We start from the raw sequence: 71,881 nt of genomic DNA, 5'->3' as shown, positions 1-71,881 counted from the left end.
ACGCCGCTCGCAGTCCCGGCACCGTTCTCCATTTCGGTACCGGTCGTACTCGCGGCACCGATCAGCGTCCCGTTCACCAACCCAGAACACTCAGCGCCGATCCAGCTCCCGGCACCACTCCAGGTACTGAACTCCCGTAGCCACTCCCGATGTTGAGCCTCGAGATCTCGGTCGACCTCTTGGCACCGCTCTGGTCACAGGTCCCATTCTCGCTCCTGGTACCGGTATGCCTCCCGGTACCGATCCCCGGTGCTGCGTCGAGCGACGTCAGCTGGAGAGGGAGACTCTGCCCAGGGCTTTTTAGCTCCTCCATGGCCATCCATTCGGATGTGCACACCAGAGTCTTCCAGGTGCCCCAGGCCCAGGACCCTGACCCCCATCAGTGGTCACCCTGTACATCTTGGGCGTGCCATCAGGCCAAAGGCCTACCTGTGATCCCATCTCGCTCTGTTCTGTCAGAGCAATAGGTGGTAGAGGCGACAGTTAGCGCCCCCCCCCCCGACTGGTACGGAGGAAGCCCCAGTTCAGTCACCGGATTCCGACATCCCACCGGATCAGGAGGTCATCCAGGAGCGCGAGCCTACACAGGACCCACTTGTCCCCGGCCTTTCTTCTCCCTCCTCCCCAGATGAGGCGGTGGCAGGAGCGTACTCCTCGGGCCCTATCGACTTGGGGGCCCATCAGGACCTCCTGAGACGGGTGGCACTCAATATGAATCTCCAAATGGAGGAAGTCTCGGAGATACAGGATCCGGTCGTAGACATTCTGTCGGCTGACGCCCCCACTAGAGTGGCCCTACCGTTCATTCCGACTATCAAGGTCTATGCGGATACCATCTGGCAGTCTCAAGCCACTATCCCGCCCGCGGGCACGGGAGTCGAACGCATGTACATAGTATCCTCCAGGGGCTACGGGCACCTATATGTACATCTTCCCCCCTGCTCCCTTGTCGTCCAGTCCGTCAATATGACGGAACGCCATGGCCAGCAGGCACCAGCCCCTAAATCCAAGGAGGCTAGGCAAATGGACTTACTGGGCCGTAAGATGTACTCGGCAGGGGCCCTGCAACTTCGCGTAGCAAACCAGCAAGCCCTGCTTAGCTGATACTATGGGCGGCGGTGGGCAAATTTACGGAGTCAGTTTCTCAGAACTCCCGTCAAGAGTTTGATGCCCTCCTGGAAAAAGGGATGAAGGCGGTGAGAGCTTCCCTCCAGGCCTCGTTGGATGTAGCTGACTCCGCAGCCATGACTCTGGCCACGGGTGTTGCCACGAGGCACATTTCATGGCTCCAGTTATCGAGCCTTCCCTCGCAGCTGCTGCACACTATACAGGACTTGCCCTTCAATGGCAAAGGCCTGTTCTCTGAAAAAAACTGACCCTAGGCTGCAAAGCCTAAAGGACAGCAAGGTCACTATGCGCTCCCTCTCGGCATGCACACGCCGGTGACTCAGCGCCGACCTTTCCGCCCCAGCCTCACCGCCCTTACCCTGCACCTAGACAAAGACAGGACTTTGCCAGCAGGCGTCGCTGAGGCAGTCGTAGGCGTCAGTCAGGACCCCAAAGGGGCCAAAATCAGGGTCCTCCTAACCACCAATGGGGCAAAAGCCTACCCATCCTCGTCCCTCTTAGGGACCCCTCTCACAAGCAATTCCTCTTGCAAGAGGTGCAGACGCTCCTCACCATCCGAGCTATAGAGGAGGTTCCAAAGGACGAAAGGGGTAAAAAGGTTCTACTCCCACTAATTCTTAATCCCCAAGGCGAAGGGAGGTCTCAGACCTATCCTAGACCTGCGGGAGCTCAACAAGTTCATGATACACCTGAAGTTCCGCATGGTATCCATGGGGACCGTCATCCAATCCTTGGATCCCGGAGACTGGTATGCCACCCTCGATATGTAGGGCGCGTATTTTCATGTCGCCATTTATCCTCCACATAGAAGGTATTTCTGGTTTGTGGCCAACCGTCATCATTTCCAGTTTACGGTCCTCCCGGTTGGCCTCTATACAGCCTCAAGTGTATTCAAAGCATCTGGCTGTAGTCGCGACCTCTCTCCGCCACCGTCGGATACACATTCTCAGTATCTAGATGATTGGCTCATTCGAGGGACCACTGGGGCCCAAGTTACCAGTCATGTGGGCGTCGACAAGGACCTATTCCTGCGTTTAGGCCTGATGATCCATATAGAGGAATCCACCCTGATTCCAACACAGGGAATAGACTTCATTGGGGCCATCCTGGACTCCAGTCTCGCCACAGCCTGCTTACCTCAGCCTTGGTTTCACGTGATGGTAACCATTGTACAAGGTCTACGGACCTTCCTGACAACTTTGGCTCACACTTGCCTAGGTTTCCTGGGTCACATGGCTGCCTGCACATTCGTAACCAAACATGCCAGGATTCGCCTCCATACACTTCAATCGTGGCTCACCTCGGTGTACCACATGGGCAGAGACAGAATGGTCATGGTCGCCTCGATCCCCCCGAGCATCCTAGGCTCCCTCAACTGGGGGTCGACGGCCTCCCTGGTATGTGCAGGGATGCTGTTTCATCCACCTCACCCCTTGGTGTCCCTCATGACGGACGCCCCATCTCTCGGCTGGGGTGCTCACCTGGGTCAGTTTCGTACTCAAGGCCTTTGGTCGGCTCAAGAGCTGGCCTTGCACATCAATGTCCGGGAGCTGAGAGCAGTCTGCCTTGTGTGCCAGACGTTTCAGCAGCACCTGCAAGGCCGTTGTGTCGCGGTGTTCACAGACAACACAACGGTCATGTGTTACATAAACAAGCACAAAGGAGCACGGTCCTCCCCTCCTTGCAGGGAGCTATCCAGCTCCGGGACTTCTGCACAGCCCAATCAATAGACCTGGTAGCGTCCTTTCTCCCAGGGGTCCGGAACACTCTGGCGGATCGCCTCAGCAGATCCTTCCTGTCTCCAAGTGGTCGATTCCTTCGGATGTTATCCATTCCGTTTTCCAGAAGTGGGGCTTTCCCCGCATAGTCCTCTTCGCTCTCGCGAGAACAGAACAAGAGAGAAGTTCTGCTCGTTCCAAGGCCTCTCCCCGGGCTCGGTCTTGGATGCTTTTCTGATGCCGTGGACGAGCCGTCTGCTGTACGCTTTTCCGCCATTCCCGCTGGTTCACAGGGCCCTGCTAAAACTCCGCAGGGACAGAGCGCACCTGATCATGATCGCTTCAGCGTGACCCAGGCAGCACTGGTACACCATGTTGCTAGACCTGTTGGTAGCCAACCCGATTCCCCTGCCTCTTTGCCCAGACCTCATAACGCAGGATCACGGCAAACTTCACCACCCAGACCTGCAATCCCTGCACCTCACAGCATGCCTGCTGCGGGACTGAACCGATCCGAGTTACGTTGTTCTGCCTCGGTTCTACAGGATTCTCCTGGGTGGTAGGAAACCTTCCACTCGGTTAACGTATCTGGCCAAGTGGAAGCGTTTCTCCTGCTGCTACGTAACACACAATGTTTCTCCCACCGAGGTTCTGATCCATTCCATCTTGGACTACCTCTGGTCTTTCAAACAGCAGCGCCTGGCGCGGTCATCATTAAGGGTACACTTGGCAGCCATCTCTACCTTCCACCCAGGGGAGAGTGGCTGCTCCGTATTCTCACACCCGATGATTTCTAGGTTCCTCAAGGGCTTGGAGCGTTTATACCCCCAGGTTCGCTGCCCCGCCAAAACCTGGGTCTTCAACCTGGTTATAACCAGCCTTATGCCTGCCCCATTCGAGCCACTGACAACATTCTCGCTGATATACCTGTCCTGAAAGACAGTTTTTTCCTTGTAGCCTTTGCATCGGCCAGACGAGTCTCCGAGCTTCAGGCTCTCACGGTGGACCCACGGTGCACTATGTTTCTCAAGGACAAGGTGCAGTTGTGACCACGTCCGGCCTTCCTCCCTAAGGTGCTGGTGACCTTTCATATCAACCAGGATATCTTCCTTCCGGTCTTCTTTCCGCAGCCACACTCATCGTGAAGGGAGCACATTTGCCCTCCCTAGACGTCCGTAGGGCGCTCGCTCTTTATATCGAGCGGACAAAGCCCTTTCGTATGCCCCAACTCTTCGTCGTACTGGCAGACCCGACGAAGGGCCTACCTGTCTCCTCCCAGAGGTTTTCATCTTGGGTGACGTCGTGCATTCGCACCTCCTGTGACTTGGCCCATGTTCCATTGAGCCACCTTACTGCACGTTTCACCAGGGCTCAGGCTTCTTCTGCTGCCTTCCTGGCTCACATACCCTTCCAGGGGATATGTTGTGCAACTACCTGGTCCTCGGTCCACACCTTTGCCTCATTGGTCCAACAGTCCATAGATGATGCAGCCTTTGGCTCAGCAGTTTGCATTCTGCAACATCTCACTCCGACCCCACCACCTACGTAAGGCTTGGGAATCACCTTACTGGAATGCATATGAGCAATCACTCGAAGAAGAAAAGACGGTTGCTCACCGTTGTAACTGTTGTTCTTCGAGATGTGTTGCTCATATCCATTCCACACCCACCCTCCTTCCCCACTGTCGGAGTAGCCAGCAAGAAGGAACTGAGGGGCGGGTGGGTCGGCAGGGGTATATATCTGGCGCTATAGCGGCGCCACTCCAGGGGTCGCCCAGCCGACCCACCGAGTGTTGCTAGGGTAAAAAATCTTCCGACGAACGTGCACGCGGCGCGCGCACACCTTACTGGAATGGATATGAGCAACACATCTCGAAGAACAACAGTTACAACGGTGAGTAACCGTCTTTTACTTATTTCTTTATCTCATTGGTCTAAAAATTAAAGAGAAATAAAGATATATTTTTGTTAGGGGTTTCCATTTTCTTACATTTTATTTCTATTTTTCACGCATATGACAGCGAAGGCTGAGAGAAATCAGCCTCCTCTTCAGGATGTCGGAGAAGAGGAGCCAGGGGTCCTTTCTGGTCTTTAAGTCTGTAATTCTATTGCTTATCGGCTTTTCAAATTAAATTTTGGTGTGAAATCTATCCAATTTAGTGTTTCCCCACATTTTATGAAATTACACTAACCCCCCAATCAAAAAACAATAATAACAAAAAGCAAGTACAGAAACAAACAAAAACAGGTTAAATATTGCACCAGAATTGTAAAAGTTAAATTTAAAAGCAAACAACTCCACAACAATTAAACAAACTCCCACATCAGGATCCAATTTGATACAAAAAAGAAATTTTGTCTGAGGAAGGACAATGACACTTACCAATTTTTGAATTTTGTTTGCCTAAAAATCAAACAGAAATACACATATTGTTTGTTGTTTCCCTTTTCTTATGTTTTATTTCTCATTATCATCAATACGACAAGGTTTAGAAACTATTTCTATTCAGTTTCTTCTTAAGGAGATGATCTGGTCATCCCTTCTGGTTGTAAACTCTGTGATTCTATTTGAATCATTGAATCATAGGAGAGAAAGTCTAATCCCCTGCACTTGTGGCAGGACTAAGTATTATCTATACCACCCCTAACCTGGTTTGTCTAACCTGCTCTGTAAAATCTCCAATGATGTAGATTCTATATCCTCCCTGGGCAATTTATTCCATTGCTCCACTACCCCACCTGTTAGGAAGTTTTTCCTAATGGCCAACCTAAACCTCCCTTGTTGCAATTTAAGCCCATTGCTTCTTGTCCTACCCTCAGAGGTTAATGAGAACAATTTCTCTCTCTCCTCCTTGTAACAACCTTTCATATACTTGAAAACTGTTATCATGTCAGTCTTCTCTTCTCTAGACTAAACAATTACTGTATTTCTTACCAATTAATCAAATTAGCTTTTTGTGTGAAATTTATCCAGGTTAGTTTTTCCTCACATTTTATAGAAGCAGCAAAGAATCCTGTGGCACCTTATAGACTAACAGACGTTTTGCAGCATGAGCTTTCGTGGGTGAATACCCACTTCTTCAGATGCATCTGAAGAATGCATTCTTCTTTGCATCTGAAGAAGTGGGTATTCACCCACGAAAGCTCATGCTGCAAAACGTCTGTTAGTCTATAAGGTGCCACAGGATTCTTTGCTGCTTCTACAGAACCAGACTAACACGGCTACCCCTCTGATACTTCACATTTTATAAAGTTATATCCCCCCCAATGAGAATAATCATTAAAAAGAAAGTATGCAAACAAACAAAAACATGTTTAATAAATAAATAAAAAGAGTACATTTATCAGGAAACAACTCCACAACAATTAAACAAGCTGCCTGTGATGGAATACCCTTTGGACTTCATGGGGACACGGCCACTCTTCAGTGGCTGATGGATAGAGTGCTATGGTCACATGGGTCCTACACGGCCACCTACATTGATAATATCATCATCTACAGTGAGATCTTGGCTGAATATATGAAGCACGTTACTGTGGTATTTTGGGCTCCCAAAGAGGCAGATTTGAGGGCCAACCCAACCAAGAAGTCACTTATCTAGGGTATACTGTGGTGGGGGGAATGGTGGGAGGGAGCGCTATGATCATTGGTGGGAAAGTCCAAGCCCTAGTGGCCTGCGGGATACAACTGACAGTTCATCCCAAACTCCATTACCATGGCTGCCCCTTTGACAGACCTGGTTAAGGGCACTGCACCCAAAAGGATCCACTTAACCAAAAGCTGTGACAAGGCATTTAGGGCACTACAAGACCTGTTGATCCAGGAGCCAGTAATATTGCACTCAGCCTTCTCAAAGCCCTTTATTCTCCGAACAGATGTGCCTGATGTCAGACTTGGAGCAGTGCTATCTGAGGAATTCAGAGAAGAGCACCCTGTTCTCTATCTCAGCAGAAAGCTATTCCCACAGGAGGTAGCCTAATAAGTCATTGAAAGGAGGCCCTGGAGGTGAAACAAGACATTGATGCCCTGTGCTATTACTTGTGGGGGCAGCCCTCCTGCCAAGTGACTGACCATGCACCACTCCACTGGCTGAAGTCAATGACAGGCCATAACCCAGGCGTTATGCAGTGGTATCTCTCAGTGCAGCCATAGAGCTTTCAACTGGTACATCGTTCAGGCATGGAAACTATATATGTGGACTTATCACAGGATGGTGGGGACACAAACCAGCCCCAGGACACCACAGCCCACGATCTGAGGGGGAGGGTGTGTGAGAGGTTCACAAACACCACACTGGGTGTGACAGTGTGAAAGAACAGTACTGGGTCCAGGTAACCCCACCCCTCCAGCCCTGCAGACCATACTCCAACTGGAGAAAGGGCTGAAAAGGAAGCAACCCAGCTGAGAAGGGAGACAGACCTACCCTGAAGATTACTGTCAAGGGCACCAGAGCAGCCTCCCTGAGGGACTCACTGCTCACTTGTCTACACTACAGGCCTTGTCTACACTACAGGACTATTTCGAATCTACTTAATTCGAATTTGTGGATTCGACCTTATGAAGTCGAATTTGTGTATCCATACTAAATACACTAATTCGAACTTCTGAGTCCACATTCACGGGGCCGGCGTCGACTTTCGAAGCGGTGCACTGTGGGAAGCTATCCCACAGTTCCCGCAGTCCCCGCTGCCCATTTGAATTCTGGGATTTCCCCCCAATGCATGCTGGGGGAAAAAATGTGTCGAGGGTGGTTTTGGGTAACTGTCGTCATTGAACCGTCAATCACGCCCTCCCTCCCTCCCTCCCTGAAAGCGCCTGCAGGCAATCTGTTCGTGCACTTTTCTGGTCAGTGACAGCGTGGACGCCACAGCACTGCAAGCATGGAGCCCGCTGCGATCCTCGCTGTTTTCTCCTCCTCGCACTTTATCGTCCACCTCTTCCACATTCAGCTGCTGAGAAATTGGGCTACTTTTCAATGGTTCTGCAAGCACTGGGGGACCATAGGGGCCTTTTTACCAACATGAACGTCATATGGCCGGGCAAGGTTCCTGATGCGTGTGTTCTCAGGAACTGTGGGCTGCTCAGACGCCTGCTGGAAGGTAGTTTCTTCCCGTACCACGAAATAACTGTTGTGGATGTGCATTTGCCTATAGTGATCCTCGGTGACCCAGCCTGCCCGCTAATGCACTTGCTCATGAAGCCCTATACAGGTGCCTGGGACAGCGACAAGGAACTCTTTAAATACCAGCGAGCAGCGAGCAGCGTGACCTGTGACTGTTCAGTTTCTTTACAGAGAAGCTGAACCTGCCCCTGTTTCTTTACCCAGTTACTGTTGACTCTCCTCTTCGGTTAAATACCCCGTTCTCCCCGTTTCCTCCACTTCCAAGACACGTGTAAAAATAAAATACATGTCACACTGTTACTGAGGAGAGGTTTCTTTATTCATGACTTTTCGTTAAAGGGTCGAAACTGGAACGCAGACTGCGGTGGGTAGGGTGTGCGCTGATGTAAAGACCGCCTCTAAACTCAAGGAATGACAGGCTCCTGCTCCTACAGCGGTCCGCATTGCCGGACTGCTTGTTTCAACGGAGCCTGCCATCCCTCCTTTTTGGGATTCTGTGTGCAGGGGGCTATGTGGCCTTGTGGCGGAGGAGGACGGATACAGATTCCTCTGCTGCGTGACTCAGCGGTCCACAACAAGGACCGCTGTATAAGATCTGTACCCGCCCTCCCCCGCTAAAAAGTCACATCCCCACCGCCCACACAGAACCTGGAAACCACCTCCCATACCGACCACGGTGCCTGCTGACTGCACTGTGTGTGTTACCCGCTGCTGATCCGGCCCCCGTGTCTGTACCCTGCGAAAGGTGCCTGTCCTATGCAATTAGCAACGCACTTCCCCACGCACCCCATTCAAACACAGTCTTCAGTGAGGAAACATGACGGAAACAGTACTTAACAGCAAAGTATTTTTATTACTTAAGTACACAGTTATGGGATGGGACTGGGATTGGGACTTGTTTGAGTCCGGAAGGGAAGGACTTATGCAAACGTACGGTATGAGAGCTTTTGGTTACTTGAGCACTCTGCTGGGGTGCAGTGACAGTATTCACGGCCCAGGGCGGGCATCCTCCTGGTTATTTAGGGTGAGGGGGGTATGTGACTTTGTGGCGGGGGAGGGCGGTTGCAGAGATACTGCCGGGGGCTCTGTCCTGCAGCAGTCCTGCAGAACATACACAAGTCGCCGGAGCGTGTCCGTTTGCTCCCTCAGTAGTACAAGCATTGCTTGACTCGCCTGCTTGTGTTCCTCACGCCACCTCTCCTCCCATTCGCTGTGTGAGCGCTGGTACAGAGAGACTTTCTCCCTCCACTGCCTCTGCTGGTCCGCCTCGGCTAGGTAGCAGCCCACACATTCATCGAAAATTGTGCCCCTTGTCTTTTTCTTTCGCCGCCTAATCTTCGCCAGCCTCTGCGAGGGGGATGCTGTGGAAGGTCTGGAGACAGTGGAAGCTGTGAGATGGGAAACAGTTAGTTAATTCCTTGCAATGATACTTTTTTGCGAACAATTAACTGAGTCTAGACTGTCTCTGTGAATTTTTTGTTGAGACCCCTGTGCCTGCTGTTGCACAAATCATTTGCGCGGTGGATTCTGGGTAAATGTCGCCAGTCATTCCTTCCTCCGGGAAAGCAAGGGCAGACAATCATTTCGATCACGTTTTCCATGAAATGCCCTGGCACACGCCATAGCGTGGCAACAATGGACCCTATTTTGCCTTTTGTGTATGTCACCATATGTGTACTGTATGCCGCTGACAGAGGCGGACCAGCAGCGCTACACAGCAGCATGCTTATGCTTTTGCATGACAGCAGCGATGGTTACCAGGCATACTGCACCGTCTACCATACCATGAATTGGTAAGAAGACGGTAATAAGATGGTCATGGTTACCTGTCCTTTTGCACTGCGCCATTTGGTGCTGTCATAAGTGCCCCTGGTCGATCAGCCAGGGGCGCAAAAGCAAAATTTGGGAATGACTCCCTGAGTCAATCCCTCCTTTTTGGGTATCTAAAAATAGAATCAGTCCTGCCTAGATTATGTGCAAGTGTACTAGAGAACCACTGTATCATACAACCAGAGACCACAGCTGCTCTCTGTCCAATCCTGCATAAATTTTGAGCAGAACGCTATTCACAGGGTGTGCTCCTGAAACAACCCCAGCTGTTCATTCCATTCTTCCCCCAGCCTTCCTGGGTTCCAATACCATTGTCCCCCCACTTGTGTGATGAAGTAATATAGAATGCATGAATAAGACACAGGTAGTCGTTTGTGAGAAATGAGTGGAAGGAAGCCTCCAGCTGCAATGATAGTCCAGAGATGACATTAAGGGGTGTGGAGGAGGGAGCCACTCATCCCTCTGCTAGTCCAGGGGCAATTGAATCTTTTCTTTACAATGAAGGGTGGGGGCTGATGGATCTCAGCCCCCTGTTGCAATGATGAGGACGGTTACCAGCCATACTGCACCATCTACCATGAAAAATTAGCAACAGGCGGCCTTGACCGACCGGTCCCAAGCAAGTTGGTATGGTCGTTATGGTTACCAGTCCTTTTGCACTGCCCCATGTGCCAATAGGCTGATGATGAGGATGGATTTCCATCGTTTTGTACCATCAGCCATCCATAGCGTGGGGGGAGCAAGGATGTTGGTGTTGAGTGCTGCACCATCGCGTCTATCTGCAGCATTCAGTACAGATACGGTGACATGTAAAAGAGTCAACAGAGGATTGTTTTCCCTTTAACTTCTGGGGGTCGGGGGGGTGCGTAAATTGCCGAGCTATGCCCCGACCCACCGCGGACACTGTGTTTGACCCTAGAAGCATTTGGAGATCAGCCAAGAATGCAAATGCTTTTCGGAGACAGCAGGAACTGTGGGATACCTTGCGTCCTCGTTCCCCCCTCCCTCCATGAGCGTCCATTTGATTCTTTGGCTTTCCGTTACGCTCGTCACGCAGCTGCGTGCTGAGTCTGTGCTATGCCGTCTGTCCGTTTATTTATTAAAAATACTTTTGACCAGGCGCACCATAACAGTAATTCCACTACTTAGATGCATGAGTCTCCTAGCGAGATCACCGTGAGGACGGGCACTGAAGGAGATAGAGAGCGCATGCTGCGTGAAATCTATCACGAACCACGGACCTATGCAGCCGTGCTCGGGGAGGCAATGCTCCCTGAATACCGCATGAAAGCCTCGCGCGGAAAAGGGTGCTATCACGGAGCACCCAATAAGGCAGCTCTCCCCAGGAACCTCCTGCTGATGCTTATCGATTAACGGCAGGAGAGCTTCGTGGCGTTCTCCCAGGAGGATTTCTGTTCTATCACCATATATACAGAGACCTCCTTTTCACACACTTCAGATTCCTGTTATATTAAGAATAAAAGTTAACATGGTTAAAGCACTTACCGACTGCTCCTACCCCTGATTCAGGATCCGGGTTCCTGGCCGGGGAGGGTTGTTGGGGGATCTCCGTGACGGTGATGAAGAGATCCTGGCTGTCGGGGAAACCAGCGTTGTAAGCGCTATAGCCTGCCTCGTCCTCCACAAACCCTTCCTCATCTTCCCCGTCCGTGAACATCGTCGAGGAACTGTCCGTCGACACTGTCCCATCATCAGAGTCCATGGTCACTGGTGGGGCAGTGGTGGCAGGCTCCGTAGCGTCCGTTGGCCGCTTTGATTTTTTGGTAGCCTTGTCTGGGGTCCTTGATTTTCACGCGGCGCTGTGTTGCATGACGGCTATATCCTCTGTCTGTATCATGGCTTTGGAGACCTTCTCGTAGGTCTTTGCATTCCGTTCGTTGGAGCACAGCTCCGAAAGCACAGACTCCTCGCCCCACACACCGATCAGATCCAAGAGTTCCCGGTCAGTCTATGCCGGGTCCCTCTTTCTATTCAGAGATTACATGAACTCCTCTGCTGGAGAGCTCTGCATTGCTGCCGGTGCTGCGGAGCTCGCCCCGATGTGCAACCAGAACGTCAGATTCAAACCGCCCAGACAGGAAAATGAATTCAAATTTTCGCGGGTCATTTCCTGTGTGGCTGGGCAGAAAATCCAAGCTCGGGCTGCTGTCCAGAGCGTCAACAGAGTGGTGCAGTGTGGGATAGCTCCCGGAGCTACTAAGTTCGATTTCCATCCACACCTAGCCTAATTCGAACTAGCCATGTCGAATTTAGCGTTACTCCACCTGCCGGGGTGGAGTACCAAATTCGAACTAAAGAGCCCTCTAGTTCGAATTAAATGGCTTCCTGGTGTGGACGGTTGAGCGGTTAGTTCGAATTAACGCTGCTAAATTCGAATTAAAGTCCTAGTGTAGACCAGGCCTTAGACCTGGTTGGGGTTGATGGTTTGGTGCCTTTTCTTTTTCTTTTCAACTTATCTTGAACTTGAAGCTGGGGAAGCCCAGCAGCCAGTAGGAAGTGACCTAAGGAGGGTTATTTGGACAATATCTTTGGGGGCCAGACACTGTTGACCTTCCTAGGGTGCTGGATCAGAGACCGGTGTAGTGGGTGGACCCGGGTTCCCCTATTTCACTGCACCAGCTGTTTGGGGATGGGCCCCGGGGCTGGCTCAGCACCCTGAGACTGTGGCACCACCTGTACTTCACCCCTTCCTTCCCCCCTTCGCCTCTTCCCCTGAAGCCCCCACCACTCGCTCCTCTCTGCCCCCTAGAGCAAGTGGCAGGTGAGAGGCGCTTGGGGGAGAGGGTGGAGAGGAGTGAGCAGTGGGTGGGGGCCCTCAGAGGAGTGGGCTGAGAGGAGTGGATGGGAGGCGCTCGGGGGGGGGGAACTTTGGGGGAGGGGGCGGAGTGGGGGCAGGGCCTCGGGGATGAGGGCAGAGTGGGGATGGAGCACCCCCCACAAAAAGAAAAGTCAGAGCCTGTGACCAATGACTCATTACATTCCCACATGAAGATCCAATTTTGTATAAAATCTTTCTTCTCAGAGGAAGGAAAATGACACTTACCAATTTCTAGATTTTGTTTGCCTAAAAAATACACAGAAATACACATACATGTTTTTATGAACTTTCCTTCCCTAATGTGTTGTTTCTCTTTTTCATGAAAGTTAAAGCCGGGTAATTATTTCTATTCAATTTCCCTTTTACTATTGCTTTCCCACCACTCCAAATAACATTTTGGTGTGAAGTTTATCTAATGTAGACTTACCCCAAATGCTATGAAACTAGATTATCAAACCCTGTCCTGGGACACATCCCCATCCCAGTCAGGAAAAGGCAAAAACTCCTCTGGGCTCAACTGGCATTAAACAGGCATCCTGCAGGGCCTACTCCTCTTGGAGGAAATGATCTTGAAAGGGAGAGTTTGTCACAGGAAGGGGGAGGCTGCTGGAACTCAGAGGTAGCTGATTCTTGCAACAGAGTTGCTGGAACACAACTTGTGAACCTCTGCCACTGACAAGGGTCCTTCAGATGAGGTACAAGCTGACTGCAGCAGGGAGTGGTTGAAGATAAACCTTGTTCTGGGATCTAGCTGTACTGAAACATCTGTCATGAACTCACTTGATTCGTGCTACACCCCCAGCTTTGCAACAGTTTCTAGACTCTTCAGTCTTCCAGACTCTCTCTTCCTCTTGGATAAGCCACACAGCTTCACTACTTCCTTAGATTGGACCTATCAGCCTTCAGCACTCCTGCTTTGCACTCTGAGCTCTGTTCGGTGAGTCCAACTGAGATACTCCTGATAGAGACTTGCACACTCTTCAGGGATAAATGCACCTCACCAAGCGTTTGCAGTGGCACTCAAAGAGCATTGTCAAAACAGTCGGCAGTATTAGTCAACTGGACTCAGCATAGGTTGTCATAGAGAACTGAAGGTTAAAACATACACCATTCTGGTCAGCCCAGAGCCCAGATTCTGTAGTGAACCCCAGTGTTAAAGCTCTGTTTGTTTCTCCATCCGACCTCCTTATTCAGAGTCCAGATTAGAGCCCTGACTCCTTCCAGCAGCCAGCTCTTATCCCCAACCTCACACCTCTCCAGTCCTTTGTTCTTGAGCTGGGGAATGCTGCTCAGCTTCCCTGCTTAGATGTGGGGGAATCCATCTCCCTCTGGGTTGTTGGTTGCTAGGGGTCAATACCCAGTGACTGGATTTGCCACTGTTTTCTCAGATGTTCCATTGATATGGGGACTAAGGCCCATAACATCAATACTGATGTCTCTTAACCAGAGAGCAAAACAGTCCTTTTCTATCCACTGGGTAACAATGTCACATATAGAGGAAATTGAGGCATACATAGAATTCATAAAAACATTGAAGAAAATTCCCACTTCATCACACCTTCATTGACAAGACAGACATCTATAGATTCTTCTGAAAAACTCTGAGACTGAGGGCTGGTCTGCACTGACAACTTACACCCTTCAGACATGTAGCTAGGCCGACCTCACCTCCTGATTGGAAGGACTTTTAAAGGGGGAGGGTTCTCTGGAAACATCCAATTGATGATATCATCTACAGTGAGAACTGGGCCAAACATATGAAGCAGGTTGCTACGGTATTTCAGGCTCTCAAGGAGGCAAGTTGGACGGGCAACCCAACCAAGTGTAAGCTGGCCACCCAAGAAGTCACTTACCTAGGGTATGTTGTGGCAGGGGGTGGGGGAGAGGGGGAAGATATGACCTTTGGTGGAAAAGTCCAAGCCCTAGTGGCCTGCGGGATACGATTAACAGTTCATCACTACAGGGATCACATCAACCCTCCCCTGCCCAACAAACACAGAGAAATAAAAATAAATCAAAGAAACCAACAAGTCTATATACAATTGTGTGACTGTGGTCAAAATTTGTATTTTTTTGTAATTTGTAGAAAAGGGGAAATTGAAACTTACCAACTTCTTCAGTAAGTTTCCCTTAAAAATACAGAAATAAATATAAATTATTTTCCTCTCCCTGCTTCAAGAAACAGTGTTAAAAGACAACATCCTATAAGTACAAAATTCATTAGGAGCATGGAGGGACAAGTCCAATTTATTTGGAAATTGGGCAGATATTCTTTATGGGCGAAGTGAACCCAGAGCCCCAGAGCATGGACAGCTGTGTCTGAGTTATGTGACAGTTGATATGATTTTTTTTCCTAACTGAAGAAGAAATGTGTTTATTTACTGATTTACCACAGGGGCATTTCTACTGGGCCTATCACTGTAATATCGAGATGCATGACACTTTGTTACCAAAAAAGATCTTTGAAGTACAAATATGACAGACTAGACTTTGCAGAACCTTGTCTCAAATGGGACAGAGACAGACAGTGATAACCCCTGAGAACTAGGAAAAGGGGGAGATGGAGGACTGAGCAGAACACAGATGTATCTGCTATGATCTGATTCTTTGGTTCAGTTCTATAGCCTAAGACTCTCTTCCCTCCTATTTTCCCACCCACAACTATCCCATCACGCTCTATCAATACCCACACCTCCCGCAACACACACACACACCTCTGCCCCCACCCTCTATTAATAAATTCACATGAATTCTTCTTTTTTATTTAGGACAAGATCAACAGGTCACATGTTCTTATAATATAAAATTCTGAAATTCCTCTTATTTATTTATTAAAATAAAACCTTTATATACAGTATATTTCTCCCTCTGATATTTACCTTTAATTTTAAAGAGATAAACAGTGAGGCCAATGAAACCAAACAAAACCACCAGGATCACACTGAGAGCCACCATCCAGGAATTCACCCTTGGGAAAAATGGATCTGAAAAAAAACACACCAAGAAATTGCCTTTGTTTGGAAGCAGGGATGAAAATCAGAAGTTTTTATTCTATATAAATACATAAATAGTACCCAGCAGGATTTCTGTGAGATAAGAGTGAACGAATGGCCATGTCTGCACTACACAAAATGCCAGAAAATGATTTTTACAATGGCTCCATTCAAAACAGATTTAACACTGATTTATCTTGGAAAAAATAGACCTGATTTGATCCATTGCTATTCAGAGAGATGTAGAATTCAGGGGCAAATTCTTTGCTCATAAAAAAACACTGACTTCAATAGAATTACACCAGCAAAGAATTTAATCCTTAGTGCTTAGCAACATTCAGAAATTGTCAGATTAATTAGAATATTTTTGAAAAATCCACTATTACCCCCCAATATTTGAAGGAATCATAATCACAATTTCTCCAAACAATTATGTATCAAATGTATTAATCTTCATTTACTGTTCTTGTGCTCACAGTGATTCAGACATCCACCCAGGATGGAATTTTGGAAATGTACCTAAAGCTTTCTCTGCCCAGGGTTTGTGCTCTGATACAGTGAAACTGGGGCAACCCTCTTATGTGGCCATCCTTAAATTGGTTGAAGAATTGACAACATATGAAGGTTGCAGCAATTTGAATAAATTAATGCACAAAATCTTAAATCATAAATTGTCTTAATAGTGCCCTACCTCCATTTACCTGAAGTTGGTAAGGAATTGACTGGAACTAAATCTATATAGGGCACTCTGAAACATATATGAGTGTTCAACCAAGCAAGTATAATCAATTAATAAAATAGTTAATCAGTGCAACTTTTGTTTGTAGACAAGGGTAAAATGAGTCCCTTTGTGGATCTAGACCAAAGTGACTTAAGGAGCACAAGTCCCATTGAATGTCAGTAGAAACAACATCACATGACTGCGGTGACATTTCACACAAGTAATGAACAATGATTTGGGGGAGTAAGAAGATCACAAAGAAGGCACATCACAAAATGTACCACATTAAAAAAAATCATTAAGATGAAGTTAAGGTCGCAGGAACATATTGCATCAGTGGATTGAGTGAAAATTTCTTTTCAAAAGGTTGGAAGTTTGTGTCTGTATGTACATTCTAGAATATGAGAAAAGTCAAACTTAACATTAAATGTACATGAAACCCAAAACTTTGTTAGACTGAATACTCACAATGAAGGGAACCAAATTGCCTAAGCTGTGACCCAGTAAAGATACCAGCCTCCCACCTTCTGTGTTTGTATGTGGATTATGAAATATTCACCACAGACGTTTCAGTTCTTGTTTTCCTATGTTTTGTTTTGTTTCTGGTGGTGGTGAGTTCAGTGTGGGATTTGGATGGTAACTGACCTGCTATATAAACTGCTGATTCCTTTTCTTGATTGAGAATGGTGTTCCTGATGCAACAGGACAAGTTTTGGTTTGAATGTTTTTTCACAATGAGTGCAGTTTCTATTCCAAACAGGTTGTTATCACCTCGGGATGTTGTTTCAGAGAGTGATGGTAAATCTCGCCCACTGAGATCTTTCCACAGCACCTCAGGTTCTGGGTACCAACCAGATGATCGACAAACCACCCGGATCCCTCCATCCTTGTGATCCTCAACAGAGATGAGAGGAGCAGAGCCCAGACCTAAGGGGAAAATACATGAAAATTCCATGAATTAATTTATAAAGCAGAAGGGATGAGGAACAGTTTATGGGTCCCTTACTCACACTAGAAATCACTAATTCATGGGGGTTGTCAGTAGAACAGATAAATGAATACTGGAATGGCTGAAATCCCAATATTTATGGACACAAAAAACATAAACAAATATTTAAAATAAGTTCACTGAGTCAGTGGGAGATATTGTTGTCTCAACACAGGAGCAACTGAGTGCTGAGCACCTTTGGAGATATGACAATGTAGATACCTGAATAGGATCTGAAATTTTGAAAATCTAATTAGTGCACTGGATAAATATATTTATTTTTAAAAAAGGCTAAGTGGCTTCATGGTTACAGTGTCAAAGCAGCAGGGGAGAAATGCTAGGTCTTGTCTAAGAGTGGTAAATACATAATTAGTAATATGATTATGGCATAATGATGTTGTATCTTATATAAGATGTGTCATGTAAGGTGTCAATGGAAAAGTTATGATTTGCTGAATATGGTTATCATATTTAGACAATGCTAATGGCCCATGAGCAAAAAGAGTGGGCCATGGTAAAGTCTTGTCCTCACCGGGGGACAATGAAGACAGCCTATGGATAATGGCTGCCATGACTCATCAAGCATGCAGGGGCATCTGGCTAGATCACATGATACTGAACTCCATTTTGGTACCTGTATTTTTCCACAAACTGGGCTGGGAACCTGGCTTGGAACAAAGAGATTCCTGCCATATGGAAGAAACTATAAAAGGAGGAAGTGACATCACCAACAGGCCTCACTTTCCTCACAACTCCACATCTGGATATAGCTCTGGAAGAGCACAGACTTTGAACTGGGGAAGTGCTGGTCCCAGGTGGGAAAGAAGGAAACCCTGCCTGTGTATGAAACATCTACAAACTGCTTGTACTATCTAACAGGGTGAGACACTGTTTGATTTAAATCCTGTGTAGTATATTAGGCTTAGATTGTGGTTTTGTTTATTTGCTAAGTAATCTACTTTGATCTGTTTGCTATCACTTATAATCACTTAAAATCTATCTTTCAGTCATTAATAAATATATTTTATATTTTTTACCTAAAGCAGTGTGGTTTGAGTAAAGAGTTTGGGAAAAATCTTAGCTCAGCTAACAAAGGTTTTGTGCATATTCCTCTCCACATTGAGGGAGGGGTGAACTGGGTAATTGTAATAATTTTTTTCTGGTCAGGTTTTTGACCAGGGCAGGATGGTACAGCTCCAGGATCCTAGGTTGGGGTGCTGGGGTGTGTTTTGGCTGAAGCCTCGCTATTGTGGGTTCATGAGTGCCTGGCCAGATGCATTCATGAACACTGCTGGATGTGGTCCCTGCCTGAGGATGTTGGTGTGAATGCAAGTGTGGAGGGCTTTGCCACTTGTCACAACATCACAGTGCAAGAGGGAACCCAGATTGGTGAGAGAGAAGGCTCAGCTGTACCTCAGTTCCAGCTGGCACCTGGGGAGAACCCGTCACACCCATCACCACCATCACCATTATACAGTCTCAGCAAATAATAACAGCATTAGATTTTAACTACGCCCCAAAACAACAACTAACAGTGAACCAATAAAATGGCCATAAAAGTCTGGCAGTCCCACCTTAGCCCACATCCTAGAAATGCAAGCAGAGCAACTGGAAGGTCATATGTGTCCAGAAGTCCTTTCCTTCTTAACTAAAGACCGCTTTGGGGTCAATTAAGATTGGGCAAGAAAGTGCCTTGGCCATCCTGAAAATGTTTTTAGTAACATGTTGGGAAAGTTTCCAGCATATTTTCTCTAGAATGAAAATGGCTGTTTGCTGAAAGTTAGATACACTGTGTTATTGTAAAATATATCACAAACAGGGAGTCACAGTTGTGGTAATAGGAAAGAACAAAGCCTGCAAACCGCACAAAGCTAAAACTGTCACAGGCTACTGACCTGCTACCCGCAGTTCCAATATGGTTTCTTCATAAGAAGTATCATCTTGAACAAAGCAGTGGTATTTTCCTTCATCAGAGTGTCTGATATTGAGAATCCTCAAGGGAACGTTTCCATCTGTGAGTCCAGCTTTCAAAAGCTCTGTCCTTCCCTGATATTCTGGCATCTGCCCATCGTACTGATCCTTCCCACCACGATACAGGTGCACAAAGGGTACAAACTGAGATCGGAACCATCTCACCTCCATGTTTGCAGCGCTCATGCTGGGGGACAGGTGACAGGGTAACACAGTTTCCTGACCCAGGATGGCAGCGACAGGGTCACGGGGTCCAATCACTGTGAACTTTGCTGGAAAATGCACCAGAACAACAACAACGAAAAGCAGCTCAGAAGAAAGAGAGAATTTGATATGAAGGACACATCCAACAGGTTCCATTTCAGACAAACTTTCCAAAAAGTTCAGCCAGAGACAGACACCTGGCATGCAAAATTTCATCCTGAATATTTAAGAAAGAGCAGCGCTCATGGGCAGCAGGACTGGGGCTCCGTTATAAGACCACTCAGCCTCAGTGTATGGCACAGGCACACAGCACTGAGATGGGGTGTGGAGCTGATAACAGGTAAGTTTGGTGCATGGCCCAGGCACAGAGCATGAGACAGAATGGGGAGCTGAGAATTGGTAAGTTCAGTGCATGACCGAGGCACACAGTGCTGACACGGGGTGGGAAGCTGAAGACAGGTGTATTCAGTCCATGTCACAGTCACACATCAGAGAAACTGAGGCAGAGAACTGGGAATAGACGTGCTCAGTGTATAGTTGAGACAAACTTACTATTCAACAGCCATTTTTGTAAGTGCTCTCAAACTGACACGCTTACTGACATTCCCATGAAATTTGCTGGGCCACAGCAGGAATAGTGGTAGGGTTGGTAGGCCATATTTGGTGTTCTTTCAGCAAGGTGCTCCTGAGACATGGCCCTATTGCTAGAGCCAATTGTTGGACAATTATGGTTCAATGCTTCACATGCTCAAGAGACCAAATAACCAAACATAGTGAAAATTATTTCCTAAAGACAAAACAATACGAAAAGGAGACATCCATATACTCTCCCTGGGAAACAATTCTTATCTTGCAGCGTGCTCACCTTACACACAAGGTGTGCTTGAAAAATACACCCCAAACCCACATATACTTATACCATTACTGTTTACAAGTGAGAAAGCACTTTATACATCACCTAAGATCCAACCCACCAATTTCTTAACTTGTTGTTCGGTACCTTCCCTAACCCTGTTTTGGATACCACATTCCAAACCAGGTGAGTGTAGAGGTACATCCCAACCAGTGCTAGGACACACCTTTCATGGCTTTGATAGGCTTCCTATTTTCTATTGTGACTGCTGACATCAGATTTGTAAAGTGTTGTGAGATACACCTCTACCCCGATATAAAGTGACCCGATATAAAGTGACCCGATAAAACACGAATTCAGATATAACCCCATAAAGCACTCCGCTGGATCAAAGGAAGTTCGATATAATGCGGTTTCACCTATAATGTGGTAAGATTTTTTGGCTCCCGAGGACAACATTATATAGAGGTGTATTACATATTTGTGAACAGAACTGTGGGAAAAGCATAATACATTCAGTTAACTTCCCAACAGTATCTCTCTCTCTAATGTATATTATAGGATTACCGTGCACATAATGTCTAATAATATGGTGTATACTACACCTAACATATATGTATTAGCTAACAGGCCCAATTAAAAAGTCACATGACATCAATGTATTCTGGTTCTTCTTATGTTTTTGTGCAGATTAGTCTCAGACTATGGCTCTGATCTTGTTTACATCTGAAATCCACTAAGTTATTGGATTTTATTATTTATTATTATTATTATTATTATTATTATTAAACTCTTCAATAAGTGTCCACCCAATGCTCTGGGCGCCTTTGACAATCTTTTCAGAATACTTGTGTGAAGAAACAGACCTGGGCACTATCCAAGGAGCAAATAAAATAACCCAGCAGCAGCAACATAATCAGAGCAATCAATGAATAATGAAGGTGCTGATCTTGCTGTGTGGTTAAGTTTACACACTGTGAGTAGTTACGTTGACTTTGAGTGGAGCATGTTGTTAAGTCATTTTAGGGGCCTAAATAAATCCTCTAAAAAACAGCAGAGACAGGGCGGATTCCTACCTGATTCCATCTTGTGAACATAACAAGAAAAGAAGAAAACAATAAAACTGGGGAGAGGGGAGCTGGCTCTGGATCCGTGACAGAATGAGAGAACCTCCATCTTCACTGTAACTTGATCTAGACAATAGTGGGAGGATAAAAAAACTCATCATAATGACCATAACACTGACTAACATTAAATCATTAACATCAAACATTAAAGAGGACTCATTAAATCAAAAAAGAATAAATACATTGTTAAGTGAACTCTTTTGTATTGTGGAGTTAGAACAGCCATTCAATTACAGTTGAAAATGTGTTTCCTTTACGATTCTGATTTTGTCCCATCCCTTCAAAATCCACGTTAAAAAAAAGTCAGATGAGTGTAAAAGTTTGTAGTAATTCCATCAAGGGAGAAAAATGTTTTTAAGGAATGAAAAACAGTGTGTGTGTATGTGAGAGAGAAAGATTCTTGGGGTCTTTTTTAACCCATTTCTTTTCTTTCAACATATCAGATGCAAAATGATTCAGTCCCATAAACTGAGCTGTTAAGTAACAGGGACCACAGAGAAAGACACTTCTCATAAACTTGGATTTGCAAGAGTTTGTAACTTACTTTATAAAACAGAAATATACAGTAAGTTAATTCATAGCAAATCTCCCTTTGAATGCATTGAGAGCAGGATCAGATCCAGTTTTCTTGAATAAAGTGTAGGAGCAAAGAAATAGATTCTTAAATTAAATAACCAGAATAGTCTGGAGTTACATTACAATGAAAGGAGTGGGGAAAATAGCTCTGTATCATTTTGAATATATAGTTCAAAAGCAAACTGTATATTCAGAGTAAGACACATTTATCCTGGGATTATTGGATCATTTTGCAGTTAATAATTCACACAGGGAATAAATGTCTACTAGGAGATATCAGAGAGCAAGGGAGATGGTATTCAAGTGACAGAAGCTCACTTACCTGACACATCCTGGAAATAATCTTTGGAACAGTTTTGAGCTCTCTCTGGTGTTCCCAGGTTTTCTAAAATCCTCATCCATTCTCCTCTGGTTAGTTTACATTGTCAGTGACTCTTTCAGTGAGGAGACTGCAAAATTAATTTCTTAGTCAGAAATTACAGAGACAAAGAGCTGAATCCTGGTCTTTCCTTCTATATTTCTGCCAAAATGGTGTTTATTTTTTGTTGGATGCTGAAGTGAAATGTGTCTCTCTTGATACCTTCACCAAGCTAGAAAGAGAAAGTAGAAAAGGAACTGGAAAGTTACGATGATTTCAGTCCATATCATACCCTGATTATCGTTTGGAGATTAGGATCCTCCCCCAAAGAAGTCCTCCTAGCCTGCCAGTGTTGGTGGCAGTAGAGTCAGACATCCAAGTGCCCCAGTCCGGCTGAAGGCAATGAGAATTCTGAAGAGGCTCGGCTTCCCACTTCTCAAGAACTGGTAAATACTGTCATAATAACCATTATATTTTTCATCTCATGCTCCAAATGGAAACTCACCTTTTAATTACTTAAGCAACAAGCAAACTTTGTACTGCTACACCGGAGTTTCTGGTGAAGAGAGTGTCTTTATCGCTGTAAGGTTGAAGTTTAAAGTCCAACCCACCTCTGTTCTCAGATAGGAATCAAAGAGGGATCAAACTGCATTAGTTGATTTTAGGTTCTAATTGGTCAGCAGACATAGTGCTCTCCTTGTGACAGGATCCCTGGGGTACAACCTGGAACTGGAGTACTGCTGTGCCCCCTGAACTCTCCAGCCTGGGCTGTCTCTCACAATGCCTTGCTAGTGACAAGCGGCAAACTCCTCCAGGCTCTTTTATCACGCTGCACAACAGCACGTGCAGCCCCACTCCCAGCTAGATTGTCTGAATGCTCCCAGAGCCATTCACGAATCTCACCGAGGAAGGCACCAGCCAATTCCCCCCAGCTCCCCAGCCTTACACCCCAGAACTGTACTGTCTTGCCCTGGTCAGAAGCCTGACCAGTGTAAGTTTATTACCCAGTCCGCCCCTCCTTCAACATGGAGAAGACACACACTAGCCTTTGTAAATTGAGCAGAGATTTCCCAAGCACTGGGACCAAAACACACTGTTTTAGGTAAAATATAAAACAGATTTATTAACTACAGAAAGATCAATTTTAAGTGATTATCAGTGGGAGGCATAAAAGTTCAGAGATAGTAACCAAAGAAAATAAAAGGTAAGCGCACAATCTAAATCTTAAACCTTATTACACTAGACAATATTTAGATCAAGCTATTTTCTCACCCCACTGGATGTTACAGTTCTTAATACACAGGCTTGTCTCTCAAGCCAGGGACCAGCCTGCTCAACTGAAGTCTTCATCTTGTGAGCTCATAGGTGCCAACTTTCTAATGTGCCGGGAGGTGCTCCCATTGGCTCTGCCCCAGTCCTGCCTCAACTCCAGTCCTTCCCTCAAGGCTTTATCTCCTGCTGCATTCCACCCATACCCATGAGCAAACCCCTTCCTTGCTCCCCGTCTCCCTCCAAGTGCCTCCCGCATGCCACGGAACAGCTGATCCATGGTGAATGGGAGGTGCTGGGAGAGAGGGGGAGGCACTGATTGGTGGGCCCTTTGACAGACGGGAGGCACTGGGTGGAAGGGGACGCACTGATGGGGGCTGCTGGTGGGTGCTTAGTACCCCACCATTTTTTTTCCATGGCTGCTCCAGCCTTGGACCACCCATGGAGTCAGTGCCTATGTCTCAGTTTTCTTGTTGCTTCCAGTGCTTCCAGGGGAGGAGAAAGGCAAAAGCATAATGCCACTGATCCCTATTTTATATCCTTAGTCCATGTGCCTAAAAGACACTTGCCCAGACATGACCTGGTGGGCTTTGTGGAGTCAGAAGGTTGAGCAATCACCCTGGCGTGGTCTTGTGCAACTGAGTCATGGGGTTGAGAAGTCCACACTGTGTGGTGCTTGCACAACTGTCACTGAATTACAGCTCCCCTGTTGACTAGTGGTCATTTAACACCCTCCTGGGTGGGGATCACAACCTTTATAGTAGAGACTCCAGAATTCAGAGCATATTTCAGTAACAACCATACAGCAAAATCTGATCACTTCATATACATTAACTATATACACATTTGGACAGAACAAGAAGTTTCATCAGATCATGATATCTTACATGGCATGCTTGTATGAAATATCACAACCATATATGACTGATAAATTTGAGGGTTACAGGATGCTATTTTGAGGTACGGCATGTCACACTCCTCCAGTGAGGTGGGAGTACAGAAGACAGTCTGAGTAAAGGGATTTCATTAGTTTCTCATTTATTTGTAGAGGTTTCAGCTCCCAGCTCCCCCTCATGGGGCTGCTCCATTCCCAGCAGTAGACACACAACAAAGAAAGTTTTAGTTAGGAGGGAGCAGAGGAGGCAGGTAACAACTTTAAACTCCCTCCCCTAAATACATCCTCCACTCCCAGGCCAGTGAACAGAGAGGAATGTGCAAAATTGTGGAAGAGCCACAGTAGGAAGTGGCATTAGGTGGGGTAGCCCCAACCCCAGCCTAGAGAGAAGGGAGGAGCTGCCAGCATGAGAAGGAGAACATCTTCTCTATCCAGGAAGCAGCTCCAATGAGAGAGCCCAGGCTCGCCCACAGGAAAGGCAGGATGTTGGAGAAGAGCGATGGGGAGACCCCCTGCACTGGGGTGAAGTTGAGGGATGTGCCAGCCCTCAGGGCAGAGAGCTCTGTTCAGGTGCTTCTCAGTGAGTGTTTCTGTTCATCAGCCTGGGCATGAACTCAGCACTAAGGCTGGTGTCAGGAGTGTTTGTGTGACTTCAGCTTGGGATTGCCTCACTGTTTAATGATTTTGTTTTTTAGGGCTGTGTGTGCTACGGTCTCTGTTGGTTTGGTTGGTAACTTTGGCTACACTCTCATGAAGATGTTTTCTCTGGACTTTTCTCATAATTTAAAGACAGTCTCCACCTACAACCTCACCCTGTCTGTGTGCTCCTAGGGGTCCCCTGTTTTTCTCTCCAGTGCAGACGGCAGAGTGTCTGGAGGGAGAAAGGATAAGAGAGGTGGGATTTCAGGCTTTCATATTTATAACAGCATCACCACTCTGAACTCATAGACCTGTGTTTTAATTATGACAGAGGAACAGACCGAGAGGCACAGGGACTCACTCAGATATTTAATATAAACTAATCTAAAACTTTCTATTTCGTCTCTCATTCAGGCATCTCCCAGCAATGGAACCAGCATCCTTGCAGCCTCACAACAATCCCAGGACAGACAATCTGTAAGAGAGATTTATTTTTCCCTCCTCATCCCCTCCCACCCTCCAGACTCCAGTTGGTTTGTCTCATTCACTTACTGCCTTTTGTCATAACCTAGACCCAGAGCCTGCAAAGCCTTTGGAATAAAAGTAACTTTACCCGTTTTGGTCCCTTTGACTCTAATGGGATGTTCAGAGGTTGTGAAATCCTGGCTCAAATTGTGAGCTGTTGGGTTTGTTTACTCAGTGTCTCTACAGGGGGCAGCACGACGGGGACCTCATCCTCCATAGGCAGAAATAGGAATAATAATAAAATCATTCGATCCATGTGGAAATTGAGGCAGGGGGAAGGTTGGCTCCATGGGCCGGATTCACCCCTGTACTTGTAAAAGGAGAGATGCTGGAGATTTGTCGCCATCAGTCACACTTCTTCATTCTGCTGCTGTTTCATGTTTGATTCCCCACCCCTCCGTGGAGAAGAACATCAGACCAAGGAATTGGTTAGAATCAGGTGACCAGGCCACCTGACTCTGTAGCATCCCAGCATCACCTCCACAGGATGGCCAAGTCTTTTCACAGTCCATTGTCTTTGCTGATGGGCCATCAAGCCCAGTCTGGCTTTTCTATTGTAGTCCCTGAAGTGTCAGCAGTTGGAGTGACATAAAGCAACAGATATGAAATACAGATACATAGGTCAATATTCCTAATTTCATTTACAAAAAGGATACATGCATACAAATGGGATAATCATATTCAGTAAATTATACCCTTTCCAATGATATCTTACATGACCCATCTTGCATAAAATACATCTCAGTTATGTCATATTCAGATCATAAACATATTTTCATAAAGCATATGGAATATTAGGTTACATCTTAAATCAAAGTCTAATAAGTTCTCATGCCGCATTTTTCTTACTGTGCCTATTTGTAAATTTAAGTTACTATCAGTGGAAATATTTTTTCATTGGTTTGTGTGCAAAGTGAAATCAATGATTACAGACATCTACTGATATAATCTAATCCTTCCAAGTCTAATCATTTTAAATTCACAGGCCAAAAAACTTGGTTTAGCTGGAATTGATGTTTCAAAGGCCTGATTCTCATTTACACTAATGCTGCTGTGGCTCAGTGTAAAGGAGCCTCAGTATCACCAACACTCACAATTTTATGAGTCTTATGATATTTGGTGCATTTGTTAAAGCCCCAGCTCCTGGAAGCATGTGATGAGGTGAGACTCTTGGCTTTCCTTTCCTAAACAAAGGAAGTTTCTAGCTTTCTTGATTGCAGAGAAAAACTTAATAATATGATCCAAGGGCAACCTAAAGGTCTGATAAGCCAGACGGCAACTAGAAAGAACCCAACGTTTATTATTAACTATTATTTTTAAGTCTCGTGGTTTTTAAGGCAATCTCATCATATCACAGGTCCTGCCTCATGATTTTTAAAAGTTTGGAGTTGGCAACACTGTGAGAATTGAGGCCTTAACTCTCTACTCACTACCTATGGAAAGCCCCCTAATTTAATGCCATCATTTATCTAAAACAGCAGAGTTAACAGATAGGGAAACAGAGAGGGCAAGGTGTGGGAATGCGCATGGAGCCAGGCTGTGGGCCCAAGCAGCAAATGAGCACAGCTCCCCTGGATTAAGGGTGAACTAAAGAGAGAAATTAGAATGTTCATTTTTATATTTAGGTCCTTAGAGCCTTTGCTGGAGACAAGAGGTCTGAAAACACAAACTCATCAATGCCCATGCAGTATTGCCAGCACCATGTAATTAAAAATCATGAGGTTGGTTGAAGGAACCATGACAGGTTTTCTTGTAAAAAATTGTATTCAGGACATTATTTGTTTGTTTCTGAGCATTCAGGATTCACTCTGGTCACATTCTCAACCTTTTCTACTCAGTCCTGAGAGCAAGAAACTGACCTTTGTTAAAGTGATAGCTGAGATTGTCACATAATCACAGGATTCCAGGAGCTGGGGCATTAAGAGAAACAGCAGTTAGTGAAAGAGTCAGTGTGAAATCACTTCTAGCTATTGCAGGTCCTTATCTGGCCCCCATCACTGCACTGTCTGAGCACCTCACAAACTTCAATGGGTGTAGCCTCACCATACTGCTGTGCAGAGAAGACCTGTACCTGCTGATAGTGGGGAACCAGGGCAGTGCCTTCTCAACTGATGTTACTGAGCATGCTCATTGCAAGCCAAGCAGCAAATCTCAGGGAGGCACACGGCTCCATTTGTCCTGCCCCCTCACGCCCATATGATGCTTCTGCTGCTGTGAGATGGGGAAGGGCTGTTACCCCGGTCATAAACAGACAGTTAAGGGTTAATTCCTCTTTTACCTGTAAAGGGTTAAGAAGGTCATATAGCCTAGCTGACACTTGACCAGAGGAACCAATGGGGCGGACAAGATTTTTTCAAAGAGGGAAGAGGGAAATCAGTCTGTTGTCTGTTCAGAAAAGTTGTGTGCCTGAGTGAAGGATCCAGGAATCAGCCATCTAATATTTCTTAAAAGTAGTAAGTGTTTAGAGAAGGAATGTATTAGATTATGTTTATTTTCTTTTGTGACTTCGTTTTGCATAAGAGGGAGAATCAAATTGGGTTTCATTCGTGTAACTTTAAGTTTTTGCCCAAAAGAACATCCTCTGTGTTTTGAATCTGTTATCTGTGAGAGTAGCTTGCATGCTAATCTCACAGAGGTATTCCTTTCACCCTTTTTCTTTAATTAAAAGTCGTCTTTTAAGAACCTGATTGATTTTTCCTTGTTTTAAGATCCAAGGGCTTTTTGGCTCTGGGCTCACCAGGAATTGGTGGGAGGTGAATCAGGCTCAATCCTGCCAGGAAAAGGGGGATAAAGGCTGGGGAAATATTTGAGGGGAAGACAGAGTTTCCAAATGACTCTCCCATAAATGTTTGTTTAAACCAGGGGTAGGCAACCTATGGCATGCGTGCCGGAGGCGGCATGCAAGCTGATTTTCAGTGGCACTCACACTGCCCGGGTTCTGGCCACCAGCCCACAGGGGGGGTTCTGCATTTTAATTTAATTTTAAATGAAGTTTCTTAAACATTTAAACAAACTTATTTACTTTACATACAACAATAGTTTAGTTATATATTATAGACTTATAGAAAGAGCTCTTCTAAAAATGTTAAAATTTATTACTAGCACGTGAAACCTTAAATTAGAGTGAATAAATGAAGACTTGGCACACCACTTCTGAAAGGTTACCAACCGACGGTTTAAACTATTTGGTGGTGGCAGCTACTAGATCTAAGCTGGTAAATAAGCTTAGGGGTTATCTCATGCAGATCCCCACATCTTTACCCTAAAGTTCAGAGTAGGGGTGACACCTTGATACGGTAGGCAGCGAAGTGGGATTCATTTTGAACCAAAAGCCAGTAAGATTTTTTTTCTCCTTTTGGGATGCTTGGGAAGCAGTGAAGAGAGATACAGATCTTATCTCTCTGTGCCTGAAGGCAGAGGTGTTAAGTTTTTTTAAGAAAGGGCTTTTGTTAGAGGAAAGTTTCCAGCTGTGAACAGCTGGAGAGTAATTAACATTTTGAAAAAAAAAGAACAAAAACAGTTTTTCTTGTTTCTTTCTTACTCTGGGGGAGGGGGGAGATGACAGAAAGGGGGAAACACACTGTGGAAAAGGAACTAGAATTAGCCAGATTGCAGGCTGAGAAGAACAGAAAAGAACATGACAGACAGATGGCCAGAGATGAGGCTGCCCACAAAAGAAATTTGAAAACAGAAAAAACCAAAATGGAGGCAGAGGCAGCTGCCCACGAAAGAGCTTTGGAAATTGAAAAGGCAAGGGTTGAAGCAGAAAGGGCAAAGGAAGAGGCTGACCACCAGAGGGCTATGGAGATCCAGAGGGGGGCCCAGAAGCATGCACTGGAGTTAGCAAGGATTCAGCAGAATACACCAAATTATCCTAACAATTCTCCACCCAAAATCCACGGATGGGAGCGGCTATGTCCACAATATAATGAATCCAGTGATATTGCTGAATATTTCCTCACCTTTGAAAGACTGTGCACACTCCATGCAATTCCTAACCACGTTGGTAGCAAAATTGACTGGAAGAGCTCTGGACGTATTCAACAAGATGCCTATTGGGGAGGCTTCTGACTATGGTAAATTTAAGGATTTAGTTTTGAAACAATATCAAGTTACACCTGACACAGAGTCAAATTTAGAGCCCTTCAGAGAGGGCCGGGACTAAGTAATGTGGGTTATGTACACCAGATAAAGGATCTGTTAGAGAAATGGGTCGATGGCAGGGTTGTAACTACTTTTCAAAGAATGGTGGATTTGATGACTCAGGAACAATTCCTGAATATGACCAAGGATAATATAAAACAGTGGTTATGGGATAAGAAAATAGACTCAGCTGAAAGTCTTGCTTCTTACACTGATCAATATGAGCAGTCCCAGGCCACCAGAGAGGCGGGGAAAATCGACACAAAACGGGTGGAGGGAGCAGAGAGGAACAACCCTGGTCGCAGTTTGAGCGAAGATCAGAAGGGACACCCTCAAATCACACCCTATCACTGGGGGCAGCCCAAGGCCCCACCTACATCCCAAGGTAAACCCCAACCCCTTATCATCCCACCACAGCAGTCTCCAGCAACCCACCTCACCCTGGTGATATCTTAGCAGGGCGATGTTTTGAGTGTAATGAGCTGGGGCATATAAAGGTCCACTACCTCAAGAACCCCAACCGATTACAGTTCATTACACCACAATCACACCAAAGGTCCCCAGGCCCAGATGCCTCTCAAATACCCTTGGAGGGAAGGGAAACCTTGAGAGTGGGCGGAAATAAGGTTATCACATGGAGGAACACGGGAGCACAAGTGTCAACTATCTACCAATCCCTAGTGGACCCCAAATTCATCAACCCAGAGGCTCTGGTGACAATTCAACCCTTCATGTCAAACTCTTTGAACTTGCCTACAGCCAAGTTGCTTGTCCAGTACAAGAGCTGGTCAGGAATGTGGACTTTTGCAGTCTATGATAATTATCCCATCCCCATGCTGCTGGGGGAAGACTTGGCCAACAATGTGAAGCTAGCCAAGAGGGTGGGAATGGTCACCCACAGCCAGGCTAAGCAAGCTTTTACACCTATCCCTGTTCCTGAGCCTTCCATCAGGGCCCTGTCTGTGTTACCAGAGACCCAGACAGAGGTGGTGGAACTGGATCCCCAGCCAATGACTGCAACAGCTGTAGTGGATCCAGTCCCAGAACCGGAACTGGTGAAGCAACCAGCACCAGAACCATTGCCAGCACTGAGTCCAGCGCTTGCAACCCCATCTACAACTCCAACACCAGAGGGCACCAGCAAGCCTGAAATGGCAGCAGCAGCAGAAAACCCTACCCAAGAGACTCAGCCAGAGCCTGAAATACCACATAGTGCATTAGCAGAGAGCGGTTCACAATCAACGGAAACAACCCCATCACCGACATCGCTTCCAGAGGGACCAAGCCCAAGTCCACAATCCAAGGAGGAACTGATGTCTCCAGCACCAAGAGAACAGTTCCAACAGTTCCAACAGCAGGAAGCAGATGACAGCCTTCAGAAAGCTTGGGCAGTGGCACAGAGCATCCCACTGCCGTTCAGCTCTTCTAACCGATCCTGGTTTGTTGTAGAATAAGGACTTTTATACAAGGAGATTCTTTCTGGTGGACACCAGGAAGACTGGCATCCTCAAAGACAGTTGGTAATTTCCACTAAGTACCGGGTAAAGCTCTTGAGCTTAGCCGATGATCATCCTAGTAGCCATTCTGGGGTGAACAGAACCAAAGACCAATTGGGGAAGTCCTTCCACTGAGAGGGAATGGGCAAGGATGTTTCTAATTATGTCCGGTCTTGTGAGGTGTGCCAATGAGTGGGAAAATCCCAAGACCAGGTCAAAGCCCCTCTCCAACCACTCCCCATAATTGAGGTCCCATTTCAGCGAGTAGCTGTGGATATTCTGGGTCCTTTTACAAAAAAGACACCCAGAGGAAAACAGTACAAACTAACTTTCATGGATTTTGTCACCTGATGGCCGGAAGCCATATCTTTAAGCAACACCAGGGCTAAAAGTGTGTGCCAGGCATTAACAGACATTTTTGCCAGGGTAGGTTGGCCTGCTGACATCCTTACAGATTTGGGAACAAATTTCCTGGCAGGGACCATGAAAAACTTGTGGGAAGCTCATGGGGTGAATCACTTGGTTGCCACCCCTTACCACCACCAAACCAATGGCCTGGTGGAGAAGTTTAATGGAACTTTGGGGGCCACTGTACTTAAATTCGTCAATGACCACTCCAATAATTGCGACCTAGTGTTGCAGCAGCTGCTTTTTGCCTACAGGGCTGTACCACATTCCAGTTTAGGGTTTTCACCATTGTGTATGGCTGCGAGGTTAAGGGGCCATTACAGTTGGTGAAGCAGCAATGGGAGGGGTTTACACCTTCTCCAGGAACTAACATTCTAGACTTTGTAAGCAAATCTACAAAGCACCCTCCAAAAAGAAAGCCTAAAGGATGCTCAGGAAGAGCAAAAGGCCTGGTATGATAAATATTCCAGAGAACAGTCCTTCAAAGTAGGAGACCAAGTCATGGTCTTAAAGGCGCTCCAGGCGCATCAAATGGAAGCATTGTGGGAAGGGCCATTCATGGTCCAAGAGCGCCTGGGAGCTGTTAACTATCTCATAGCATCCCCCACCTCAAAATTAAAGCCTAAGGTATACCATGTTAATTCTCTAAAGCCCTTTTATTCCAGAGAATTAAAGGTTTTCCAGTTTACACCCCAGGGAACAGATGACGCTGAGTGGCCTGAAGGTGTCTACTATGAAGAAAAAAGTGACGGTGGCGTGGAAGAGGTGAACCTCTCCACAACCCTGGAACATATGCAGCGACAACAGATCAAGGAGCTGTGCACTAGCTTTGCGCCAATGTTCTCAACCACCCCAGGACAGACCGAATAGGCATATCACTCCATTGACATAGGTAATGCTCACCCAATTAGAACCCTACCTTACTGGGTGTCTCCGCAAGCCAAAACTGCTATAGAACGGGAGATCCAGGACATGCTACAGATGGGTGTAATCCGCTCCTCTAACAGTGCATGGGCATCTCCAGTGGTTCTAGTTCCCAAACCAGATGGGGAAATATGCTTTTGTGTGGACTACTGAAAGCTAAATGCTGTAACTCATCCCGACAACTATACAATTCCTCGCACAGATGAGCTATTGGAGAAACTGAGACATGCCCAGTTCATCTCTACCTTAGACTTAACCAAGGGGTACTGGCAAGTACTGCTAGATGAACCACCAAGGAAAGGTCAGCCTTCATCACTCATGCAGGGGTGTATGAATTTAATGTGCTCCCTTTCGGGCTGCGAAATGCACCTGCCACCTTCCAGAGACTTGTAGATGGTCTTCTAGCGGGATTGGGAGAATCTGCTATTGCCTACCTTGATGATGTGGCCATTTTTTCTGATTCATGGGCAGAACACCTGGAGAACCTGGAAAAATTCTTCGAGCGCCTCAGGCAGGCAGGACTAACTGTTAAGGCTAAAAAGTGTCAAATAGGACTTACCTTGGACACCAGGTGGGTCAGGGAATTATTAACCCCCTACAGGCCAAGGTGGATGTTATCCAAAAGTGGCCTGTCCCAAAGTCAAAGAAACAGGTCCAATACTTCTTAGGCTTGGCTGGATATTGCAGGTGATTTGTACCACACTACAGCCAAATCATCACCCCACTGACAGACCTAACCAAAAAGAAACAGCCAAATGCAGTTAAGTTGACTGATGAGTGTCAGAAGGCCTTTAACCAGCTTAAGGCGACACTCATGTCTGACCCTGTGCTACGGGCCCCAGACTTTGACAAACCATTCCTAGTAACCACAGATGCGTTCGAGCGTGGTGTGGGAGCAATTTTAATGCAGGAAGGACCGGATCAAAAATTCCATACTGTCGTGTTTCTCAGCAAGAAACTGTCTGAGAATGAAAGCCACTGGTCAATCAGCAAAAGGAAATGCTACGCCATTGTGTACGTGCTGGAAAAGCTACGTCCATACGTTTGAAGACAGAGTTTCCAACTACAAACTGACCATATTGCACTGAAGTGGCTTCACACCATCAAGGACACTAACAAAAAACTTCTTTGTGGCGTTTAGCTCTCCAAGATTTTGATTTTGAAATACAACACATTTCAGGAGCTTCTAACCAAGTGGCTAATGCACTCTCCTGTGAAAGTTTCCAAGAATCAACTGCTTAAAATAGTCCTTGAAATGTGAAAAATATTGTTAGTTTTTGCATAATCAGTAGTATATGTAAAGGTGCGTGTGTCTTATTAATTCTGTTTTCTCCTAAAGTTCTAGGAAGAAATCACAGCCAGTGTGGTCTAGCACTGTCTATGATTTGGGGGGCGTGTCATAAACATACAGTTAAGGGTTAATTCCTCTTTGACCTGTAAAGGGTTAAGAAGCTCACGTAACCTAGCTGACACCTGACCAGAAGGACCAATAAGGGGACAAGATACTTTAAAATCTGGAAGGGGAAAAAAATCTTGTGTGTGTGCTGAGTGTGTGCTTTTGCCGGACACAGAGAAAGAAGGAGCCATCCAACTCCTATAGAGTAGTGAGTATTTAGAGAAGGAATGTATTAGATTACTTTTATTTTCTATTTGTGATTTCTTTTGCAAAATAGAGGGAGGATAACATTAGGTTCTTTGTGTAACGTTAAAGTTTTGCCCAGAGTTTTAAATCTGTTTGTCAGTGAGATTATCTTGCATTTTAATTTTGCAGAGTTTTCTTTTCACATTTTTCTTTAATTACAATTCTTCCTTTAAGAACCTGATTGATTTTTCATTGTTTTAAGATCCAAGGGTTTTGGATCTGTGTTCACCAGGACTAATTGGTGAGAGTATACTCTCAAGCCTACCCAGGAAAAGGGGTGTAAGGTCTTGGGGTGGCGGTGGGCGGGGGGAGGAATTAGTCTCAAATCTGCCCAGGAAAGGCGGGGTTAGGGACTTGGGAAATATTTGGGGAAAGACAGAGTTTCAAGCGGCTCTCCTCTAAGATTTGGAACATGCTTGGTGGTGGCGGCTTACTGTTAACCTAAGCTGGTAACTAAGCTTAGGGGGTCTTTCATGCAGGTCCCCACATCTGTACCCTAAAGTTCAGAGTGGGGAGGAACCTTGACACCATCTTTTAGTTCATGGCCACCCTAGGAGAAGGGTGGTTTTTATTTCAATGTAATAGCAAACATGAGGCAGTGATCTCATTTTATAGTCCCAGTGGAGATGAGGCAAGTGATGCTTTCACCTCAGTGTAGCTATTCAAGGTGATTGTTAACCCTCCTAAACACCCCCCAACCCACAGAATTCTTCTTGACCAGTTACACTGAGGTGAAACCACCTCTTGCCTTGTCTACACACGGATTGTACAATGAGAGAGAGAAACCTGCACCCTAGTGTAGACAAACCCTCAGAGACTGTCTCTCGGAGCAGGTCCCATCCCATGAACTCCCTCGTGGACACCACAGCAATTGCTGATGGGAAGAAAAAAGGTGAACAGCGTAGCTCATATCTCTTTAGCCACCTTTGAATAAATTCAACACCTCTGGAAACAAAGAGGAAAGTCAGCACCATGTGTTCAGCCCCCTCTCCACAGAGCTCAGCTGAGGAATTCCTGATTGACATGGCTGTAGACAGCACAAGGACAGAGCGCAGGCTGGATAGCAACATAGCACAGTAAACCCCAGCTCATATCAGAGGGACATGCCGGTGTATTCCCTGTTGGTGCTGCGGGGACACAACCAAATAGGGAAGCAAATCCCACAACTCCACCCCCAACAACTGCAGCTGGAAATTTCAAACAGAACAAATCGGAATCGTCTTTCATTCTTTATTTACTGTAAATACCCATCAGAGTACAAGGGAGCTGAGAAGCAGCTTTAATACCAACAACGATGGAAAACAGACCCATGGGTTTTGGGAACAGTTATTTTTAATGACACTAAAATGGCAACAAAGTCAAGGAATTAACAAGTGAAATTAATGAGTGACAGTCGCACCTTCAGTGATGTTTTATAAATCTCTGTCCCTTTTCTTCTCCCTTCTCTGTCAAACTGGTCATTTGTACTCACCATTTTTCTAGCCCTCATTTCCCATCCCTGTTTATTTATCTGTGTCTTCCCCTCTCCTCTGATCCCTGTCACAGACCATTCCCCTCATGGTCTCCATCATTCCCCGGAGTTTATCCTTTCCCCTCTCACTGCCTCTGGCTCTTTCCCCTCTTCAGAGTGTTTTCCTGTCCTTGTTTTGATATTTAATTTTCACTCTTTCTCCAGGAGTCTCTGTTTATTTTGTTTTACTTTCCATCTTTTCCTTTTGGGTTCTCTGTTCCTCTGGTTCAGCCCAGACTGCCCCACCCACCCCCGCTCACAACCCATGACTCTCGCAGTGTTACCAACCCCAGAACTTAATAATCATGAGTCAGAACCAAAAATCATGAAATTGACACTGCAAAACATGAGGGCTCAAAACAATATATAACGTATCTTGCTTCATCTTCTGATTTTTGAACTCTCCCTGCCCATCCCCCGTGTGTGTGACAATTAGTGTCACCGGCTCTCCCGTAGTTACAGGGGAAGGTGACTTGAGCCCCTGCGGCAGGAGCTCTGGCTGGGAGACCCCAGTGAGATCTAATCCCGCAGAGCTGTACAAACCGCTCCCTGCTGCTTTGGAGCTTCCAGCTTCTCTCCAACCCCGGGTTGATTCATGCTGTGTCCCTGCCACCCCCACCTCTGCTGTCCCCAGCCCGGCTGTTAGTTCTGCCCCCTGCCCAGCCCCCACCTCTGCCCCTCAGGCTGTGGTGCAGCCTCAAGGGTTCTTCCCTCTCCCCCTCCCATCCCTGGGGCTGCAGGGAAGGGGAGGAGCTTATAGGGGCCATAGAGATGAGGTGCTGGGGGCTGGGTAGATGGAGTCCTCCAGAGTCATAGAGACTGGGCTGTGTGAGAGCTAGAGAGGCAGATTTCAGGGTCCCCAGTCTCAGGGACACAGTCTGAGCTGGGCTCCCCACCCCACCAGGAACCAGGGTCGGATTCTCCCCCCAGGGACGGAGCCCGGCGGGAAAGTGAAGATCGGGGCCTCGTCACCAGCATCGATAAATGTCACCTGCCCCCAGTCACAGTCCAGACAAACCCGGATTCTGCTGGGGGCCCGGCTCAGGGGCAGGGGGGTCACAGGGGAGGTGAGAGCCCGGAACTGACCTTCCCATCGCTCCACAGCCCAGATCCCCCCTTCAGGGCTACGGCTGATCCATCTCTTCCTCCTCACAGACTCTCTGGCCACCCCCACAGCCCAGTATCGCCCAGCCCCCACTTCCACCTCCCAGCAATGTCTTCCCGAGGTGAATCCCTCACAGCCCAGCACACAGCGCTCAGTGTCAAATCTCTCAGGGTTGTTGGGTAGTCGCTGCCATCGGTCTCCCCATCTCACACTTTTCCAATCCTCAGACAGGACGAGTTGGGGATGAGCCGTGTCTGGATCCAGAGTCACATTCACTGGGGAGAGAGAATCAGAGCGTTAGGGGCAGAGCTCAGCCCTGGGGGAGGGTTTGATGGTGTCAATGACAGAATCTGCCCCAGCTGGAGAGTGACTCAGGGAATCTCTTTCCTCCAGGATTTACCCATCAGCTCTGAGATCTCAGCACAGGGCTGGGGAGAGTCACTCCCCTGACAGAGATGGACCAGTGACAGGGTGAAAGTATCGGTTGGGCCAGGCCTCAGACTCTTTCCCCTCCTGCTCCCACTTCTCCCCAGGGAGGGGACTAGAGACTCTGGGAGCCCCAACAGATGGTACAACTCAGTGATCATTGGCAGAGCTCCCCTTCCCCTCCTACCTTAAATCTCACTGTGTCCCAGCTCCCCCTGCTGTGCTGGACTTTGCTATGGGGCCTCCCCACTGCACCCTGCCTGCTCTGAAATGTCACAGCTCGGACAGCAACAGGCCACATGGTACCAGGATTGAACATGCCTGATTAGGGGGCGGAGCTAGGTGGAGGAGGGGGCCTATAAAAGCGGCCGCCCAGCCAGGCAGCGGCGCAGCTGCTCGCAGCGGACCAGGAGCCGGCCAACAGGGGAGTTTGAGTGGGAATTTACAGGGGGAGGCGTAAGGGGCAGGGGGCGCGGTGCTGTGTGTGCTGTTTTCCCCAGGTGAGAAGGCTGATAGAGGCAGAGGCAACAGCAGCCATGAGCCAAGCAGCAGAGGAGTCAATGAGGATGATTGCATGTGGCAGCTGTGGTATGTACATGGTCCTAGTGGGGGCACCGGAACAGAGGTATGTATGCATGAAGTGCCTCCTAATAGAGCTGATGGAAGAAAAGATCCTAGGTCTAGAGATGCAGGTAGAAACCCTGGTAGAGATTAGAAGGGGGTTTGAGCAGCTGATGGAGCAAAGGCAAGCGGTTGCTGAAGGGGAATGCTCAGAGGTACAGGGGGAAGCAGGGGCTAAGGCTTGTGAGGGGGGAATGCTGGATGGGGAACATGGGCAATGAAAGCATGTGACCGTGAGAAGCAGGCAGGGGAAAAGGAGGGCCAGTGAAGGAGAAATAGAGCTAAGGAACAGGTTCGAAGGTTTGGAGAATGAGGAAGGGGTACAGCAGGTGGTAGCTGATGGTGGGAGGGCAAGGAAGAAGAGAATAGCGGCTAGTCCGATAGAAAGAGGGGAGGAGTCGATGGAGACGGCACCAACTTTGGGCCCCGGGAGGATGCAGGATGGCTTAAGGGGGACTACAAGGGATGATAGGAATGGAAGGAGCTTGCAACCAGGGGGAACGGGGGATAGGTTAGCAGACCGCACTGTCACCAGGCAAAGGCAGGTCTACGTGATTGGGGATTCCATACTGAGAAGGTTGGACAGGCCTGTGACCAGGGCTGATCCGGAGAACAGAAGGGTGTGCTGTCTACCGGGCGCTAAAATATGGGATGTGGACCTGCAGTTGAAAAGGATCCTAAAAGGAGCAGGTAAGAACCCGTTGATCATCCTTCATGTAGGATCGAATGACACGGCTAGATTCTCGCTGGAGAGAATCAAGGGAGATTATGCCAGGCTGGGTAAGACGCTCAAGGAAATTGAGGCTCAGGTGATCTTCAGTGGGATTCTACCTGTCCCTAGGGAAGGGCGACAAAGGGGTGACAGGATTGTGATGATAAATAGTTGGCTCAGGGAGTGGTGCTATAAGGAGGGCTTTGGGATGTATGGGCACTGGGAGGCTTTCGGGGACAGAGAACTGTTCTCACGGGATGGGCCCCACTGAGAAGGGAAGGAAATAGACTTCTAGGAGGGAGGCTGGCTCATCTGATCAAAAGAGCTTTAAACTAGGAAATGGGGGGAGACGGTTGGGAGATGTCCAGGCACTCTCCACGCCAAATTTAAACATTGAGAGGGAGGACAGCAGGATAAGAACGGATATAGCCAGAGGGAGGGGTTTGGACATAAGGAAGAAGGGGGGGATGGATACTAGACCAATAGGTCATACTTGTGGTACTGTGTCCCTACCAAACTGGATAACAAAGGTAAGAGAGGCCAAACAGCAAAAATTAGGATGTTTGTTCACCAATGCGAGAAGCCTAGGTAACAAAATGGAGGAATTGGAGCTCCTGGTCCGTGAATTGAAACCGGATATCGTAGGAATAACCGAAACATGGTGGAACACTAGTCATGACTGGAGTACAGGTATGGAAGGGTATGTGCTGTTTAGGAAAGACCGAAACAAAGGTAAAGGTGGGGGAGTAGCATTGTATGTCAACAATGAGGTGAACTGTAATGAAATAACTAGTAATGGAATGGATAATACGGAGTCTGTTTGGGCAATGGTCACATTGGGTAAGAAAACTACTAGAGCCTCCCCTGGGATAGTGATTGGGGTGTGCTATAGACCACCGGGATCTAGCCTGGATATGGATAGAGAGCTCTTTAATGTTTTTAAGGAGGTAAATACTAATAGGAACTGTATGATCATGGGAGACTTTAACTTCCCGGATATAGATTGGGGAACAAATGCTAGTAATAATAATAGGGCTCAGCTTTTCCTAGACGTGATAGCTGATGAATTCCTTCATCAAGTAGTTGCAGAACCGACGAGGGGGGATGCCATTTTAGATTTGGTTTTGGTGAGTAGTGAGGACCTTGTTGAGGAAATGGTTGTAGGGGACAACCTTGGCTTGAGTGATCATGAGCTTATTTGGTTCAAAATAAATGGAAGGATAAACAAAATTGCATCTGAGACTAAGGTTTACGATTTCAAAAGGGCTAACTTTACTAAATTAAGGCGACTAGTTAGGGAAGTGGATTGGACTAACATATTTAGGGATCTAAAGGTGGAAGACGCCTGGGATTATTTCAGGTTGAAGTTGCAGGAGCTGTCAGAGGCCTGTATCCCGAGAAAGGGAAAACGGTTTGTAGGTAGCAGTTTTAGACCAAGCTGGATGAGCAAGCATCTCAGAGGGGTGATTAAGAAAAAACAGAAAGTGTACAAGGAGTGGAAGATGGGAGGGATCAGCAAGGAAACCTACCTTATTGAGGTCAGAGAGTGTAGGGATTCAGTGAGAAAGGCCAAAAGCCGGGTAGAGATGGACCTTGCGAAGGGAATTAAAACCAATAGTAAAAGGTTTTTTAGCCATATAAATAGGAAGAAAACCAAGAAAGAAGAAGTGGGTCCGCTTAAAACTGTAAACGGGGTGGAGATTAAGGATAAGCTAGGCATGGCACAATATCTAAATGAATATTTTGCCTCGGTCTTTAATGAGGCTAATGAAGGGTTTAGGAATAGTGGCAGAGTGACTGATGGGAATGAAGGTGCGGGGTTGGAAATTACAGTATCCGAAGTAGAAGCCAAACTTGAACAGCTTAACGGTAGTAAATCAGGCAGCCCGGATAATCTTCATCCTAGAATATTAAAGGAATTGGCGAGTGAAATTGCAAGCCCATTAGCGATAATTTTTAATGAATCGCTAAACTCGGGGGTTGTACCGTTTGACTGGAGATTAGCTAATATAGTTCCTATTTTCAAGAAGGGGAAAAAAAGTGACCCGGGTAACTACAGGCCTGTTAGTTTAACATCTGTAGTATGTAAAGTCATGGAAAAAATATTAAAAGAGAGAGTAGTTACGGACCTTGAGGTCAATGGCGATTGGGACAAATTACAACATGGTTTTATGAAAGGTAGATCGTGCCAAACCAACCTGATCTCCTTTTTTGAGAAAGTAACAGATTTTTTAGACAAGGGAAATGCGGTGGATCTAATATATCTTGATTTCAGTAAGGCGTTTGATACGGTACCGCATGAAGAATTACTGGTTAAATTGGAAAAGATGGGGATCGAAATGAAAATCCAGAGGTGGATAAGGAACTGGTTAAAGGGGAGACTGCAGCGGGTCGTATTGAAAGGTGATCTGTCGGGTTGGAGGGAGGTTACCAGTGGAGTTCCTCAAGGTTCGGTTTTGGGTCCGATCTTATTCAATCTATTTATCGCTGACCTTGGAACCAAAAGTAAGAGTGGGCTGATAAAGTTTGCGGATGACATGAAGTTGGGAGGTATTGCCAATTCAGAGAAGGATCGGGATATCCTCCAGGGAGATTTGGATGACCTTGTAAACTGGAGTATTAGTAATAAGATGAAATTCAATAGTGAGAAGTGTAAGGTTATGCATTTAGGGATGACTAACAGGAATTTTAGTTATAAGCTGGGGACGCACCAGTTGGAAGTAACGGAAGAGGAGAAGGACCTCGGAGTCCTGGTTGATCGCAGGATGACTATGAGTCAGCAATGTGATGTGGCCGTTAAAAAAGCTAATGCGGTCTTGGGATGCATTAGGCGAGGTATTTCTAGTAGAGATAAGGAGGTGCTAGTCCCGTTATACAAGGCGTTGGTGAGACCTCATTTGGAGTACTGTGTGCAGTTTTGGTCTCCCATGTTTAAGAAGGATGAATTCAAGCTGGAACAGGTACAAAGAAGGGCCACTAGAATGATCCGAGGAATGGAAGCCTGTCGTATGAAAGGAGACTTGAGGAGCTCGGTTTGTTTTCCTTAACCAAAAGAAGGTTGAGAGGAGATAGGATTGCTCTCTTTAAATATATCAGAGGGATAAATACCAGGGAGGGAGAGGAATTATTTCAGCTCAGTACTAATGTGGACACGAGAACAAATGGATATAAATTGGCAGTCGGGAAGTTTAGGCTTGAAATTAGATGAAGGTTTCTAACCATCAGGGGAGTGAAATTCTGGAACAGCCTACCGAGGGAAACAGTGGGGGCGAAGGACCTCTCTGGCTTTAAGATTAAGCTTGATAAGTTTATGGAGGGAATGGTTTGATAGGATAACGTGATTTAGTCAATAGGTCAATAACATGCCACCACTGGTAATTAGTACCGAGGGTCAATGTTGGGATATTGAAAGTCTTTTTCCTGGCTGGAGAGTCTTGCCCGCATGCTCGGGGTTCAGCTGATTGCCATATTTGGGGTCGGGAAGGAATTTTCCTCCAGGGTAGATTGGCAGTGGCCCTGGAGGTTTTTCGCCTTCCTCCGCAGCATGGGGCAGGGGTCGCTTGCTGAAGGATTATCTGCTACTTGAAGTCTTTAAATCAGGATTTGGGGACTTCAACAGCTGAGTCAAGGGAGAGAATTATTTCAGGAGTGGGTGGGTCAGCTTTTGTGGCCTGCATCTTTCGGGAGGTCAGATTAGATGATCATAATGGTCCCTTCTGATCTTAAGTTCTATGATTCTATGATTCTACGCCCAGAAAGTCACTGCTCAGCAGCAGTCACAGCACAAAATTATATTAGCACGAGTCAGGGAGTAAGGGGTTAACACAAGGGAAAGGGGTTCATGGTGGAATGAGGCAGAAGCTACAAGTGTGGGGGGAGCAGGGTGGATTTGGTTTTTGTGGTGCCCTGGGCCACAGCAAGTGGGGACCCCTCCTCATTTCTTCTGCCTACAGTCCCTTCGCCCCTCACGCTTCTGCTGAGGAAATGGGATCGTGGCACTGGGGCTTGCCCCACTCTGCCCACCTGGAGCTCCAGCCGGAGAGTGGGGCAAGCCCCTGTGCTCCGACCCCATTTCCCATCTGGAGTGCCGGGTGGGTGGAGCAGGGCAAGCCTGGTAAGCCCCCAAGCCCTGACCCCACTCTCTGGCAGGAGCACCAGGCAGGCTGAGCGGGTCGGGGCACAGGGACACCCATTTTTCATGGGCCCCCCAATTGGGCAGTGCCCCTGGGCACAAGCCCCATTGTCCCAGTGGTTAATCCACCACAGGAGGGATGTGTAGACTAGGTGGCTGGTGGAAAGAGGGAGAGGGTCATGCTAGTGATGAGGAAGCTAAAGTGATGTCCTGTTTATCAGAGATGGGAAAATGCTGAGATCATGATCAGGGCTGGCTCCACATTTTTTGCTGCCCCAAGCAAATAAATAAATAAATAAATAAAAATGGCAGAGTGCCACCCCTTGAAAAGGGCCGCCCCCAAAGACCTGGAATGCCGCCCCTTGAAAAGGGCCGCGCCAAGCACATGCTTGGAATGCTGGTGCCTAGAGCCGGCCTTGATCATGGTGGATGGAGACAGGAGAAAAGAGACAAGCTCTGATCACAGGAGCTCCCCAGATGTGTATAATGGAGCCAGAAGAGCCCTGTCTGGGATCAAGGCACTGTTCTGTTGCTGGAGACTGGAGCAAGGGTCACACACAGACACAGTCCCTGCTCACCCCATCGGTGTGGGGTCATTGCAGAGCTCCTGGCCTTCTTCAGTGGGAAAAGATGAAGGAAGAAACAGAGAGAAATTGGAGATCAGCCATCAGCGCAGAGAGATAAAACAAACACCCCCTGGAGAAGTGGCTGTGGAGGTGCATGTCCCACTAGATCTGCACTGTGAAATGCAGGGTTCTGGGGAGGTCTGCCCTGAACTATCACATCCACTCCCACATTCAAGGAAAAAGAGGCACATTGCCTCATGGGAACTTATATTTGGACATTAATAAAATATGATCTTTAATTACCTTCTTCTATAGGTGTCACAGATCTTCTCCACCCTAAAAACAACCACATAATTAGAGATGAGAGCTGAGCTGAACGAGTATTGCATGATTCAATATTGCACCAACACTGAGGGAAAAAGAAAGTTCTAAGTTCATCAGAACCTCTAGTGGGTTGCATGAGTGTCTCTCTCCCAAGGTGGATCTTCACTGCAGAGTTAGACCAGGATCTTACCTGGTTATTGGCCCAATCTGTTTATTGCGCAAGCACAAAACTCTGACTCAAGTTTGGTGGTGCTTTACGCCCAGGCTGGCAGGCAAGACTTTGAGTATAGACTGTAGCTCAGGTACCACTTTAATTCAATTTGGTTACATGCCCACTTTGCAGTGTGGAAGGAGATTAACCATCTCAGGGGCTGATAGTGGCCAAGAAAATATGGCCCAGGAGGAATTCTGGGAAGGCACTGAAGGACTATCTACTTTATTACTGTATTGCTTATCAATTTTTCAAATTAGCTTTTGGTGTGAAATTCATCCAGTTTGGCCTTTACTTTAAAAAACAACCCCCCCCAATGATGATGATGGTGATGATAATAAATAATAATAATAATAAACATACCAACAAAAATGGTTTCCTATTGAAACAATTTTAAAAATTAAATTTAAAAGCAAACAACTCCACCACAATTAAACAAACTCCCACATGAGACTCCAAAATGGTACAAAAAGTTTCTTTTCCGAGGAAGGATAATGACACTTACTTATTTCGTTATCTCGTTTGTCTAAAAAATAGAGAAATAAATATATATTTTGTTAGGCATTTCCCTTTTCATATGTTTTATTTCTCTTTATCATCTATATGACAGTGAAGGCTGAGAGAAATCAACCTCTGTCATAAGTATAAAGGAAAGGGAACAGCCCTCCTGTATACAGTACTATAAAATCCCTCCTGTCCAGAGACACCAAAATCCTTTTACCTGTAAAGGGTTAAGAAGCTCAGGTAACCTGGCTGACACCTGACCCAAAGGACCAATAAAGGGGACAAGATACTTTCGAATCTTGGTGGGGGGATTTTGTTTGTGCTCTTTGTTTTGGGGGTGGTTCGCTCTTGGGACTAAGAGGGACCAGACAACAATCCAGGCTCTCCAAATCTTTCTGAACCAGTTTCTCATATTTCAAACTTGTAAGTAACAGCCAGACAAGGCATGTTAGGTTTATCTTTGTTTTCTCAACTTGTAAATGTTCCTTTTTGCTAAGAGTATCTACCTCTGTTTGCTGTAACTTTAAACCTAAGGCTAGAGGGGGTTTCTCTGGGCTCTATGAATCTGATTACCCTGTAAAGTTATTTTCCATCCTGATTTTACAGAGATGATTTTTACCTTTCTTTCTTTAATTAAAAGCCTTCTTTTTAAGAACCTGATTGATTTTTCCTTGTTTTAAGATCCAAGGGGATTGGATCTGGAATTGGTGGGGGAAAGGAGGGGGGATGGTTAAATTCTCCTTGTGTTAAGATCCAAGGGGTTGGATCGATGTTCACCAGGGACTTGGTGAAGAAGTCTCTCAAGACTATCCAGGGAAGGGAGTTAGTATTTGGGAGTGGTGGTAGCAAAACCAAATCTAAGCTGGTAATTCAGTTTAGGAGTTCACATGCAGGTCCTCATATTGTACTCTAAAGTCCAGAGTGGGGAAGGAACCTTGACAACCTCCTTTTCAGGACATCAGACGAGAGGATCCAGTGGTACCTTCTGATCTTAAACTCTGTGACTCCATCATTCTGTTGCTTATCAGTTTTACAAATTAGCTTTTGGTGTGAAATCTCTCCAGTTTAGCACTTCCCCACATTTTACAGACTTACACTAACCCTTACAAAAAAGAATAGTAATAAAAAGCTAGAAAACAAACAAAAAGAGGTTTCATATTGCAAGAAAATTTTAGAAGTTAAATTTAAAATCTAACAACCCCACAACAATTAAACCAGCTCCCACACGAGGATCCCATTAGCTACAAAATATTTCCTGTTGGAGGAAGGATATTGACACTTACCAATTTCTATATGTAGTTTGCCTAAAAATTAAATAGAAATACACATATTGTTTGTTAGGTGTTTCCCTTTTCTAATGTTTTATTTCTCTTTATCATCACTATGATGGTCAAGATGGAGTGATTATTTCTATTCAATAACCTCATCAGGAGATCAGACTAGACCGGTGGTGCCCAAACTTTTCCGTGACAACCCCCATTTTCAGTAATGGAAGCCTGTGTGTGCCCCCCCCCCCGCCCCATTACTGCACAGTTGGCTCAGCAGAAGCACTTGGACTGAAAGTGGAGCTGGGGAAAGCACCAGGGATAAGAGAAGAGCTGGGAATAGAGGTGGAGCTGGCCTGGGGCACAGCTAGGCTGAGGGCGGAGCAGTGGGTGGGGTGGAGCTGCAGCTGGGGGTGGAGCAGGGCTGAGTGGCACTCCCTCTCCACCCCTCTTGTGGGGGCTGGCCTGGGGCCTGCTGCGCACCCCCCGAACATTCCTCCACACACCCCTAGGGGTGTCCCACAGTCTGGGACCACTGGACTAGAGTATCTGGTCATTCCTTCTGGTCTTAAACTCTGTGACTCTATGACTCTATCGCTGATCAATATTTCAAATTAGCTTTTGGCGGGAAATTCATCCAGTTTAGTTATTCCCCACATTTTATAAAGTTACATTACAAAACAAGCCCCTATACACCCTCCCAAAAATTATAATAAAAATAAGAGAAAAGCATGCTAGCAAAGAAATGAAAAAAGGTTTCCTACTGCAACAATTTTAAAAGTTAAATTAAAAAGAAAACAACTCTACCACAATTAAACAAACTCCCACATGAGGATCCAAATTGCTACAAAATGTTTCTTGTCACAGGAAGGAGAATGACACTTACTTATTTCTTTATTTTGTTTGTCTAAAAATTAAAGAGAAATAAAGATATATTTTGTTAGGGGTTTCCATTTTTTTACATTTTATTTCTATTTTTCATGTATAGGACAGCGAAGGATGAGAGAAATAAACCTCCTCTTCAGGACATCAGACAAGAGGATTGAGGGGTCCCTTCTGGTCTTTAAGTCTGTAATTCTATTGCTTATCAGTTTTTCAAATTACATTTTGGTGTGAAATGGATCAAATTTAGTGTTTCCCTATATTTTATGAAGCTACACTAACCCCCCAACCAAAACAAACAACAACAACAAAGCAAGCACCAAACAAACAAAAACAGATTAAATATTGCAACAGAATTCTAAAAGTTAAATTTAAAAGCAAACAACTCCACAACATTTTGTATTTTCATACAAAAAATAAATCTTGTCAGAGGAAGGATTATGACACTTACCAATTTCTGTATGTCGTTTACCTAAAAATTAAACAGACATACACATATAGTTTGTTAGGTGTTTTCCTTTTCTTATGTTTTATTTCTCATTAGTATCAATACGATAATTAAGGATTAGAAACTATTTCTATTCAATTTCCTCTTAAGGATATCAGGCTAGATAATCTGGTTGTCCCTTCTGGTCTTAAACTCTGTGATTCTATTAGAATCATAGAATCATAGGAGAGAAAGTCTAATCCTCTGCACTCGTTGCAGGACTGAGCACTATCTAGACCATTCCTGACAGGTGTTTGTCTAATCTGCTCTTAAAAATCTCTAATGATGGAGATTCTACATCCTCCCCAGGCAATTTATTCCAGTGCTTAACCACTACAGTTAGGAAGTTTTTCCTAATGCCCAACCTAAACCTCCCTTGCTGCAATTTAAGTCCATTGCTTCTTGTCCTATCCTCAGAGTTAAGGAGAACAATTTACCACCCTCCTCCTTATAATAACCTTTCATGTACGTATAAACCGTTATCATGTCCCCTCTCAGTCTTCTCTTCCCCAGACTAAACAAACCCAATTACTCTATGGCTTACCAATTATTCAAATAAGCTTTTTGTGTGAAATTTAACCAGTTTAGTTTTTCCCTACATTTTACAAAGTTATATCACCTCCCCCCACATGATAATAATAATAATAAAAAACAAGTAGGCAAACAAACAAAAATAGGTTTAATAGTGCGAAAATAAATAAATAAATAAATAAATAAATAAAAGTCCAATTTAAAGCAAATAACTCCACAACAATTAAACAACATTCTTCTGATGGAGTACACCAGTTTAAAACCATGCCCTTTGGACTTCATGGGGACACAGCCACTTTCCAGCGGCTGATGGACTGAGTGTTGTGGCCCCATGGGTCCTACGCGGCCACCTCTATTGACAATATCATCTACAGTGAGATCTGGGCCGAATATATGAAGCACGTTACTGCGGTATTTCGGGCTCCCAAAGAGGCAGGTTTCACAGCCAACCCAACCAATTGTCAGCTGGGCTCCCAAGGAGTCACTTACCTAGGGTATGCTGGGGAGGAGGAAGGGAGCTATGACCTTTGGTGAAAAAGTCCAAGCCCTAGTAGGCTGCTCTGTCCCTTTCGCAAACAAGCAAGTCTGGTGGCTTATGGGATTAGTGGGATATTATTGACAGTTCATCCCAAACTTTGCTATCATGGCTGCCCAACTGACAGAGCTGGTTAAGGACACTGCACCCAAAAGGATCCACTGAACCAAAAGCTGTGACAAGGCATTTAGGGCACTACAAGACCCATTGACCCAGGAGCCAGTAATATTCCACTCAGCCTTCTCAAAGCCCTTTATTCTCTGAATAGATGCATCTGATGTCAGACTCAGAGCAGTGCTATCTCAGGGATTCAGACGAGAAGAACACCCTGTTCTCTATCTCAGCAGGAAGTTTTTCCCACAGGAGGTAGCAGGGGCGGCTCTAGGTATTTTGCCACCCCAAGTATGGCAGGCAGGCTTCCTTCGGGAGCATGCCTGTGGGAGGTCCTCCGGTTCCCCGGCTTTGGCATACCTGCCGCTGAATTGCTGCCGAAACTGCAGGACTGGTGGACCTCCTGCAGGGAAGCCACTGAAGGCAGCCTGCCTGCCCGCCTCACAGTGACCAGCAGGGTGCCTCCCGCAGCTTGCCGCCCCAGGCACACGCTTGGCGTGCTGGTGCCTGCAGCCGCCCCTGGGAGGTAGCCTAATTGGCCATTGAGAAAGTGGCTCTGGAGGTGAAATGAGCCATCCATGCCCTACACTATGACTTGTGGGGGCAGACCTTCCACCTAATATGGTCCAACTGGCCATGCACCACTCCACTGGCTGAAGTCAATGACAGGCCATAACCTAGGCATTATGCAGCAGTATCTCTCAATGCAGCTATACAGCTTTCATCTGGTACAGTGTTCAGGCATGGAAAATAAAAATACAGACTTCTTTTCACAGAAAGGTGGGGACAAGAACTGGGTCTGAGGAGGAGGTGTGTGATAGGATATACAAAACCCACAATGGGTCTGAAGGGGTGAAAGAACAGTACTGGGCCCAGGTAGCTCCGCCCCTCCATCCCTGCAGACTATGCTCCAGCTGTAGACTGGGGTGAAAAGGTAGCAACCCAGCTCAGAAGGGAGAAGCTGGGGAGGACAGACCTACCCTGAAGGCTCCTGACACGGGCTCTGGAGAAGTTTCCTTGAGGGACTAACTGTGCTTAGACTGCTTGGGGCTGATGGTTTGATTGACTTTTTCTTTTCAACTTCTCTTGGACTGGAAGCTGGGGGGAAACAGCAGATGGCAGGAAGTGACCAGGGAGGGTAACTTGGAGGATACCTTTGGCAGCAAGACACTGTTGGCCTTCTTAGGGCGCTGGGTCAGAACCCAGTAGACTGGGTGGGCTGGGCTTCCCTACCAGTGGCCACCTCCTTGCTCCTCTGATTAAAAGAGGGCCTGGATGCAAAACCTGCTCACTAGGAGGCAACATTAAATGTGCCAACCACTAGGCCACCTAATCCACCGATGACTCAGTTACACTCCCACATGAGGATCCAATTAAAAAAATAAATATAAATATGTATAAAAGTTTATCATGAGCTTTCCTTCCCTTATGTTTCTCTTTATCATCAATACAAAGTTAAGGCTGGGTGATTATTTCTATTCAATTTCCCTTTTTCTATTGCTGCCCTCAACCCACCAAATAACATTTTGGTGTGACGTTTATCTAATTTATATTTACAGAAAATTTTATCAATCTAAATTAACACGCCCTGTCTGGGGGCACAACCCCATCCCGGTCAGGAAAAGACAAAAAATCCTCTGGGCTCCATGGTATAGCATAGGCTTCCTGCAGGGTCTGCTCCACCTGGAGAAAATGATCTTGAAAGGGAGAGTTTGTCACAGGAAGGGGACGGCAGCCAGGGGGGAGGCTGCTGGAACTCAGGGGAGCTGACTTTTAAACAGCGCCAGTAGGAGGAAGACAATTTGTGAACCTCTGCCGCTCATAAGGGCCCTTCGGATCATGTATAAGCTGACTGCAGCAGGGAGTGATTGACGATAAATCCTGTCCTGGGGTCTAGCTGTTCTTAAACTTCTGTCATGGATTCACTTGATCGATGCTACACCCCCAGCTTTGTAACAGTCTCTAGGAAGAACCCCCTTCAGTGTGCCTGACCCCTTAGGTATATCGCTTTTCCTCTTGGGTAATTTGATGTAGGTCGACCTACAGCCACCACAGTAATTCATCGGCTGTTTGTGTTCACACTACACTCCTTCTGCCGATGGAGCACATCCTCACCAGGAGCTCCTGCACTGACTGAAGTGGTGCATTGTGGGGCACTGACAGTGGAGTGTGGGGCACTGACGGACTCATGGGGTTCAAAGCTGGACTCCCCTACCTGGTCTGGGGTGACAGCACCAGTTGTGAGTCCAGTGTGAGCTCAGTTTCACAGCACAGAGCCTACCAGACACTGCTATTATCTCCCCCTGGAGCTCAGAGCCTGGGCTGTCAGCACCTGGAAGCTGGGCTCCAAGCTGGGATCTCTGCGCAGAACTGACAGCCCATCCTGCAGCCAGCTCCCACCTCTACAGCCCATGCAAGGCTCATAGTTGGAACTGTGAAATTGACAAGAATGTCAATTTCACTTCTGGTAAACTCTGCTGTGAAATTGAGCCCAGCATCGGGCTCGTAGCTAGGGCTCTCACTTTGGGGTGGGAGCTGGGCAGCTATGAGCTCAATTTCACAGTACAGAGCCTACCAGCAATGAAACTGACATTCTTTTCAATTTCATGGCTCCATCTGTGAGCCCAGGCAGCTGATAGAATGACAGTCTACAGTGGATGTAAGTAATTCAGCGTCTATAGGGACACTTTGTCGCCCTAACTTTATCGACATGAGCGCTATGCTTCTCGTGGAGGTGGAGTTATTATGTTGTGTGTAGCAGGCCACTTACTTTGGTGGAAGCAGCATTCTAGTGTAGACACTGACATAATTAAGTCCATGTGAGCTGCCTTATGCCAACCTAACTCTGGAGTGTAGGCTGTGTAGGAGAGAGATCTCCTGCCAACAAAATAAAAACACCTCCAAGAAGAGGCAATAGCTTTGTCGGCGGAACGGTGTCTCCCACTGACAAAGCGCTGTCCACATTGCTGCTTTTCATTGGTAAACTTTTGTCCATCAGGGTATGTTTTTTTCATATCCCCGACAGACAAAAGTCTTACCAATGAAAGTGCAGTGTAGACATAGCCATAGACCAAGCCTCAGAGTGTTGTCAAAACAGTCAAGGTGATTAGTCAACTGGAACACACCATAGGAAGCCCTGAGGTTATGATAGAGAACGGAAAGTTAAAGCATTAACCATTCTGGTTAGCCCAGAGTCCAGCCAAACTGTAGTGAACCCCATTGTTCAAGCTCTGTCTGTCTCACAGTCTGATCTCCTTGGTCAGATTCCAGATAGCCTGGTGACTGGATTTGCCATTGTTTTCTCACATACTCCATGGATATGGGAACACATGCCTAGACAGGTAGGCAACACCCACCCTGCCCTGAGATCAAACAGTCCTTTTCCCCCTACTGGGTGACAATGCCACATATAATGGTGTGATGCTGGGCCAGTGAGGTTAAGCAACCAGCAGGCTGAGTGACCCCAAAAGCAACCCTTAAGGACATATTAGAAAAGTATTGAAATGGTAAATAGGGCCATTCCTTATAGCTAGCTATCAAAGCCATGTTAAATAGACTAGAATCCTTGAAATGTAGGCCTGTATTGTTAGAGAATCAGGAATAGATGCTTTTTGTATTTGTCTGGGTTTACCTATATCTTGTTAGAAGTTTAATAATGTGATCTAATTAGCTTGTAGATGTTAAATTTCTGTTCCTGTCTATGATGTTTCGTTACTGCATTCTATTGATTCAGAGATCAAACGGAGATATTATCGTTTAGATGGAACATGTGGTGTAATAATATTATTAGCTTCATTTCTCTTTGAAATTTGTAATAAAACTTCCTGTGAACTATCTCAGACCTGCTTAAACTTTACCAGGGAAAGTCTGAGTTGCAAGACTGAGATCACCAAGTCTACCCTGGATTATCCCTGCAAATGCTTATGGAAGAATTAAAACAAACTCTGCACACAGACTGCCTGTTGGACTACAGCCTGTTGAACTGAGTCTAGAAGGACTTTTATAAATCAGCAGACTCACTACCTCTGCTATGAAACTGACCAATGAACTTTATTCATATCTATATGCATCTTGATCTGTTAACCATAGTAACTGTCTTTCTTTTTATTAATACATCTTAGATTAATTAATAAGGATTGGCTGTAAGCGTGTATTTTGGTAAGATCTGAAATATTCATTGGCCTTATAGGTAATGTGTCCGATCTCTTGGGACTGTGTAACGGGCCGGACTCAACCCTGCGGTGCCTCCTGCTGGTGACTCCGGGAATTAGCTCTGCAGGCCGGTGATCTGCCTGTCTTCAGGCCCCCGTGTCCCGCCTTGGACTCGGTGCCCTTTTACATGGGGTGCTGCTCCCTAGCAGTAACCCCGTTCTCTCTGGGTTTCCCCTGCCCAGGGAACCCTCACCCTCTATCCCCACCTTGCCTCAGTGTATGGCTACTGCCAGTCATTGTCTAGCCCCACACTCTGGGGCAGACTGCAGTATCAGCCTACTCATCACAGGCAAGGTTGGGTTTGGACCTGCTGCCTTGGCCTACCCCTGGGCTGCCCTCTGCAACCCCCAGTACCTGTTGGCCCTTTGCTAGGCCGCAGCCTGGGGCTTTCTAGGCTGGAGCTCCCCAGCTCCTCAGCCTGTCCCCAGCCCTGCTTCACTCAGGTTTCTTCTCTCTAGTTTCCAGCAGCCAGGCCCATCTCCCTCTGAAGGCAGAAAGAGACTATCTGAGCTTCTGGTTTCCCTGGCCTTTTATAGGGACCAGCTGTCGCTCAGTTTGGGGCGTGGCCTCAGCTGCAGCCACTTCCCCAATCAGCCCAGCCTAGAGCAGCAGCTCTCAAGCCCTGCCAGGCTGCTTTTAAACCCCTCAGGGCAGGAGCAGGGGTCACCCTGCTACAGACTGGTAGAACATTATATATGGTGAATAAGATTTTAAGTAATCTTTGCTATATTAGAGTTGGCTGTCTGGGTGGGAGTCTAAGGCTGGATTGTTTAAAGGGACCTGTATTTTGGCTTCTTGATAACCAGGAAGGTATTACAGAAACTGTTTGGTTACTGGCTTGGTATGAAATCTAATGATAGAATAAACCAGTTTGCCCTGATTGAGCAATTTCAGTATAGCCCCTCCAGCGACCATGGTCACAAATGGAAATCAAGGCACACATAAGATTAAAAAAATATTACAGAAAATTCCCAGTTTATCACAGCTTCATTAACAAACCAGACCTCTACAGACTCTTTTGAAAACTCTGAGACCAAAAGCTGGTCTATGCTGAAAACTTACACCCCTGAGACACATTGCTAAGCTGCCCTAACCCCCTCACTAGAAGGACTTTTGAGGGGAAAGGTCTCTGGAAACATCCAAAAGGTCCAGCCTATCACAAACCCCTCCCCATCCCCACCACCAATATATATACAGTGTAGCAGGGTGGACCTCTGCTCCTGCCCTGAAGGGGTTAAAAACAGCCCTGGGAAGGGGCTGTGGCTGGAGAAAGCAGCCTTTAGGCTGGGGCAAGAAGCCTGGGCTGATTGGGGAAAGTAGGCTCAGCTGTGGCCATGCTCCAATCAGGCCCAGCTGGCCCCTATAAGAGGCTGTGAGCCAGGAGCCCACTCAGTCTTCCTCTCTCCCCAGAGGGAGATGGGCCTGGCTGCAGGGAGCTAGAGATTGGGTACCTGAGTGGAGCAGGGCTGGGGAAAGGCTGGGGAGCTCCAGCCTGGAAAGCCCCAGGCTGCGGCCTAGCATTGGGCTAACAGGTACTGGGGGTTGCAGGGGGCAGACTAGGGGTAGGCCAAGGCAGCAGGTCCAAACCCTCCTTGCCAGTGATGAGTAGGCTGATACTGTAGTCTGCCCCCGGCGTGGGGCTAGACAATGACTGGCAGTAGCCATACACTGAGGCAAGGTGGGGATAGAGACTGGGGGTTCCCTGGGGAGGGGAGACCCTGAGAGAAAGGGGATATTGCCAGGGGGCAGCACCCCATGTAAAAGGGCACTGGGTCCAGGGAGGGACGCGGGGGCCAAAGGACAGGTGGATCACCAGCCTTCAGAGAGCGCTCCAGGGCTGGAATGAGCTAATTCCTGAGAACAACCAGCAGGAGGCGCCGCAGGGGTGAGTCAGTCCATTTACATACAGACATAAAAATAAATCAAGGAAACACACCATTGTGTACAGGATTGTTTATCTGTGCTCAAAACTTCTATGAGTGGGAAAAGGGAAACTGAAACTTACCGACTTCTTCTGTAAGTTTCCCTTAAAAATACAGAAACAAATATAAATTATTCTCATCCCCTTGCTTCATGAAACAGTGCTAAAAGATGACATCCTGTAGGTACAAAATTCATTAGGACGGATGGATAGACATCCGATTTATTTGGAAATTGGACAGATATTCTTTGTGGATGAAGTTCACCTGGGCATGGACAGCTGTGCCTGAGTTATGTGAAAGTTGTTATGATTTTTTCCTTAACTGAGGAACAAATGTGTTTATTTACTGATTTATCACTGGGACATTTCTACACGGCCCATTACTATAATGTCAAGGTGCACTACAATTTATTAGCAAAAAGGAGATTTGAGGACTTCAATAACTCAGACATAGGTTAGGGGTTTGTTACAGGAGCGGGTGGGTGAGATTCTGTGGCCTGCATTGTGCAGGAGGTCAGACTAGATGATCATAATGGTCCCTTCTGACCTTAAAGTCTATGAGTCTATAAGTACAAATATGAGAGGCTAGGCTTTGCAGAACCTTGTCTTGAGTGGGACCACAGAGAAGACAGTGGTAATCCCCTGAGAACTTGTAGGAGGGGGAGATAAAGGATTTAGCAGATGTGTCTGCTATGATCAGATTCTCTGGTTCAGTTATACTGCCCCAAACCCTCCTCCTCCTCCTTTTCACCCCCCCCCCCCATACCTCTGCCATCACTCTCTATCAATAAATTCACATGCATTCTTCTTCTTCTTTATAAAAGGAACAGGTCCACAGATCATATGTTCTTTTAATATTAAATTACTAAATTGCTATTTATTTATTAGAATAAGGCCTTTATTTACAGTATATTTCTCCCTCTAATATTTACCTTTCATTTTAAAGAGATAAGCAGTGAGGCCAATGAAACCAAACAAAACCATCAGGATCACACTCAGAGCCACCATCCAGGGATTCACCCTCGGGAAAAGGGAATCTGAAAAACAAAACACCCAGAACTTGTCTTAATTTGGAATTGCTGATTACACTCAGATATTTTTATTCCATACAACTTCATAAATGGTGCCCAGCATGATTCGTGTGAGATAAGAGTGAAAGAATGGCCATGTCTACACTACACAAAATACCAGAAACTGATTTTTAAAATGGCTCCAACCAATACCGCTTTAACACAGATGTATCCTTGAAAAAACAGGCCTGATTTGATTCATTGTTATTCAGAGGGCCAGAGAGTTCAGGGGAAAATTCTCTACTCATAAAACCCCATTGACTTCAATAGAGTTACACCAGAAAAGAATTTGGCCCTCAGTGTTCAGCAACATTCAGAAATTGCCAGATTAATTAGCATATTTTTGAAAAATCTACTATTACCCCCAAATATTTGGAGAAATCATAATCACAATTTCTCTGAACATTTGTGCAGAACACTAATTAATTTTCATTGGCTGTTCTTTTGTTCACAGTGATACAGTCATCTACCCAGGATGGAATTTTCAAATGCACCTAAAGCCTTCTGCACATATAGTTTGTGCCTAAGAACATAAAAACGGCCATACTGAGTCAGACCAAAGGTCCATCCAGCCCAGTATCCTGTCTGGTAACAGTGGCCAGCGCCAGGTGCCCCAGAGGGAGTAAACCTAACAGGTAATGATCAGTGATCTCTCTCCTGCCATCCATCTCCACTCTCTGACAAACAGAGGCTAGGGACACCATTCCTTACCCATCCTGGCTAATAGCCATTAATGGACTTAATCTCCATGAATTTATCAAGTTCTCTTTTAAACTCTGTTATAGTCCTAGCCTTCCCCACCGCCTCAGGCAGGGAGTTCCACAGGTTGACTGTGCGCTGTGTGAAGAAGAACTTCCTTTTGTTTGTTTTAAACCTGCTGCCCATTAATTTCCTTTGGTGGCCCCTAGTTCTTGTATTATGGGAACAAGTAAATAACTTTTCCTTATTCACTTTCTCCACATTACTCATGATTTTATATACCTCTATCATATCTCCCCTTAGGCCATGTCTACACGACCCACCGGATCAGCATGTAGTAATCGATCTATCGGGGATCGATTTATCACCTCTTGTCTAGATGCGATAAATCGATCCCCGAATCGATGCCCGTACTCCACCTCAGCAGGAGGAGTAAGCAAATCGACGGGGGAGCCGCAGTGGTTGACTTGCCACCATGAGGATGGCCAGGTAAATCAAACTAAGATACTTTGACTTCAGCTATGCAAATAGATCCTTCCCCCACCCCAGTGCAGACCAGCCCTTAAGTCTCTTCTTTTCCAAGCTGAAAAGTCCTAGCCTCTTTAATATCTCCTCATATTGGACCCATTCCAAACCCCTAATCATTTTAGTTGCCCTTTTCTGAACCTTTTCTAATGCCGTATATCTTTTTTGAGATGAGGCGACCACATTTGTATGCAGTATTCAAGATGTGGGCGTACAATGGATTTATATAATGGCAATAAAATATTCTCCATCTTATCCTCTGTCCCCTTTTAATGATTTCCATCCTGTTTGCTTTTTTGACTGCTGCTGCACACCGTGTGGACATCTTCAGATAATTATCCACGATGACTCCAAGATCTTTTTCCTGATTTATTGTAGCTAAATTAGCCCCCATCATATTGTATGTATAGTTGGGGTTACTTTTATCCAATGTGCATTACTTTACATTTATCCATATTAAATTTCATTTGCCATCTTGTTGCCCAATCACTTAGTTTTGTGAGATATTTTTGAAGTTCTTCACAGTCTGCTTTGGTCTTAGCTATATTGAGCAGTTTAGTATCATCTGCAAACTTTGCCACCTCACTGTTTACCCCTTTCTCCAGATTATTTATGAATAAATTGAATACGATTGGTCCGAGGACTGACCCTTGGGGAACACCACTAGTTACCCCTCTCCATTCTGAAAATTTATCATTTATTCCTACCCTTTGTTCCCTGTCTTTTAACCAGTTCTCAATCCATGTGAGGATCTTCCCTCTTATCCCATGACATAAGAGACTTTGGTGAGGGACCTTGTCAGACCCTCTCATGTGGCCATCCTTAAATTGGTTCAAGGGTTGACAGCATATGAGGGTTGCACCTATTTCAATAAATTAATGCACAACTTCATAAATCAGCTTAATAGTGCCCTATCTCCATTTAGCTTCAGTTGGTAAGGAACTGACTGAAGCTAAATCTCTATATTGCACTCTGAAACTTATGAGTGTTCACCCAAGCAAGTGGCACTGATTAACTAAATTGTCAATCAGTGCAACTTTTTTGTGCAGACAAGATGTAGTGAGGGGGTGTGGCCTCCCTCCAACCCAGGGCAGGAGGAACCACTCTCTGTGCCCAGCTGGGTGGAACCAGATCTGCCTTACTCCTTCCATTGGAAGTGCGTAAACATAACAGGACATATAAAAGACAGAGCCTCTAGCTCAGTTGGGGCCAAGACACTGAGGGAGACATAGGGAAAAAATCGGTGGGTTCTCTGCACCCATCAGCAGCTCCCACCCCCCAAGCTCATCTCCGCCTCTACCTCCTCTCCTGAGCGCGCCGCCAGGTCCTACTTTTCCCCCCTTCCTCCCAGCACTTCTGCCATGAAACAGCTGATTTGCTTGGCAAACCTGGGAGGGAGGGCGGAGGAAGGGGAACACAGTGCACTTCTGTAAGGAGGTAGGACCGGGGCGGGGATTTGGGGAAGGGACCAATAGGAGCAAGGAGGGGGCGAAGTTGGGGTGGGGCCGGGGCCTGTGGAAGGAGACAGATGTTTCCTGCTCAGTCCAGGCTGCTGACTCTACTGCTGAGCCCAGAGACATCCTGCTCGCTGCTGGCCACCTACCCCGAGGAGATGGTCCAGGTACACCCTGAGGGGAGGGTAGGAAGTGGCCTAGGGACAACCGAATTCAGTCTGGTTGTAGCGCTGCCTGATGCATGGTCGGTGTGTTGCAGATGGATTCCCCAGTGACAGAATACTCCACCTCTGTTAGGCCCTTGGGTTGGGGCCTGGTGGAGTCAGGTGGGCCTAGCCACCCCCTGCCATCCACCCGTGGAGTGGCAGCCTACGCTCTCAAGGTCAAGTGGCTTGTACTGGAGCTGGGATGCCCCACTACTGGGTCTGCTCTGCCCCCACCTGAGGGCCCAGAGCTGACTGACTATGGTGTCTGCTCTACTCCTGCCTAAGGGCTCAGAGCTAATTGACTACTGGGTTTGCTCTGCCCCTGACTAAGGGCCAGAGCATATGGACTCTAGGGAGGCCCTGTTCCTGCCTAAGGGCTGGAACCCGTTGACTATTTGGGGTTCAGCCCCGTTAGACCGGTTGGGATGCGAATGTCTGTTCGCTAATTTCCTCTGACACTAGGCAGCAATCCCGACAGTAGAGTGAGGCAGTGTGGCCTCCCTCCAGTCCAGAGTGGGAGGGATGACTGCCTCACCACTACACTAGAGTAAAATAAGTCCCTTTGTGGATCTGGATTGAAGTGACATAAGAAGCACAAGTCCCATTGAACATCAGTAGAAACAACATAACATGACTTAGGTGACATTTCACACCACAAGTAATGAACAATGAGGTGGTGCAGCGACAAGATCATAAAGAAGCAACAGTACAAAATTTACCACATTCAAAAATCATTAAGGTGAAGTTAAGTTTGCAGGAACATATTGTGTCAGTGGATTAAGGGAAAGTTTCTTCTAAAAAATGCTGGAAGATTTGTGTGTGTTTGATTGTATATGAATGCGTGCGTGCATGCTAGAATATCAGGAAAGTCAGACTTAACATTAAATTTACATGAAATCCAAAACCTTCATTTTCTGAATAATCACAATTAAGGAAATCAAATTACCTAAACTGTGATCCCATAAAGATACCAGCCTCCCATCTTCTGTGTTTATATATGGATTATGAAATATCCACCACAGATGTTTCAGTTCTTGTTTTCCTGTTTTGTTTTGTTCTGGTGGTGATGAGTTCAGTGTGGAGTTTGGATGGTTACTCACCTGCTATATAAACTGCTGATTCCTTTTCTTGATTGAGAATGGTGTTCCTGATGCAACAGGACAAGTTTTGGTTTGAATGTTTTTTCACAATGAGTGCAGTTTCTATTTCAAACAGGTTGTTATCGCCTCGGGATTTTGTTTCAGAGAGTGATGGTAAATGACGCCCACTGAGATCTCTCCACAGCACCACAGGCTCTGGGTACCAACCAGCTGATCGACAAACCACCCGGATCCCTCCATCCTGGTGACCCTCAACAGAGATGAGAGGAGCAGAGCCCAGACCTAAGGGGAAATACACAAAGGTGTTCATTCCATGAATTAATTTACAAAGCAGAAGGGATGAGGGACAGTTTGTGGATCCCTTACTCATACTAGAAAGCACTAATTCATGCAGGGTAGTCAGTAGAAAGCATAAATTAATACTGGAATCTCTGAAATCCCAGTGCTCATGGACACACAAAAATGTGAACAAATATTTACAATAATTTCACTGAGTCAGTAGGAGATATTTTCATCTCAACACAGGTGCAACTGAGTACTGAGCACCTTTAGAGATATGACCACTTCATTTAGGTACCTGAATTGGATCTGAACTATTTCAAAATATGATCATTAGTGCATTAGATAAATGTTTCTTTTAAAAAATATCTAACTGGTGTCATGGTTACAGTGTCAAAGCAGCAGGAGAGAAATGCTGAGTTTTGTCTAAGAGTGGTAAATACATAATTTTCCCTCCCCACTGTGGCATTCTGCACTCCACATTCACCATAGTAATATGATTATGGTGTGATTATGATATGATTATGTTTCATCTTATACAAGATATGTCATGTAAGGTGTCAATGGAAAAGTTATGATTTGCTGAGTATGGTTATCATATTTATATGCATGTATCATTTTTGTATCTGGAGTTATGAATATTGACTAAGAGTGGTAAATATGTAACTCCCCATCCCCACCATAAACATTATACACTCTCAGCAAATAGGAAGGCTACACCCCTAAGTAACAACCAACAGTGAACGCATAAGAAGGCCAAAAACATCTGTCAGTCCCACCTTATCCACACATGCTAGAAATGACTGCAGTGCAACTGGAAGGCCATATGTGTCCAGAAGTCCTTTCCCTATTCACTAAAAACCACTTTGGGAGTTAATCAAGATTGGGCAAGAAAGTATCTTGGCCATCCTGAAAATGTTTTTAATAACATGTTGGGAAAGTTTCCAGCATATTTTCTCTAGTGTGAAAGGGGCTGTTTGATGAAATTTAGATACACTGCATTATTGTAAAATATATCACAAGTAGGGAATTACAGTTGTTGTAACAGTAAGGAATAAAGCCTGGAGCCCCCACACAGTTAAAACTGACACAAGCTACTGACCTGCTACCTGCAGTTCCAATACTGTTTCTTCATAAAAAGTATCGTCTTGAACAAAACACAGGTATTGTCCTTCATCAGAGTGTCTGATATTGAGAATCCTCAAGAGAACGTTTCCATCTGTGAGTCCGGCTTTTAAAAGCTCTGTTCTTCCCTGATACTCTGGAATCTGCCCTTCATACTGATCCTTCCCATCACGATACAGGTGCACAAAGGATACAAACTGAGAACGGAACCATCTCACCTCCATGTTTGCAGCGCTCATCGGCGGGGACAGGTGACAGGGTAACACAGCTTCCTGACCCAGGATGGTGGTGACAGGGTCACGGGGTCCAATCACTGTGAACTTTGCTGGAAAATGCACCAGGACAACAACAAGAAAAGCAGCTCAGAGGAAAGGGGGAAATTGATATGAAGGACACATCCAACAGCTTCCATTTCACACAAACTTTCCAAAAAGTTCAGCCAGAGGCAGACACTCGACATGGACCATTTCAGCCTGAATATTTAAGAGAGCAGCAGGACTGGGGCTTTGTTATAAGAACACTCAGCCTCAGTGCATGGCACAGGCACACAGCACTGAGATGGGGCATGGAGCTGATAAAAGACAAGATTGGCACGTGACCCAGGCACAGAGCATGGACACAGTTGGGAGCTGAGAATTGGTAGGTTCAGTGCATGACAGAGGCACACAGCAGGGCCACCCAATTTGCCCCAGACCCTGGGCCCCACAGGGGCCCCCATAAGAGTTTTTCAGGGCCCCTGGAGCGGGGTCCTTCACTCACTCTGGGGGCCGCAGACAACTCTCGTGGGGCCCAGGCCCCCAGAGTTTCCTCTGCTCCGGGTCTTCAGCAGCAATTCGGCAGCGGAGGGTCCTTCTGCTCTGGGACCTGCCGCCGAAGACCCCGCAGCAAGGGGGTCCTTCTGCCCCGGGACCCACCGCCGAAGTGCTGGGTCTTTGATGGCAATTTGGCGGTGCGGCCCCCTGCTGCCGAAGACCCCAGGCCCCCTTAATCCTCTGGGTGGCCCTGACACACAATGCTGACACAGGGTGGGAAGCTGAAGATGGATGTGTTCAGTCCATGGCAGAGTCACACATCAGAGAAACTGAGGCAGAGAACTGGGAATGGACGTGCTTTTTGTATAGCTGAGACAAGCTCACCATTCAACAGGCTGTTTTTCTAAGTGCCCTCAAACTGACACACTTACTGACATTGCCATCAAATTTGCTGGGACTCACCAGGAATAAGGGTCAGGTTGGTGGGCCATATTTGGTGTTCTTTCACCAAGATGTTCCTGAAACAGAGCCCTATTGCTAGAACCAATTGTTGGATTATTATGATTCAATACTTCACATGCTGAAGAGACCAGATAACCAAACGTTGCGAAAATTATTGCCTAAAGACAAAACAGTGCACTACGAAAAGGAGACATCCGTATCCTCCTCCTGGGAAGCAATTCTTATCTTGCTGCGTGCTCACCTTACACAGAAGGTGTGCTTGAAAAATACACCTCACACCCACTTATACCATGGCGGTTTACAAGTAAGAAAGCACTTTATACATCCCCTAAGATCCAACCCACCAGTTTCTGAACTTCTTGTTCTGTACCTTTCTTGACCCTGTTTTGGATACCACGTTCCAAACTAGGTGGGTGTTGAGGTACATCCCAACCAGTGCCAGGACACACCTTTCATGGCTTTGATAGGCTTCCTATTTTCTATTGTGAACGCTAACAGATTTATAGAGTTGTGGGATATTTGATATTGGGGAACAGAATTGTGGAAGAGCATAATACATTCAGTTAACTTCCCAACACTCTGTCTCTCGCTAATGTATATTATAGGACTACCGTGCACATAATGCCTAATAATATGGTGTATAGTACACCTAACATATATGTATTAGCTAACAGGCCCAATTTAAAAAGTCACATGACCAATATATTCTGGTTCTTCTTATGTTTTTGTGCACAGTAGTCTCAAACTATGGCTCTGATCTTTTTTACATCTGAAACCCACTAAGTTATTGGATTTTATTATTTATTATTGTTATTATTAAACTCTTCAATAATTGTCCACCCAATGCTTGGGCATCTTTCACAATCTTTTAAAAATACTTGTGCAAATAAACAGACCTGGGCACTATCCCAGGTGCAAATAAAATAACCCAGCGGCAACACAATCAGGGTGTAACCCTTCTGCCAGGCCAAGCTGACAGCAGCAAGGGTTGGGTTCAATACATAGAGGTTCCCTTTCAACAATACAATGCAAAACTAGCTTGAGCCCCCACCCAATGATCTAGAAAAATTACACACAGACCCTGTGGCCCCTCCAAAAAAACATACTTTCTCTCTTGCAATCACAGAGTCTTATCATAGCAAAAATCTTTAATAACATAAGGTAAATAGCACAGCATTAAATTAGGAAAAGAGCACAACTAGGGTTCTTAAACACAAAGCATACAGTCAAAAACCCAGCACCAAGCAGACTAGACCCCAACTATTCTCACACTTCCACATATAACTACCTGCCCCATGTCCCTTGCCTAGCGAGTGCTACTTAGGTGAGGGCGAGTCCCTCAGTCATAAAATGCCAAGTACACTTCTACTGTCCTTGATTCACAGAACCAGGATAACAACACTGTACTACTCCTGCCCCAATAATGAAGAGACTGGGGATCCCACAGCAGCCAAAGTGACCATTTGGCCCAGCACTCCCATCATGCTAGGGAGGGTGGGTGTGCCCATGCAAATAAGATCAGACCCAGAAGTCTTTTTCCACAGCTTACCACCAGATGTCAGGGTAGAGCCTGTTCTGACTCTGCTTACAAGGGCAAAAATTGAATGAAGAAGGAGCTGATCTTGCTATGTGGTTAAGTTTACACACTGTGAGTAGTTACATTGACTTTGAGTGAAGCATGTTGTCAAGACACTTCAGGGGCCTAAATAAATCCTCTAAGAAACAGCAGAGACAGGGCGGATTCCTACCTGATTCCATCTTGTGAACATAACAAGTAAAGAAGAAAACAATAAAACCGGGGAGAGGGGAGCTGGCTCTGGAGCTGTTGCAGAATGAGAGAATCTTCATCTTCACTGTAACTTGGTCTAGACAACAGGAAGAAGGAGGAAAAATCTTATCACAGTGAGCATAACATGGATTAACATTAAATGATTAAAGTAAACATTAAAATCAAACATTTTTTTTAAACAACTAACAAAATCATCCTAAACACAGGATTTGGTGATGATGGGGGACTTCAACTACCCAGACATCTGTTGGGAAAATAACACAGCAGAGCACAGATTATCCAACAAGATCTTGGAATGTATTAGAGACAATTTTTTATTTCAGAAGATGGAGAAAGCTACTAAGGGGGAGGCTTTTCTGGATTTGATTTTGGCAAATAGGGAGAAACTGGTTGAGAATTTGAAAGTGGAAGGCAGATTTGGTGAAAGTGATCATGAAATGACAGAGTTCATGATTCTAAGGAATGGTAGGAGGGAGAGCAGCACAATAACAATAATGGATTTCAAGAAGGCAATGTGATAAATGAGGGCCAGGGGCAGGCTGGCCTTTCCATGAGGCAAACTGAGGCAGCCGCCTCAGGTGCCAGACTGTGGGGGGGAAGAGGGGGGAGAGAAGGGGAGGGGGCGCCACTAGCACCCAGAATGTAGAAAATTGTGTTGGCTGCTGGTGCATATGTATTCTCTCTGCTCTAGATGCACAGAGATGGTGGAGTGCTGTGCTGGAGGAAGGAGGGCACAAGAGACATAACAGGCAGGCAGGAGAAAAGGTGAGAGGGAATAACAGAAAGTAGCAAGAGCTTCAGGGAGAGAGAGGAGGAAAAGCCTCTTATGTATCTCTCTAGCACCCCAGGAGCCTGGACTGATTAACACCACCTTCTCAGGGAGCTTCCCGTTTCCTGCTGCTTCCCTGAACCCACCTGAGGAGAAGAGGCCATCAACTGAAGTAGTAGGAGCCAGTTAGGCCCTTAAGATGATGATATTTTCCCTCACTCAGGCCCTGCTACCAGCCTGCTTATTTGTCCCCTTCAATTAAGTGCTGAGAGCCACAATAGCTGGCACAGAACAGCAATCATAAGTGAAAGAATACGCCCCTCTGGGGCAGCATTCAGAAAAAAAAAGAAAGCAAAGGAAGCTTTTCAATCTAATCAGGAAGGCGCTCTCCTGAGATACATAGACACAAATGTTCATATTGAGCCTTCTGGCCCCAGTGAGGATGTGAGTGGTGAGGAGATGCCTGATCTTCCAGTTAGTCAGAGTGCAGGTGACCTGGCAGCTACTGCAGCATCCATATCTCCATCTCAAATGGATGTAAACATGCACATTCCTGAAGAAAAGTGTAGATCAGAGGAGAGTGTGGTGGAGGTGCAAGAAACAGCTGCTGCTGAGTTTAGTTCCTTAAGTCTAGATGATCCAGGACGGTGGACCCACTTGAGCAGTAGCCTGAGGGACTTCCTTGTACTGCATGGACCAAAGCAAGTGAAAAATTTCATGTTTCCCAAAGACAATGAAAATAAAAGTTTCCACCCAACACATTACTGGCGTGAAATCCCTAATGGTGACAAAGTGGAGAGGCCATGGCTTATGTAATCAAACCCCCAGAATGCTGCATGCTGTTTTGGTTGCAAACTCTTCCAGTCTAATGTTCCAGCCATACTGGGTTCTACAGGAACAAAGGACTGGAAAAATCTGGCTAGAAATCTGGCATGCCATGAGAAGGCAGGAAATCACCAGAGAGCATTCCATAGGTGGAAAGAGCTTGAGATGAGACTAAGGTTAAAGGCCACTATAGATGATCACCACCAAGAGAAGATTGCATCAGAGTCTCTTTACTGGCAAAATGTTCTGAAAAGGCTCATTGTCATTGTGAGAATGCTTGCTACCCAAATCCTAGCACTGCGTGGCACTTCAGATCAGCTATATGTGCCAAACAATGGAAACTTCCTTAAAATTGTGGAGCTGATGGCTGGGTTTGATGCTGTACTCCAGGAGCATCTCAGAAGAGTCACCACCCAAGAAATGTACACACCACTACCTTGGAAAAACAATTCAAAATGAGATCATACAGTTACTGGCAACAAAAGTCAAACACAAGATTGTGGCAGATCTGAAGTCAGCAAGATATTATTCTGTTCTTCTGGACTGCACACCTGACATCAGCCGTAAGGAACAAATGACTTTAATGGTGCGTTTTGTAACAACAGAACCTAGTGAAAAAGTCCTTGCAATGGTGACTGTCAGAGAACATTGTCTAGAACAGGCCTGCACAACATACGGCCCTCACTGTGCGGCCCGCCGGAGGATTCTAAATCCCCACGACAGGGCGCTCTGCGGGCAGTGCAGAGCCCTTTGAATCCCAGCCGCAGCAGGGAATCAAAGGGCACTGGGCTCCCGCAGCAGGAGCAGGGAGCAGGGAGCCCAGAGCCCTTTAAATCTCAGCCGGGGCCGGGATTCAAAGGGCTCTGCTCTGCACTGCCCGCTGCGGTGGGGAGCCTAGAGCTCTTTGAATCCCAGCCGCGGCCGGGAGTCAGAGGGCTCTGGGCTGTAGGCAGCAGCGGGGAGCCCAGGGCCCTTTAAATCCCAGCCCTGGCCAGGAATCAGAGGGCTCTGGGCTGCCCGATGCGGCGGGGAGCCCAGAGCCCTTTAAATCCCAGCTGCGGCCGGGAATCAGAGGGTTCTGGGCTGCTGGCAGCCACGGGGAGCCCAGAGCCCTTTAAATCCCAGCCCCTGGCCGCTGATTGCCCTCTCCCCAGACCCCTGCCCCAACTGCCCCCCAGGACCCCCACCCCCTATCTAAGCACCACTGGTCCTTGTCCCCCGATTACCCCCTCCCGAGATCCCTGCCCCTGACTGCCCCTTGGGACCCCAGCCCCTATCTAAGCCTCCCTTCTCCTTGTCCCCAACTGAGACCCCACCCAACTTCCCCCCCAGGACCCCACCCCCTACCTGTCCCCTGATAAACCTCCTGGACTCCCATGCCTATCCAATTGCTGCCTGTCCCCTGACTGCCCCTCCGAACCTCTGCCCCTTCCAACCCGCCCTGCTCCCTGTCCCTTGACTGCCCCCCCGGAACCTCCTACCCCTTCTCCAACCCCCAAACTGCTTACTGTGCCACTCAGACCAGCATGTCTGGCTCCGTGCAGCTCCAGACAGTTGCTGCCATGCTCCCCCATGGAGCCCACAGCCCTCTCCCACCCCCAGCACCTGCCTTCCAGATTTGAACACCTCAAAATTCAGGAGTGCTCAAGCTCGGTTTGGGCAGCTTTTACTTCATTTCTCCCAAATCAAATATATTGATCCACTGTAACTTGCTGTAGAAAAAGTAGGATAAAATTGAGCAAGAAATGCTTATTAGGACTGGAATTGCTATTTTCAACAGCCATTGCATTTTTGTTTGTTTGAAAGGAAGACAGTGATATTGCATTGGCAAATTCCCCATAGAAAGAAAGAGTGGAACAAAAGAATAATAAAGGCACCTCAACTTTTCCTCATTTATGGAGGACAGTCTTATAATATGCATCCAGATATCCTCCAATCACACAAGCTGAAAATTGTTCCACTTTACTGCAGCTTTGTAACCATATGGGAACCAATCCTGTCTGTGTTTTGTGCAGATCCAAAATTCTGTCTGAATGACCCGCCCTGGAAGTGAGTTACCAGTGACCCAGGGCTGGGGCGGCAGGAGGTGTGGGGGGGGGCACTGGTGCGGAGGGGGCAGGGCTGGGGTGGCAGCAGCAGGGTGGAGGGAGGGCACTAGTGGGGAGGAAAGGGGGAAGCCCAGCGCTGGAGTGGCAGGGTGTGTGTGTGGGTGGGGGGAGAGCCCAGGACTGGGGCAGCAGGAGGGTACAGGGGGAGCCCAGGGCTGGGAAGGGGGACAGCCAAATTTTTTTTTGCTTGGGGCAGCAAAAAACCTAGAGCTGGCCCTGCCAGGTTCCCCCAGCCGCCGGAGCCCCGGGCCCTTTAATTTGACCCTGAGGGCTCCCAGCCACCTCTTTAGCTGGGAGCCCCTGGTTGATTTAAAATAAAGTATCACCTCCCCACCCCCAATCTTCCTTTTTGGCCCACAGCTGTTTTGGTGGGGCGGTGCTGGGGAACCCGCAAGCACCGCCCGACCCCTCCCCGAGTGTCGGGTTGCACCGCCCAAGTCCCCACCCCATGAGCGCCGCGTCACGCTGCCCAAGTCTCTGGCCCCCCGCACCATGTCGCAACACCCAAGTCCCCGCCCCCCCAGCGCCGCGTCGCTCCGCCCAAGTCCCCGCCCCCCCAGCGCCGCGTCACGCCGCCCAAGTCCCCGCCCCCCCAGCGCCGCGTCGCGCCGCCCAAGTCCCCGCCCCCCCAGCGCCGCGTCGCGCCGCCCAAGTGCCCGCCCCCCCAATTCAAAGCTGAATTCTTTAACCAGGTAGTAGATTATGCAATACAGTCAGTTGAAGAACATTTCATGCAGCTCAAGGAACACAGCAGTATATTTGGGATGTTATATGATATTCCAAAACTCCTCACTGTACCTGAAGAAGACCTACACCAGCAATGCAGGGCACTAAAGACAGTGTTGACACATGATGACATGTGTGATATTGATGCAAGTGATTTAGGTGATGAACTGAAAGCCCTTTCAAGATACATTTCAGCAGGATCAACTCCAAAGGCTGTTCTGGAATATATGTACACAAATAAGATGACCACCCTCTTTCCAAATGCTTTTGTTGCTCTGCGCATATTTCTAACACTTCCTGTAACAGCTGCCAGTGGAGAATGCAGCTTCTCCAAGCTGAAGTTAATAAAAACCCATCTACGCTCCACAATGACACAGGAGAGGCTTGTCAGCCTTGCAACCATCTCAACAGAGCATGAGCTGGCCCAGACTGTGGACTTTTCACAGGAAGCAGTTCAAATCTTTGTAACCAAGAAGACACGAAAAGCACCACTTTTATTATTCAAACAGATAAAAATGCCAATGTTTACTATGCAGACAAGAAAAGTTACATTTGCTGTTCAGGCATTTGAAAGTTAAATGTTACTTTAAACTTCTGAACAAGGCATTTTAAGTTGTTAGTTCTCCTTTATTGGGGTAGGTAGCAGAGCAGTACCATGAGAGGAGTAGAACAGGAAGAAGGCAGAATTGAGACATTTCAAAGTTTTAGGGGCATCATTTGAGCTCCCTGCTTCAGGTGCCAAAATGTTGTGGGCCGACCCGGGGGGTGGGTGGATGCGGGGGGGAAACCTCCCTTTTATGTAACACCCAGCCAGCAAGTTAGCTGTAAAACCACTGTTAGTAGCTGTTCTCAACTTGCTTTACCTGTAAAGAGTTAAAAAGTCCATAGGTAAAGGAAGGGAGTGGGCACTTGACCAAAAGGGCCAATGGGAAGGCTAGAACTTTTTAAAATTGGGAAAAAATCTTCCCCTTTGGCTGTCTGTGTTGTTCTCCCAGAGAGCAGAGACAGGGCTGGAACTATGCTATAAAAAGCTTTGGGCCAGATATGAAAAATCATCAAATTATACCTAGAAACTACTCATTTAACACCCCAGTAGATCAGGAAATGTCTAGGAAGACACGATTAGGCTGATCTCTGTAAATTTCTTTATGGCTTGTTGACTCCTCTGTGCTAACCCCAAATGCTTTTGTTTTGCTTGTGACCTTTAAGCTGGACCTCAAGAAGGTTATTTTTATGCTGAATTTTTGTACGTGTTTTTTTTTAAATCTATCAACAGCCTGAGTTTCAAATGTATTTTCTTTCTTGTTGTTTTTAATAAAATTTACCTTTTTTAAGAACAGGATTGGATTTTGTGTCCTAAGTGGTTTGTACACATGTTGTTATGAAAAATAGTAAACAACACTTCCTTATCTACTTTCTCTACATCAGTCATGATTTTATAGACCTCAATCATATCTCCCTTTAGCCATCTCTTTTCCAAGCTGACAAGTCCCAGTCTTATTAGTCTCTCCTTATACGGCAGCCGTTCCATACCCCTAATCATTTTTGTTGCTCTTTTCTGAACCTTTTCCAATTCCAATATATCTTTTGTTGAGATGGGGCGAACACATCTGCATGCAGTATTCAAGATGTGGGTGTACCATGGATTTATATACAGGCAACATGATATTTTCTGTCCTATTATCTAGCCCTGTATTAATTATTCCCAGCATTCTGTCTTTTTTTTGACTGCCGCTGAACATTGAGTGGATAGTTGGGATTATGCTTTCCAATGTGCATTACTTTGCATTTATCAACATTAAATTTCATCTGCCATTTTGTTGCCCAGTCACCCAGTTTTGAGAGATCCTTTTGTAGCTCTTCGCAGTCTGCCTGGGTCTTAACTATCTTTAGTAATTTTATATCAGCTGCAAATTTTGCTACCTCATTGTTTACCTCTTTTTCCAGATCATTTATGAATATGTTGAATAGGACTGGTCCCACAACAGACCCCTGAGGACTCCACTATTTACCTCTCTCCTTTCTGAAAACTGACCATTCATACCTACTCTTTGTTTCCTATCTTTTAACCAGTTAACAATCCATGACAGCACCTTCCCTCTTATCCCGGGTTAGTTTACTTTGCATAAGAGCCTTTGGTAAGGACCTTGTCAAAGGGTTTCTGAAAATCTAAGAACACTATATCCACTGGATCCCCTCAGTCCACATGATTGTTGAACCCCTCAAAGAATTCTAATAGATTGGTGAGGCATGATTTCCCTTTACTAAAACCATGTTGAATCTTCCTCAACAAATTATGGTCATCTATATGTTTGATGATATTGTTCTTTATTATAGTTTCATCTTTAGAATCCTTGCAAGCCCCCACCTTCTGCACTCAAAGTGCCAGAGTGGGGAATCAGCCTTGACAAGCAGACTTTAGCAAACTTAGAGAGTTGGTGGTAAGATCCCATGGGAAGCAAGTCTAAGGGGAAAAACAATTCAATCAAGTTGGCAGTTTTTCAGAGACATTATTACAGGCCCAAGAGCAAACTATATCACTGCGTAGGAAAGATAGGAAGTATGGCAAGAGGCCACCCTGACTTAACCAGGAGATCTTCAATGACCTAAAAATAAAAAAAGAGTCCTACAAAAAGTGGAAAATAGGTCAAATTACAAAGGATGAACATCAACAAATAACACAAGTATGTAGGGGCAAAATTAGAGAGGTCAAGACACAAAATGAAATCAAACTAGCTAGAGACATAAAGAGTAACATTCTACAAATACTTTAGAAGCAAGAAGAAAACCAAGGACAGGGTAGGCCTGTTATTCAATGGGGAGAAATAATAACAGAAAGTGTGGGAATAGCAGAAGTGCTAAATGACGTCTTTGTTCCGATTTTCACCAAGAAGGTTGGTGGTGACTGCACGTCCAACATAGTGAATGCCAGTGAAAATGAGGTAGGATCAGAGGCAAAATAGAGAAAGAACAAGTTAAAAATTACTGAGACAAATTAGATGTCTACAAGTCACCAGGACCTGATGAAATGCATCCCAGAATACTCAAGGAGCTGACTGAGGAGATATCTGAGCCATTAGCAATTATCCTCGAAAACTCATGGAAGATGGGAGAGATTCCAGAAGACTGAAAAAGGGCAAAAAAGTGCCAATCTATAAAAAGGGAAATAAGGACAACCCAGGGAATTACAGACCAGTCAGCTTAGCTTCTGTATCCAGAAAGATAATGGAGCAAATAATTAAGCAATCAGTTTGTAAACATCTGGAAGATAATGAGGTGATAAGTAACAGTTAGCAAGGATTTGTCAAGAACAAATGAAGTCAAACCAACCTGACAGCTTTCTTTGACAGAGTAACAAGCCTTGTGGCTAGGAGGGAAGTGGTCGATGTGGTATATCTTGACTTTAGTAAAGTTTTTGATAGTGTCTCACATCACGTTCTCATAAACAAACTAGGGAAAATGCAACCTAGATGGAGCTACTATAAGATGGGTGCAAAACTGGTTGAAAAACCATTCCCAGAGAGTAGTTATCAATGGTTCACAGTCATACTGGAAGGACATAATGAGT

General features: G+C 46.2%; 2 protein-coding genes across 2 annotated transcripts in view; both read right to left on the bottom strand.

Moving 5' to 3' along the window:
- Positions 1 to 22,621, bottom strand: part of LOC123346694 (butyrophilin subfamily 1 member A1-like) — a 30,624-nt gene extending 8,003 nt beyond the window's left edge. Inside the window, exons 1-8 of the mRNA XM_044984167.1 lie at positions 22,393 to 22,621; positions 21,444 to 21,560; positions 19,235 to 19,582; positions 16,997 to 17,278; positions 15,517 to 15,621; positions 14,746 to 14,766; positions 12,857 to 12,883; positions 6,424 to 6,438 (exon numbers count right to left, since the gene is read on the bottom strand). Coding sequence (XP_044840102.1) covers positions 6,424 to 6,438; positions 12,857 to 12,883; positions 14,746 to 14,766; positions 15,517 to 15,621; positions 16,997 to 17,278; positions 19,235 to 19,582; positions 21,444 to 21,560; positions 22,393 to 22,468 — 991 coding nt within the window. The 5' untranslated portion in view covers positions 22,469 to 22,621. The remainder of the gene's footprint in view (positions 1 to 6,423; positions 6,439 to 12,856; positions 12,884 to 14,745; positions 14,767 to 15,516; positions 15,622 to 16,996; positions 17,279 to 19,234; positions 19,583 to 21,443; positions 21,561 to 22,392) is intronic.
- Positions 22,622 to 36,630: 14,009 nt separating this feature from the next.
- On the bottom strand, positions 36,631 to 63,944 carry LOC123346693 (butyrophilin subfamily 1 member A1-like). Its single transcript, XM_044984166.1, has 7 exons — positions 63,845 to 63,944; positions 60,860 to 61,207; positions 59,479 to 59,760; positions 55,357 to 55,461; positions 54,509 to 54,529; positions 43,956 to 43,972; positions 36,631 to 37,251 (listed from the first exon to the last, which is right to left on the bottom strand). The coding sequence occupies exons 1-7, from the start codon at positions 63,942 to 63,944 to the stop codon at positions 36,745 to 36,747; spliced, it is 1,380 nt and encodes a 459-aa protein (XP_044840101.1). The 3' UTR covers positions 36,631 to 36,744.
- Positions 63,945 to 71,881: the final 7,937 nt, after the last annotated feature.

This window comes from Mauremys mutica, chromosome 12 (genome assembly GCF_020497125.1).
Source record: "Mauremys mutica isolate MM-2020 ecotype Southern chromosome 12, ASM2049712v1, whole genome shotgun sequence".
NCBI classification, from domain to species: Eukaryota; Metazoa; Chordata; order Testudines; family Geoemydidae; genus Mauremys; species Mauremys mutica.
The sequence above is the reverse complement of the archived record's forward strand: the minus strand, read 5'-3'. Positions and strand labels throughout refer to the sequence as shown.

Coding starts and splice junctions, on each gene's coding strand:
- LOC123346693 (XM_044984166.1), bottom strand. CDS start 63,944: ATGAAGATTCTCTCATTCTGCAACAGCTCCAGAGCCAGCTCCCCTCTC. Junction 59,761..60,859: donor ATTGGAACTGCAGGTAGCAG/GTCAGTAGCTTG, acceptor ATTTCCCCTTAG/GTCTGGGCTCTGCTCCTCTC. Junction 55,462..59,478: donor ATCAGCAGTTTATATAGCAG/GTGAGTAACCAT, acceptor TTTGTTTTTCAG/ATTCCCTTTTCCCGAGGGTG.